The sequence below is a fragment of the Pecten maximus genome, unplaced genomic scaffold, assembly GCF_902652985.1.
Source record: "Pecten maximus unplaced genomic scaffold, xPecMax1.1, whole genome shotgun sequence".
NCBI classification, from domain to species: Eukaryota; Metazoa; Mollusca; class Bivalvia; order Pectinida; family Pectinidae; genus Pecten; species Pecten maximus.
In genome coordinates, this window is record NW_022982857.1 from 1 (window position 1) to 59,143 (window position 59,143).

Genomic DNA, 59,143 nt, shown 5'->3' on the forward strand with positions numbered 1-59,143 from the left:
TAATTAATAACTATACAGATTACTGCAAGTCATGTAAATGCTAAAAATGTATAACTGGTAACTTGTGGATATCGTAAATAATATACAGGGTATGTTTTAAACTAGCGAAAATGTGAGAGGAGTCCGAGTACAAGTCGAAACAAATTTTGGATAATATTCAACATTTTAAAATATATGCACATAATCTAAACTTTCACCACTTCGCTTTTGTCGTCAATCCTAATCAGAATAAACAAAACACGGGAATAAACAAGCTGTTGTAATTAGTCAAACACGGCGAAAATGAACTTAACTCTGAAGGACAAAATCAATAGAAGGCGGATATGGAAACGATAACGTGAAAGGACTATGAATTTAATCGAAAGGATGAAATTACCACTAGGTAAATATGAATTTTATCTAAAGCCGAAATTACCACTAGGTAAATATGAATTTTATCTAAAGCTGAAATTACCACTAGGTAAATATGAATTTTATCTAAAGCCGAAATTACCACTAGGTAAATATGAATTTTATCTAAGTACAAAATTACCACTAGGTAAATATGAATTTTATCTAAGGACAAAATTACCACTAGGAGAATATGAATTTAATCGGGAGGACGAAATTACCACTAGGTAAATACGAATTTTGGCTAAGGACAAAATTACCACTAGGACAATATGAATTTTCTCTAAGGACAAAATTACCACTAGGAGAATATGAATTTTCTCTAAGGACAAAATTACCACTAGGAGAATATGAATTTAATCGGGAGGACGAAATTACCACTAGGTAAATACGAATTTTGGCTAAGGACAAAATTACCACTAGGACAATATGAATTTTCTCTAAGGACAAAATTACCACTAGGAGAATATGAATTTTCTCTAAGGACGAAATTACCACTAGGTAAATATGAATTTAATCGGAAGGACGAAATTACCACTAGGAGAATATGAATTTAATCGGAAGGACGAAATTACCACTAGGTAAATATGAATTTAATCGGAAGGACGAAATTACCACTAGGAGAATATGAATTTAATCGGAAGGACGAAATGACCACCAGTTTACCACCGGAAGAATATGAATTTTATCTAAAGATGAAATTACCACTAGGTAAATATGAATTTTATCTAAGGACAAAATTACCACTAGGTTACTAGCAGAAGAATATGAATTTTATCTTAAGACGAAATTACCACTAGCAGAATATGAATAACATGTCTATCATAGGACGAAATTACCACTAGGTTAACACTAGGAGAATATAAATTTAATCGGGAGGGCGAAATTACCACTAGGAGAACATGAATTTTATCTAAGATTGAAATTACCAATAGGAGAATATGTAATGTATTTAATCTAAAGGTCGATATTACCACTGGGGGAATATGATTTTTATCTTAAGGACAAAATTACTCCTAGGAGAATATGAATTTGAAGGACGAAACTACCACTAGGAAAATAATATGAAGTTTATCTATATTTTCTTAGAATAAAAAACGATAACATACAGTGTATGTAGCCCTGTAATCTCTCCAGGGGTCATCTCTGATCTATTTCGTCTGAACCTGTTGGCCGTAACATAGCCCTGTGACCTCTCCAGGGGTCATCTTTGATCCATTTCGTCTGAACCTGCTGGCCGTAACATAGCCCTGTGACCTCTCTAGGGGTCCTCCCTGATCCATTCGTCTGAACCTGTTGGCCGTAACATAGCCCTGTGACCTCTCCAGGGGTCATCTTTGATCCATTTCGTCTGAACCGGCTGGTCATAATGTTGCCCTTGGATATCCAGGAGTCCTCCCTGGTCCAGTCGTCTGAACCTGTTGGCCGTAACATAGCCCTGTGACCTCTCTAGGGGTCCTCCCTGATCCATTCGTCTGAACCTGCTGGCTATCACATAGCCCTGTTACCTCTCCAGAGGTCATCTCTGATCCATTTGGTCTGAACCGGCTGGCCATAATGTTGCCCTTGGATATCCAGGAGTCCTCCCTGGTCCATTCGTCTGAACCTGCTAGCCAAAACAGGGTAACATTTATTTTCGAACTACCATATTACACTATACACAATGTCCCTGGTTTCAAATTCGATGGGACAACGGGAAACTTCCACGTTGTTTCCAATTTTATTAGTCAATCTTTACATGCACTATGTCCAACGTTGAAAATGTACCACCCAACCAAGGGTCCAATTTCCCACACGGTTTCGTTTTCAATCTATTCCGGAACTAGACAGCGTCTTAAGGACTCACACCAGTAAATCAGCCAATCAGCCAATCAGCTTCCATTTGTAGTTCTTATTGATATGAGTTCCGGTTAATTAGTGAGAAAGAGGAACTGATGACAGATTTTTGTATGGACGGAAACACCGTTATGAAATGTACAGGTATCTAACTTTTGAAACATGAATTTTTTTTTAATTTATTTCCATGCCCGTGTGCGGATTTACATACAGGCAAAACGCCAAGGGTCAATTTTGTTTTAGTCCACGGTTTTTCTTGTAAACATCCGGTTGTTAACATTTAGAGGCGCAGACAATGAAATGTGCCATTAAATGTGTCGAAAAATCATTTTGTAGTATTGCAAGGTATGTATCTATGAATCTAGACAGTGGGCACAGGTGTTGAACTTATTAATGTTATCAGCTAAAATGTTTAGTAATTGCATAGTAAATGATTTAGTTGTGTGAACCCTCTTCCAGCAGTGGAATTGTCAAGTATATTTGGTTTGATTCAGCACTTCTTAATGTCTTTATCAACGGCTAGGATCATTTAGGATGACCTCCCCTGTCATGCGGTGAGTGCCGAAGACGCCCTGCACAACTCCACACCCTCTCACATTTTACTGACAACGGGCCAACCAGTCGTCCAACTCCCAAAATGCTGAGAGCTATAAGCCATTCTTAATGACTATGGTAGGACTCGATCAGCTGGTAGAGTCCAAGGCCTTCATCAGACAGAAGAACGCTCCATCATTAAAGGTCAGAATGAGGCAGTGTCAAGGGAGACATCGGGAAGAAAAAAATTAAGATATCAAAGTGTAGTAGCCTCTTACGATTTCTTACGCCCTACATGCAGGGCAGGATGAAGTAGGTGCTACATATACTGAAAAACTTACTTTCAATAACGATTTATTTATATTTTGTCCCTATTATAGTTATTTAAAATCAACTACCTTATAAAATACATGCGCCAGGTTGAAAAGGCGATGTACAGAAAATACAACCGGCACAATCATAGTTCTGCGCTGAAAAATTTTCGCGTGAAATTCGCTAAAATATGATTACCGTTAAATTATGTAGATTACAGTAAGTATTACAGCGTATCATATTTTTTGATAAGGATTGTAGCTAAGTGAATGTTTATCGGTGTTCATTAATTATAGGCATGCCTCGACACCGCCATTTATCGTATCTATTAATTAAAGTCTAGCCTGATTAAATGCTATTGGAGTGTTGTTAGTCGTGTTGTGGTGTTGTCGGCTCAGTAACATGGGTTCTGACAATTTCTCATACCTTACTTTATTGTTTAGAAGTTGTAGTGCACCGTTAAGCAAAAGATCATTTAGTATATCTATTTAAACAGACATCAGATTCCGTTAAGAAGATTTTTTTTTTTTTTGAATCATGCGTCAGCCTCTTGGAAATCTTATAACTTGGACTGGATTATTGATTGAATTAGTGTACTGAAATCATGGGAACAAAAACATGTCTGTTTTTCTACGGAATGGGAGTTTTGTTTCATGCTTCCAGTTATTCTACAGTATATTGGGAGGTGACCGGATATGACGATTACCACTCAGGATTGTGGGAAGCTTGTAGAGACGGAGTGTGTTCATTCACTACGAACCATCTGTGTAAGTTGTGTATTGCGATCACCACAGATTCTGATAATGACATGATGATTTGGTTTATAAATTACGGGCATGCATTGAAGCGCAGATGTTTCGAAATTTTCTTGTATCGACTTAAATGTATGCATCTAAAACCTTCGTCCTTGGGCCAGAAATTCAAGGCCAGTGTGAAACAAATTAATATATAATACAATATTAGTTGATCAAAACAGGGAGAAAACTGGTTTTTACAGCATTCGATTGAAGTTGTTTCAATGTTGATATTTCTTTAAAGGCGGTACTTCTTAAATCAAAGATATCATAAAATCTGTTTCTTAAGTAGTAGAATATTAGAGAACACAGGCGTAATTCCTCATTAAGCCATACCGGAAAACCATTTAATATATAAACAGACATTGATCAATTACTGGAAATAGCGTGCCCAAATTTCAACACATTGTCAAATTTAAACAGATTGGCACACTAAGGAATAAGCTCACCCATACCTTGATACAGAAATAGCTTGGATAAAAACAATAAGTGTTATCATAATTAAGCGCAATGCTTCCATCGCGAAAATAAGATTTTCTCCTGTAAAACCTCAAGTCTGCTGGGCGCAAACTGTTAGACCCGTTGGACCACCATTGATGAAGTGGTCCAATATTGTAGAACATTCATAAATTGGTAAGTGTTTTTATCATTCTTGGTATTATATTCGATTTGTAGTAATGGTACACGTTGCATGGCATGAGTTTTCGGTAAAACACCTGCTTCATTTCATTAGTTGACGTAAGAGTTTGAGTCGGTCGTGGTCGAATCCGTGGTGTAAATGAAGGGACAGGTGTTTATAAATCTGCGTAAATTTCGAAATTTATTGCAGGTTTTTTTGAAGCTACGCAGGTGCTCGAGACTCTGGCCTTAGTAACAGGAAGTCTTGGCTTACTTCTCCTCATCTTCTACTTCTACATCAGCAAGACGTCATTCGATCTATCGCTGTGTATCGCTAGTCTTATTGCGGTATCGTTTTCAGGTAAAAGTTTAATAGACAGGCGTTGTTCGTCTCTGCCATTGTGGTCTGATACCTTCAGGTCGGTTACAGTCAACTCACATATCGCCATCTATCCAGTTAATCTCGGCAATGCTATGCATTTAATGAAGTCTTGATTAGCCGGAAAATTATTACAAATGTTACAAATCGATCGTAGAGTTAGGTTTTATTACTTATTCCCGTTTAGTGACATCTCTAAAGTTTAAAGTTTAAGTGATAGAACTCAGAAGGTTGAAAGGATGATATTACTTAAACGACTGAGTGAAAAAAGGCAACTTGTGAATAGTCATTAAAAAGTGATACCACATAGTAATTAAACTGTTGTATAATTTAGTCATTAAAATGTGGTATCACTAATTAGTCATTAAAAAGTAATATCACATAGTTATTGAAAAGTGATATCACTTAGTCTTTAAAAAGCGATATCGCTTAGTCATTAAAACGGTGATATCACTATTTAGGCATTAAAAAGTGATATCACATAGTCATTAAAATGTTATATCACTTAGTCATTAAAACGTTTTATTGCATTTTTGCCAGTGAAATATAGAAAATTATCAAACTAATAAAACTTATATTTTCACTGCAGCGACGAGCAGTGAAAATATAAGATTTTGCAGTGAAAGTATAAGTTTTCCGTTTTTGACCAATCAGAGCGAACCTTTGTATTCACCGCATTAAAATTTACCGAGTTTTCCAATCAAAGCGGAGGTAGATAAATTTGTTATTTTGCTGTATTTCTGAAATAATCCGACTAGTTTGTTTTTTTTACAAAATATTCGCTTGAATTAGCTATTCATGCACAGATTCTCCGATAACAGCAGAAAACGCTTAAATCGCGCTGATCAGTCCTTTCAAAATGGCGCCTTCAAGTTGGCGTGGAGTAACGTCACAAAGATATGACGTCATTACCGATTCACGCACTTTTTGACACTATGAATTTTTCGATGTTTTAATTTGGTTTTTAAGTATGATAGGCAATAAAAAGAAAATTGAATGGTTTCCTGTTAAATATATAGAGGATATTGAATGGTTTCCCGTTTAATATAACATATATTTCACGAGTAATATCGATATTTTCACGAGTGCGAAGCACGAGTGAAAAATATCTAAATATTCTGTCATACGAGTGAAATATATGTTATATATGACCGGAAACCCATTCAATTTTCTGTTTATTGCATTTCATAAACTGAAAAACAAAATTAAAAACATCGAAAAATTAATAGTAAAAAAGTGCGGGATTCAGTAATGACGTCATCTCTTTGTGACGTTACTCCACGTCAACATGACGGCGCCATTTTGAAAGGAGTGATCAGCGCAATTTAAGCGTTTTCTGCTGTTATCGGAGAATCTGTGCATGGATAACTAATATCAAGTGAGTATTTAGTCAAAAACTGATCAGAATATTTCAAAAATAAAGCAAAATAACCAATTTATCTATCTCCGCTTCGATTGGAAAAATTGGCAAGTTTCAACGAGGTGAATACAAAGGTCAGTTCTGACTAGTCAAAAACGGAAAACTTATATTTTCACTGCAAAACTTATATTTTCACTGCAAAATCTTATATTTTCACTGCTCATCGCTGCAGTGAAAATATAAGTTTTATTAGTTTCATAAATCTCTATATTTCTCTGGCAAAAATGCAATAAAACATATATTTTACTCGTATGACAGAATATTTAGATATTTTTCACTCGTGCTTCTCATTCAATATCCTCTATAAATCACTTACTCATTAAAACGTTTTACCACTTAGTCATTAAAAAGTGATATCACTTAGTCATTAAAAAGTGATATCACTTAGTCATTAAAACGTTACATTACTAAGTCATTATATATAATCATATTATTCTGATACATGGTCATATCGACCTGAGAAAAAATATCGACCGACCACGAAAGAAAAAACAAGCTACCATTTTTGTAAACCATAGAGAGCTCACTACAATCTCACAAGCTTATATCAGTAAAAAGAGAAATGCGTTCTCTTTCATCATCACATTTTCCATGTCTCTTTTTTACTCTTATTTCAGCTTGTTGTGCAATACTCGCTGTGATTATTTACGGCTGCAAGACGTCACTTCCGGTGTCATGGTCGTATGCTCTAGCGGTGGTCGGTGGAATATGTTTCGGAATAACAACGATTCTTTTGGCAGTATATGTTATGAATAATTCTGATAAATACACGAACTACAGGAATTCACGTCAAGGAGATATACAACACTACGTGTAAATTATTAACACTTTATTTCTACTTCAACATAATTGTCTTTCTTTCTCCCTTTGTACCCCGATACGGATCACTGAAAAAGCAGACGGTTTCCATAAGGGATTTATTGCACTTAACATTTCATTAGGCGTAACTCACCGACACCTATGGCGTGCGTGTTTTTGAATGTTTGAATTAATAAATTGTGTTACAACATAGTGCACCATTCATTTTTAGATCCTTTGATGGATTTAGTTTTGTCACTTTGCTTCTGCTTTGGTCCGATGCTATTGTTCATGGACAGTTAAGCAACAACAGGAACAGGTTATACATTTTATTATAAATTTGATGTTTCCGTTGGAGGAAAGGGCGCTGATAATATTGTGACAACTTATGCCCAATCCCCCTGAAAGTTATTCCGAATATGACTTGACCTGCTCTATTCAAACGTGTTTTTGTTTACGATATCAGTCGTGGCGTAAGAATACGGACTGTAATGGAAGGTGACAATTATCATTTAAGTGAATATAAGTTATGAATTGTATGTTTAATTCGTGAATTTACGTTTTCACTTAATTAATATGTAATTGTATTATATATATTTGTGTATGTATATAAACTCGTGTTGTACATTTAAATGTATCTGAGGAGATCAAATAAACTGCTTAACTGATTAAATGTTTAATTCGTGTATTTACGTTTTCACTTAATAAATATATGGAATTGAATTATATGTATATGTATATAACTTCATGTTGTACATTTAAATATATCTGAGGAGATAAACTGTTAAATGGAAATACAGGTATTTGATATGCAAAATTGAAACTGGAAATTTCTGAAATATGTTTATTACAAATCGTAACATGTAATGAACATGTTAATTATCCTCAAAGTAATGAATTGATAGAAATATATCTATAAAAATATTCCGATTATCACATACGCGACGCTTTTAATTAACATAATAAACTTCAAATCTACATCACTTGACAAAAAAAACCCAAAGAACTCTCAAATTACTAAAAATCGAAACTTCTTCTCGTAGATCACTTGCATTTAAATCATGTTCAAAGTGAAGAAATGTCTGTGTACCTTTAAATTATTGTATGTTGTCATGTTGTGGTATTGTAATGTGACGTCACAGCGTTTGAGCTTATCAAAATTTTATGTTCGAAGTCAGGAAGTCTTTGGCAAATTTTCGTCTTCTTCTGCGATAGTCAGACGTGTCGATACTTGTTGATAATGGTTCTGTTGTCATCAATCCAGATTGTGTGTCCTTGTTTTATAGACTTGGTGTTTGAATTGCAATCCGTCTGGCTGTCGGTGTTCACAGCATAATGATTAGATAAACGATGAAAAGTGGAATTTTGTAGCGAATTTAGACACTTGATTTTTTTTAATATCAACACAGTATGATTACAAACAATTATATATTAACTTAAACAGCATTTATTGAGCAACAAAGACAGACACAGATAAGTGATACATCGATGATTTGTTTTGATTTATAACGTCATTAGGAGTTTCAGTTCTGACGTCGTTTATGACGTGAAAACGTCCTCTAGAGTTTAGGTTCACCAGCGACGACTTGTGATTCGATACCACATTCGTCACGTCCTCGGAGGATCTTGAAAAAACCTAAAATGTATTCAAAAGAAATAAATGAAGTTTAAGGCAAAAAATTTAAAGTAACTTACTTTATAATCTTTATCTGAGAATATTAAAATTTCTGTTAGATCCTAATGTAAATATAGATAATCAATGTTATACCGTAATGATACATGTAGATGTAAATAACTTGATATTGAGGTTACATAACTAGGGAAGTTAAACAACTTGGTATAGAGGTAACATGACTTTGTTTGGAGGTTAAATAACTTGGTATGTAGGTTAGATAATTTTGTGTAGAGGTTAAACAACTTGGAATAGAGATTTAATAATTTGTAAGGAGGTAAAATAAATAGTATGAAGGTTCATTAGTATCGGGGCAAATACGTTGGAACAGATTGGAATTAACTTCGGGTCCATTAGTTCATATCAGTTAACACACCGTTATCTCCCCAGTCTGGGTTCCAGGAGTTGGCTACGAGCCAGTAGTCTGATCCGTCCTCATTTCCCCATCCCAGCAGTTTGATGGCGTGACCTCCAAGGGCCTGGCCTGTTGTGTGCTTGTACACACCTACAACACACATATATAGTAATACAACACATATGTAAAGGAAGTTATAAATAATTATACATGTGCATATTTTTTGTTGCTTCGCTAAAGACAGAATCCGGGACCTCTGATCTGGCTACTAGTCGTTCACTCAACTGATTGAGTTAAACAGCATGATACCGACATCACAAAACGACATCACAAAACGAACAATAGTGAAATAGAGCTAACACATCACATTTATTTTAGTGATCGTTTTATTAATAAAGAATGTTTAGATTTTACGGGTAAAAAAACCCACTGAAATTGCTAGTTAATGAAAGTGTTATATTTTGATGCTCTTTTAACACCAATGAATGCGTATTACACAAATGACTATGTTATTCACCAATCAGTAAGCTCGAAAAAAATAGCAATGATAAGAAATATTTGAGATTTTCTATGATAAAGCTTAATCTTACACTCGTGTCATTGCAATATAAAATGTATTTAACATATTCAACTTATTAACTCGTTTAATAAATTGTATCGTCACGCATTTCCTCTGCGGTGATGTACTAACCAGATTTGTAGGTGAGGAAGTCCGAGTATACTGTGAATGCTGCCTCGACTGGACCGTTTGTCATGATGTCAGTCATTATCTTTTCTACCGACCTCAAGCTGTATGGGGCCATACCTGAAACGAGTATAATGGCACCAGCAAATTTAGATAGTGTAACCGCTAAAAAATATATCGGTTATGTTTTAATGACTGTGCCAATTTCATTTTCTGTGTAAGTTTTCTTACAGCAGTATTGCAGAGGCGCCGTTTCATCACTATAATCTGTGAATTCGGTTGTCGGTTAAATTTCAGCCCGCCAAAATAAATGTAATGGTGTAATACAGTGGGTCTTTTACCGTGAGAGCATGAAACAGGAAGGTGTAATACAGTGGGTCTTTTATCGTGAGAGCATGAAACAGGATGGTGTAATACAGTGGGTCTTTTATCGTGAGAGCATGAAACAGGATGGTGTAATACAGTGGGTCTTTTATCGTGAGAGCATGAAACAGGATGGTGTAATAAAGTGGTTTTTTTTTATCGTGAGTGATAATACGTAGCGTCAAACCTAAAACAGATTTCATGGAATGTCAACCGACAAATTTATTCTACAACAACGTTAATCTCTAGAGAGTTGCATCACGTGCGGCTGTATGATGCAGTTTTAGTAAAGACGCACGAATAAACCAAGTCAATGAACTAAGATGCCATGTAAATATGTCATCCTTTCGGGGATTGGAGAAGAAACATATTCTGTGTAAGTGGTGAAAATGATATCAAATAAAACAAAAACTACAGCATTTTCCCTCTACTGTATCTTACTCTCAGTGTGAATTGAAAGGCGCTAATATCGTGTGTGTTTTGTACAACATCCTCTTTAAAACTGCAGTAACACTCACCCTTATGCTTGTCATTTTCGAAAGTGTTGTTGTATCCGGATTCACACTCCCTGGAACATTTCGGGGTTCGCTGAGACTTGCCGCATGGCTTTTCCTTTCCAACCACGTGGTGGTCGCAAGAGGGAACAAGGTATGGCTGACATCCCTGATGAGGAATGAGATTCAACCAAATTAACAAGAGTAAATCCGAAAAACTTTCTGGAGAGAAATCATGAAGTATATACAGTATGTAATAGGAAAATGTATTGAAAAATACCCTCCCCGTTTAGTGCCTCAAACTAGCGACCTCGCTCCTACCATTAGGCTAAAGGGAAACTCCTGTTAGACTGTGCTTGTAAGGGGATGATCTATACTGGCCACTTTTACGTAAAAAGGATGAAATTTCTGTTACTGCAGGCTCTGTAGTATGATTCTGATCAGTATATTTAATTCAATCGAAATTTTAAATTGTATTAAGATCAGCAGTAGATTTCGTACGTAACACATCTCTATAACATTTTTCAAACTGTTAACATGTTGCTCTTTGAAATGTCACAATACTGTTATTTGATGCCAAGTAATGTCAATCATTGTAAAACCTTTGATGTACATATTGGAGAAAGAGCGTTGATAATGTTGTAACAATTTCGACACAATCCTTTTGCCACGTTTTTTAAATTAAATATGATTACTCTGTGCAGTACTTCGTTCATGTAGGTATGTGCAGTCCACTTAAGAGTCTGTTGAATGTTTATTCAGTATAAATAAACCTACATCACGTCAAAAGATGATGACGATTTGGTCATCGTTTACCTGCTTGATATTATAGTGTCCACTTCAGTGGCGGTTTAAGGTATATTCAGTATAAACCGATATATATATATATAATTATATACAGCACGTTTCAGGTATATTCAGTAAACACTTATATAGATATATAATCATATACACCAATGCCTATTTACTGTTAAAGAGTCCACTTAAGTGTTTGTTTAAAGTATAATAATTATAAAATTATAAACAGCACGTCAATATATGACGACGACATGGTCAGCATGTACCTGTTTACTGTTATACTGTCCACCAGTGACCAATCCAGTCCTTTCGTAGTAAGACCAGGCAGCCTCGAGGAATCCACCGTCACAACTAAAAAATAAATAAGACACGTTTTATTTCACAACTGACATAGATACGTTTTATTGTATGCTGCGTTTATTACCGTGTATCATTGTGGGGTGGTGTTTTTTTTGTACAGTAGCTGGTGGCTACCTCCACGGAGGTCACGTCGTATGATATCGCGGGCGATTAGGGTAACATAGCCAAATAACACAAATATGATAAGAGACATGGCGACTCATGGTTACTGGTTCCGAGTAAAAGGGAATTATCAAGAATCGAAAAAAAACGAATGATGTGGTTACCTTCTCCCATTTGCTTCATTTTTAACCCTGCTGTATTCCTTTTCCGATGTATGAAATTCTTTTCACAACTGGTCACATTTATTAGTGTACCATGTTTCTCTCTCTCTCTCTCTCTCTCTCTCTCTCTCTCTCTCTCTCTCTCTCTCTCTCTCTCTCTCTCTCTTATTGTTGGTGTTAGTACGTTTATATTTCTTATCAAATATTACAGGTAGCCGTTGCAAAAGCATTGCACATATTTTGTATAGCATTTTCATTGGTCAGTTTGTGTATTAGCTAATCGATCAAGTAAATTATTTGGCAGATCAATATTGTCATTTTGGTTAATTGTTATAAAGTCTATAAAATTATTTTTAGAGTCATTGTTCAATTATACATCATTAGACATGTGCGATGTACAACCAACAACTAATCTAACATGAAGGTGTCTGATCAGAGGGAAAGCGATCAAGCGAGCTAGGTAAACAATTAAAACCATATCGTTTTTAGGATGTAAACTTGACATTTTCTGTTTTCTTGGATTTAGTTATGTTTTAATACTTATATATATTACCTACCCGTTTCCACAGTTCTTGCAGCATGACGTCAGATCCTCAGCGGAGATATGGAAGTTGGATTTACCTCCGGATTTGATACAGATTCTGTCAGACATAGCCTCGACAGCTCCAAAAGCCTGAAAAGGAAATATTGTTACAATAACAAAGGAAATACTGTTACAATAACAAAGGAAATATTGTTACATGGCCGATAACAAAGGAAATAATGTTACAATAACAAAGGAAATACTGTTACAATAACAAAGGAATAACAAAGGAAATACTGTTACAATAACAAAGGAAATACTGTTACAATAACAAAGGAAATACTGTTACAATAACAAAGGAAATATTGTTACAATAACAAAGGAAATATTGTTACAATAACAAAGGAAATACTGTTACAATAACAAAGGAAATACTGTTACAATAACAAAGGAAATACTGTTACAATAACAAAGGAAATACTGTTACAATAACAAAGGAAATACTGTTACAATAACAAAGGAAATACTGTTACAATAACAAAGGAAATACTGTTACAATAACAAAGGAAATACTGTTACAATAACAAAGGAAATACTGTTACAATAACAAAGGAAATGCTGTTACAATAACAAAGGAAATACTGTCACGTGACCGATAACTAACTACGCGACATCCTTATTCAGTTGTATTAAACAGCGGACTTACATAGAAACGAGTGGCATTATTTTGTTTCGAAGCATTTTAACGAATCAGCGAAGAAATTTTTTTAAATTGATATTCAAATAGCATCAATTATTAAAAGAAAACATACAAATAACCAAGATTGCATCATTTAAATATCATCATTTATCAAAAACATAAAAATTTGGTTACATTGAATACACAAAAATGAAAGAACTGCGGTTATACTTTGATTTTTGTATCGTTATAAATAGACTGCTACAATGACGTCATATAATGATGTCATATACATGATAACGCCATACATACCCAACATGACCCACAAGCCCCCTGGTCCCTAACTTCCTTAAGAGTTGGACAGTTAGGCCATTGAGTTCGGGAATCAAAATTGGTTGGAAGGTCATCCGGGATGTGCATATGTTTTTCCGGGAGTTTCATGTGATCTGGGGTCGGAAGTGTGCCACACATCGTCTTCGCGTACACGACACGGTCCTCCTTGCGAACATGACGGAAGTTCTCACCGGCCTGTAGGTCAAAGGTCGAAGTTCAATTCAAATATATCCAGTTGTATAATAAACACAACAGTAAATACAGAGGGTAAACGAAACTATTCTAACTAAAAATCAACAGAATGTCAGAATACAAACAAAATACCATTAGAAAAAAATACCAGGAATACAAGACAATTAGAGCCGGAAGGGTAAGAAATATACAAATCTAACTAAAATCCACCTTCGGTTGTATCCTCAACATGAGATAAGGTAGTAACAACGTAACCACGAGGTTAATCAACAAGCGCCATCACCTCTGGTTAAGTGAGCAAGTATGATTATACTTGTATATTTAAAATGCATTAATGATTTATATACCACTATTACATGTAAAAAAAGCTTTATCTATCAGCATCGAAGTACTAAATGTTCAAATACAATACGAGCATCATAATATCAGCCTACTATTTTCAAAAAAATCGGATCGATAGGACTACTGGAGGAAATTCTTCAACAGAGAAATCGTCAACTAATGGAATTGAATTCGTTTTTCGTTTTCAAATAAAGAACAAGCTTAGTCCCTTTATAATTCAATAGGACATCATGCTTCTGAGTGCAGGTGTGGAATTTCAGTATGATTGAACTATAAAAACCTCAACCAGACAGGAAGGAACAACTCACCTACAGGGATAACGACAATGACCACGGGATCGAGGTAAAATGCATGCCCTATCATCTGTGTGTCAGTCTTGATAAGAAAAGTATGTTGTTATCAAAAAGCAATCCTTGTGTTCAAATACCTTGGTTGTGGATATGGTCTTAAACACGATAAAATGTGACCTTAAGAAAGATATGTGATACTCACCTTCCATGTTGTACCGACGGAGTTGATGTACTTTGCCATCAGGTCGAGGTCAGAGGTCAAGAGACTTGCAAGGTCATCGCTGGGCTTAGCCCAGGACGTCACCACCAGCACACACAGAACTGCCAAAAACTTCATCTGGCAAAATTTAACGAAATATTGCTGAGTATGTAGACATAAAAACATATTTGAGAATAAACAAAAAATGGATAATGATATGGTAACCGAATTCAGAAGGATATCTGTTTTGAATATCGTTGATCCCAATACTTCTACATGTTATGGTTTATAACTTATGTGTCATTTTTGGTAAGAAATAATGAACTTGGATCAACTTCATGAATATACAAAATAATTAGTGGAGATTAATTAATTTCTTGTCATTGTTTTATGTACATTTTATCGCAAAATATCTTTCAAGATCCTAACACGCGTAACAATACAGTTAATATCATGTAGGCTGTAAAGAAACGTTCTCGAACGCTTGGGAAACACCCCCGGCCCACTCACGTTTAAGATATATGTAGTTTAAGAAAATTAAAGATTCATGAAAATCAGATTCCATTTTTTAACTTCATATTGACAAAAATTAACACGAAATTTAAAATGACATTGCAATCTATATATATATATATGCGCATGCTGTTTTTGTTGCGTTGTGAATCCGACAACTCTAACTCATTCGTGGTGTAATGTTTAATATGTCGTTGGGTAATGTTCCGAAACAAGACCAAAGTACCGACTTAATAACGAAACCATCGTTCTAACTCTAAATTGAGTTTAACGATGGCAAAATATCAATAAAATTATAGGTTGTCATGACGACTCCTGACAACTACAATGATAATACGACCAGGTGTTACGGTGAATAAGCGTCTTCAGCTTCATCGACCAGCAACATTAATCTAGTTCTCGAGAACTAGGGTGTTGACATCTGAACCACGGTTATACCTACCCAGAATCGAGCACGTCTGACTTACAATATTCAACTTTTATCATGATGTCGAAAATGCAGGTGTTTTATAACTTTGTGTCTCATAAAAACATATCTTTTAGGAAAATGCGGTGCTTGAATTTTTTATCACTAAGTTATATTATATAATAAATTGTTATGTTGATAAGTTTTATAATATTATGTATATGGTATAACAATGTTCTTATTCATAAAATAGCGTCAATGGCTAACAAATAAAATGTAAATTAAAGCATTGTTTAGAAAAAATAAATGAGAGGCATATCCTCGACTCACCTTGTCACTTACCCCACCGAAAAATACTGATCAATATCGGCCGATCGGACTTTATATTCTATCATCAGACTGGAGTCATCCTGGTCATGAGAACGAAACCACGAGACCTGGATACTGAACCTACCCTCATTTACATTATAGAATATTCCAGACACTGATATTGCTCATGACGGACGGGCTTATCTTGGTTAAGCAGGGCAGTTGACGATATGTTACGTTATGTGGTCATGTGGTAGTTCAATATGTCGCGATAAGGGTTATCTTTATGATAATACAGTTTGCCTATATAATTTTAACTTTAAGTATTTATCTAACAATAAATGATGAGTATGGTATATGAACTACATAAAGTTTGCACGAATGTATTCTTTAATCTGGTTTCAGAATAGAATTGCTATATAAAGATATATTTATTTTATAAAGCAACTGAAAATCAGCGGCAAAACTGTATATTACTATTTCAGAAGTTCTTTTTATGATTTACATACAATATATTGTAAATACAGATGAAGAAAGACTCTTGTGCGTGAGACAGGGGGATCTTAGCCCGAAGGGAGATCCTTGATCTGAAAACACTCGGCTGCCTGTCTGATTCTCAAGGGGTTGAAATCCCTCTTACGTATCAGGTATTGGCGTTGCATCAATGTAAGCCAGTGTTGACGTGACGTGAAAGAATTGTTGACATCATTGTATTGTTGCCGTGACGTCATACAGGTATTGAGGACGAGCTTATGTAGCTCACCGTAGGGATGAAAATCTCACAAAAGAATGGATCAATATAATCCTACATGATGTCGTGAAGAGCAACCCTTATCTCAACCGGGGTGTAAGGGTTTGGTTCGTCAGCACGAGGCTTTACCCTTTTAAAGACAGATTTTTCTTTTCCTACCAAGAGATTCCCCATTGAAGTGTTGGGGAAGAGCTATGAGTCCAAAACCCCTGAAACGAACTTTCAGACCGAGTGACTTTGACCTTTGGTCAGTTGACAAATTTTGCTTTATCATGTCACAGCAAAATATTAATCGGTAAAAGTATATAAAATCTGACCTTGACCTTACACTCAATTACCTTGATTCTGACCCAGTGACCTTGATCTTTGATCATCAGACTCCTTGCTTAATTCCAACCAACCTTACTTCAAAATAATATAACAAAATGTTAATCAGTGAAAAGATACACAATTTGATCTTAACCTCTGTCTGAACTTACTTGACCTCTGACGGGATGACCTTCACTTTTAGCTCAGTTGACTCATGGTTTCATTCCGACTAACACTGCTTCATATTGCCATAGCAAATGTTCATTAGTGTAAAGTTACAAAAATTGACCTGGACGTTTGACTCCAATTCTCATCAATTAGATTACTTATTTAGAAAATTCTGTATTTCTTGGTATCAGTATGTACACTGTTTTGTATCTTGGCTTACTAACACTAGTTCGAAGTATCGTCCCTATCTCTAATCTTACAATCGCTTAAGTTCCGTTTGTCTACACAGTACTTAAATTCTTTTTAAAGCCTTTTTTCTCGTGATTTAAATTATCAAGAACGACCTTAACAAGGACTAGATTAAGGCCGTTTAAACGCTTATTACGAGACGGAAGTACGTTAACTTAAAACTATAAGATGCAACGACCCTACACTTTCCGACAATTATACGAAATTCTAAAAAGGGCGGAGGGTTTGGAGTGTTTTAATTGCTCATACTAAAGGGTCTTTTAGTCCCACACTTAACCCCTATTATGAATTTCCTTTGACAGAAATACTTGTTCTTCGTGGGTGTGTTATGTCATCGGGGAATACCCCGGCGTCTCCAGTCCTGAATTAAAGACACCGTCGACAGGCTTTACACTGTCACACAGGTACTACACCGCCGACAGTCTATACACTGTCTGTCACACATAATACAGCGCCGACAGTCTATACACTGTCTGTCACACATAATACAGCGCCGACAGTCTATACACTACCTGTCACACAGTTACTACAGCGCCGACAAATTATACATTAACTGTCACAACAGGTACTATAGCGCCGACAGCCGATACACTGTCTGTCACACAGGTACTACAGCGCCGACAGTCTATACACTGTCTGTCACACATGTACTACAGCGCCGACAGTCTATACACTATCTGTCACACAGGTATAACAGCGCCGACAAACTATACATACCTGTCACACAGGTACTACAGCGCCGACAGCCTATACACTGTCTGTCACACAGGTACTACAGCGCCGACAGTCTTTACACTACCTGTCACACATTTACTACAGCGCCGACAGTCTATACACTGTGTTTCACAAAGATACTACAGCGCCGACAGTCTATACACTGTCACACAGGTATTACAGCGCCGACAGTCTATACACTGTCTGTCACACAGGTACTACAGCGCCGACAGTCTATACACTGTCTGTCACACAGGTACTACAGCGCCGACAAACTATACATACCTGTCACACAGGTACTACAGCACCGACAGCCTATACACTGTCTGTCACACAGGTACTACAGCGCCGACAGTCTATACACTGTCTGTCACACAGGTACTACAGCGCCGACAGTCTATACACTGTCACACAGGTACATATGTACCAAAGCGCCGAAAAACTATACATACCTGTACATGTCACCCAGGTACTACAGCGCCGACAGTCTATACACTACCTGTCACACAGATGCTACAGCGCCGACAGTCAATACACTGCCACACAGGTACTACAGCACTGACAGTCTATACACTGTCACACAGGTACTACAGCGCCGACAGTCTATATACTGCCTGTCACACAGGTACTAGAGCTCTGACAGTCTATACACTGTCACACATGTACTACAGCGCCGACAAACTATACATACCTGTCACACAGGTACTACAGCGCCAATAGTCTATACACTACCTGTCACAAAGGTACTACAGCGCCGACAGTCTATACACATTCATTCATTCATTCATTTTATTGACTTTAAGCTTTACAGCTCATCAGTACATGTCACATATATATACAATACAATAAATTGGCGGTCACAGCGATATAGCAGTGACATAACAATACCTGTAGAGAATGGACATCTGTGAGATTGTTTTAGATTATATCAAGTTTTTACTTAATTGTGTGGCATCATATACATATTTACATAACATTGTTAAATCTTTGAAGTTAGTTGTACTAATTAATTGTATCATCTTAAATACTGATGGTTTTTTCCAATAATACGTCTTAATGCATCTTGATCTATAGGGAACAACCAACCAATTGAAAAAATATATTTTTGAAACAGCCCCTGTGTATAGAACGTTGAGCCAAGGATCAAATGTCTGGCAGCCACTGATTGGCCAGTATGTTATGAAGTGAGAAAATAGATATGTAGCCTGATAGGTAACTATCAATAAGAAATGTTGATAAAAATTTCTTAAGTCCGATTGTTTTTTTTCCCAAAAGTTCACGTAATAATAGTAAACAGGTAAACATTTAAGATTTTTGAGAATTTTTACTGCGAAATTCACCTATTTTCAAAATGGCTACCCTGGAGAAAATTTGAGCTGAAGGACCCAACTTTTTTTTTTGATTAGGTGTTATATCAGACCCTAAACTTTTGTTATAAACCATAATCGTCATATTCAATTAAAGAATTTGAATGAAATAATCCAAAACGTTAACACTAAGGTCTATGGGAAAACAATTGGTTGGTTGGTCTCTTAAGGCTTGAAAGTTTGGACAAATAAAGAGGAAGTGATATTCATCTTCTATGTCACCAGAGTGGCAAACTTTACACAAACGTTCACTTCTTCCAATATTCTGATATCGACCAGTTTCAATGTACAGAGTATGTGCTGAGAGACGTAATCTACTAAAAACAATTCTATTGCGTTTTGTTATATATTTACTTAAATAATGTTGTAAATCGATATATCATCTACTACAAGTCTATACAAATTACATTTTGAGGAATTCTTTAATATTGCGAACATGTCTTGTCGTGCAGCGTCAAAAATTCTTTGCTTAATATATGGCACGTCTACAGAAATATCTAAATTGTTTTGATTTATCCACATATCACCAAGCCCGAGTAAAAAAGTTTATCTTTTACAAAAGTTAACCAATTGAATATACTATTTCGCTTTGGCATATACATTAATTCATCGTATGTAGCTCTAAGGATACAATTCTTAGAACTTAATAGCTTGAACCAGTACTTAATTACATTATAATACTGGGTATACACAATTGGAAATCTACCCAATTCAAAATAAATCATTACATTACATGTGGATTTTTTAACACATAAAATCTTTTTACAAAACTCCGAGTGTACTTTTTCAAGATCATGACCCTTGCATGAACCCCAAACTTCGGATGCATAACATAATATACTGGACACATAGGTATCGAAAAGTTTAATTAATGTATGACAATTTAAATTCATGTTTTTACACTTTTTAAGTAATGCAAACACAGCCTTTCGACCTTGCACTGAAAGTTGTTTTTGTACAATATGTGATTTATTATTAAATTTAAAGATAACCCCCAGGTAAGTAAAATGTTCAACAACTTCAAATTGCTTTCCATCAAAAAGCCAACTCTCCTCATTTCTTAACCGACCCCCATTTCTAAAAAGCACAATTTTGCTTTTATCAGTATTTACTCTCAATTTCCATGCACTTGCATAAACAAATAACCTATTCAGCATGTTTTGCAGCTCTTCAGCTGATTCAGCAAGAAGCACCAGATCATCAGCTTACATTAATAAAAAGAGGCTAAGTTCACCAAATTCGTATGGCTTAATACCATTAATTATGAAATCATTTTCAAAGTCGTTAACGTACATTGAGAACATTATTGGGGATAAAATTTCCCCTTGGGCGAGGCCCAGATTTTTAGTAAAAAAAATACCATTAGATGAGACACAGGTCTTCACCTTTTTATACATGGTTTTTAAGATTAATAACAATTTCCCTCTAATTCCTAATTAAGACAATTTTTGCCATAGTTTGCAACGATCAACTGAATCGAATGCTTTCTTATAGTCAACAAAGCAACAATATAATCGTTTACTTGAATTTAAAGATTTTGTAATAATGGCATGGAGCGCAAAAATAGCATCAACTATGCTATATCCGGGTCGAAATCCAAACTGAGCATCAGTTAAAATGTCATTTGACTCTGACCACTCTATAAGTCTTTTATTCAGAATAGACGTGAAGAGCTTCGCCATACAGCTCAGAAGGCTAATTCCGCGATAATTATTCACATCACTTTTATCACCTTTTTTTATGAACTGGAACCATCACTGCAGTAGACCAGTCTTCAGGAAAATACCCAGAGTTAAATACATTGTTAAAAATAGTATGCAAAGGTTGAATTAAAATGTCACCAGCTTCGATGAAATATTCATTTAAGAGGCCATCGATTCCATGTGCCTTGTAACGTTTCAGACGCTTTATAGCACTTTTAATTTCATCAACAGATATATCACGGTCAAGTTCCAAAAACACAGGGTCCCTATCAGCATGTAAATCAGCACACTCCTGCTGGAGATTATCAACTTGGTCAGGGTTGGTTGCTAAGCCCTTGAAGTGATTGTAAAAATCATCCAATGATACAGTTGATGTATGGTATTTTACACTTGTAAATTTATTGTAAAAATAACGTAGGTTGGTTTTCCGTAGGTGCTCCAACATATCGCCCTCTAGCATACTATATTGCCTTTTACATCTCACCTCAGCACGTTTGTACTCCCGCTTACGTCTCACTAATTGCTCGTGATTTTCATTACTTTTAACTCTATTAAAATTGTTCAGTGCCAATATGTATTGTCTCCTCAAGGCATATAAATGTACACTGTCACACAGATACTACAGCGCCAATAGTCTATACACTACCTGTCACAAAGGTAATACAGTGCCGACAGTCTATACACTGTCACACAGGTACTACAGCGCCGACAGTCTATACACTGCCTGTCACACAGATACTACAGCGCCGACAGTCTATACACTGCCACAAAGATACTACAGCGCCGTCAGTCTATACACTACCTGTCACACAGGTACTACAGCGCCGACAGTCTATACACTGCCTGTCACACAGATACTACAGCGCCGACAGTCTATACACTACCTGTCACACAGGTACTACAGCGCCGACAGTCTATACACTACCTGTCACACAGGTACTACAGCGGCGACAGTCTATACACTGTCTGTCACACATAATACAGCGCCGACAGTCTATACACTGCCTGTCACACAGATACTACAGCGCCGACAGTCTATACACTGCCTGTCACACAGATACTACAGCGCCAATAGTCTATACACTACCTGTCACACAGGTACTACAGCACCGACAGTCTATACACTGTCCCACAGGTACTACAGCGCCGACAGTCTATACACTAGTACTGTCACACATGTACTACAGCGCCGACAGTCTATACACTACCTGTCACACAGGTACTACAGCGCCGACAGTCTATACACTGTCCCACAGGTACTACAGCGCCGACAGTCTATACACTACCTGTCACACAGGTACTACAACGCCGACAGTCTATACACTACCTGTCACACAGGTACTACAGCGCCGACAGTCTATACACTACCTGTCACACAGGTACTACAGCGCCGACAGTCAACAACTGTCACACAGGTACTACAGCGCCGACAGTCTATACACTGCCTGTCACACAGGTACTACAGCGCCAATAGTCTATACACTGTCACACAGGTACTACAGCGCCGACAGTCTATACACTGTCACACAGGTACTACAGCGCCGACAGTCTATACACTGTCACACAGGTACTACAGCGCCGACAGTCTATACACTACCTGTCACAAAGGTACTACAGCGAGATGAGTTTATAAAAATAAAATGTCAATTAGATACGCAGGGTATCAGACGACCCTAAGCGAGTTGTAGTTAAACATTAGGTTATTAACTTTTTATCGACAAGAAAAGAAAACAAGAAACAGCATGTAGTAGGTATTATGTAATGCTCATGATAGCATATTATTACAGATGGCTGACCGATATAGCAAACGGTTCCATCTGCGCAATTAAGTAAAATGATTGGGGAATTGACCAATCAAAGGTTGTCGCACTAAATGTACATACCCCAAATTGTCAGCACTGAGACAATCTACTATAACAGATGGCGCCAAGATTATCAAATGCAGTTTGATTCCAAAGTATCATTTTGACAGAATCTTGACACGTTCAGGTCACTAGGATCAACCAACGATCTTGTGGTGTTTATAACTTCGTAGTTGCCCAACGTTTGGTCGGCCTTATAAATGAAGGAGCAGGTTCTCTGCTCACTTGGTTTTGGGGCCACCAAAGAGCAAATACTGCCGCTACGACAAGAACATCTGACCGCCTGTACCAACTCTCTGCTACACATTAAAATACTTCGAACCTGGGATACTTTTTGTCGACTCTATCGAGAAGAATAGCATAGCTGTTGATAGGACGTTTGGGGCTTCCTTAAATGGTCAATGATTCTGGAATTACATTAAATATTGCAAAGCCAAAATAAACAATTAAGTAATAGATAGTCCGTTATTCCTTGATCGACTTTGTACCAGTTGTACTGGTATGAATCCGCTATACTCGTAACGGAACGCGGCGTAACAGCAAAACCGAACCAGTTCCCGCGATTCAATTACTGTGACATACCAACTGCATCCAAGATGCCGGAACTGTGGTGCTTCATTCGTCCTGCCTACGCACTGTTTGTTCAGCTTAAAACATTGCATAAATTCTATAGGGCAATTAAAAACAGAAATCTTGTTTAGGTATTTATTAGATTTATTTTGAGTGGTATATTTTGTAGAACGGCCGCCATGTTGAAATTTACTTGAGTCAAAACAATAAATAAAACCACACTCACGGTTTAGAAATATATCTTAGTATAGCTATCAACTGTAATATGTGTTATGTACCGTAATCTCAATTGGTAAAATAATACCGTAGTATTTTATTGTATATGATATTTAATATGCATAGTTTTTCTCTGTTAATTGGACGATTTTTAAGCATGCGTAGAAACATGCAGTATTGTTTCCGGAAACTTCAACTTGACTCACATATATAACTCACTTACAAAACAACTACTATCTCGAGTCGTCGGTTTATATATCTACCACCTCACATTAGGCCTTTAAGCTCAACGGTCTGAACATTAAGCATGGCTATTAAAACATGTATTCTTCTGTTTGTCACCATGGCAGTAATTTACCACGTGAAGGCGGTAGATCATGACGTCACTCGAAGAGTATACCAGGTATTTCCGAATTGCTCTATCTCCATTGCTGTCTCGGATATTGCAGAATATCAGGCATTGAGAAAGATTGTGACAAAACTTTTGTTCGTTGACATTGAGTACAAGAAACGAAAATGGCAGATTGTGGAGATTCTCAATACTTGGAAATACCTTGTGCCACTGAACAACTACGGCGTGTTTATGGCTCCCAGCGGACTTTTAAAGGTTCCAAGAATGTACATAGGAGTGCACACTACACCTAAGGAATGTTTAAGTGCAGGAAATCTTCTGATTAATTTCATGAGGCTGCAATCAAATAACTTCACGAAAGTATGCGACAATGGCAAATGTGTTCAGGTGTCCCCACAACAAATATGCTATGCAATGGCGTCAACAAAGGCAGACTTACAGTTGGAATGGCGGTGTTTGAGAACTGATGAAAACGGTAAAGACTTCACTGGACTACTTGATACTCCATATATCACACTTTTTGTCATTACTTCATTTTTCGTATGGCTTCTTGTCGCTTGGATTATAATAACAAACCTAGCAAACTGTCTATGTGTTTGGTGGATTAGACAAGGAACTCAATACAGCAGTGGAAACCGCGAGGACGTCATAGAAGTAAAGGACGGAGATCTTATAGGATACAAGAATGTTCCGTCCAATATGTTTACTGCATTTCACTATAGTTGTTTTTCTTTATATCCACTACTAAAAGAATTTATAACACCTTGTAAAACTGTTCTAATATCATTATTTGTGTTAATATCTATACTGAGTTCTTTGAGTCCGCTCATTTTACTGATTGACTGGACAAATTATCATTATATTTTGATATATCATTCATGTGTTATTTTAACAATTTCCTGTTTATATTTTGGTACTTTAACACATATCTATTACAAGTTTAACTACTCTCTTTTATTTATCGATCCTGTCATAACATTCTCTTTTGCTACGTCATGGTTTTTATTTTATAGATATGTATATAGAAATATATATCAATCATTTATTTCATATATTCTTCCGTGGTGTAGACAGGCATTCGCGTGTACATGTATCTGTCATTGTGTCCGTTCCAGGTACTTGATATACTTTAGTGCGTTTTTATTTGCATTATTTGGCACCTTTATTTCTCTCTTCCTTTCAGAGGTTTTCGTCGCAATCTGCATTCATATAGCCGTAAATTCAGTCCAGTGGTTTCCATTAGTAATGGCAGGTATTATTTACTGGTCAAAGGTAAACGCTCGCATATCAATTTGGCATAAATCTTTTTTTAATAGAATAGAGAATATCTTAGCCTCACTGGTTGAGGATAAAACCCTTAAAAAAGCATTACGGTCAGGGAAAAATTATTTGATAATGGTAAAAACAAACGAAATAAATAATGGAATTCCAATATTTATTGACAAAAATGGAATTTTGAGAATAACACATTTGTTTTACATGCAATGCATAAACATTTGTAATACAAAATTGCACAACAATTCATTACGTACTACTCACCACAGTATAAGACAATTGCTTATTGTGCTGTTTTTCCTAATTTTCATGGTCCTGATTATATTATGTTTCGATGTGATTGGAGAAGTGACAACATCATATCTTACACTTGTTTCACTGGCGGGCGGGGCCCTACCGTTTCTAATAGATACTTTTGTAATTAGAGATAAATCAAATCTTCCTGATATGAATACAGATATATTTCTTAAATGTCTCCTTAAAAACCTTAGGGATTTGCATTCGGAATGGTTTCGAGTTATATCAGCTAATCATCGCTGGTCTGTAGAAGGACAACAGTGTTTATCCGAACACGATTTTCCTACCCCTGAGACATTTGAAACGACTATTGTTATAAACAAACCTGAGGAAGTTGAAGGATTACTGGGTAGAGACTCCATTAAAATGGTTCCGAGTTCGAGAGATGTCTCTGTCTTTGGCATCTATATCAATGCCGCTGCTCTTATTGAGGCGTTAATGGCGACTGACTCAACCTCCACAACGACTGCATTATCACAGACCGAGCGTGCCTCAGAACAGAATGACCTTGTCTTATTCCAGACTGACCTTGCCTCAGAACAGGTTGATATTGTCTCAGAACGGACTGGTATTGTCTCAGAACAGGTTGATATTGTCTCAGAACGGACTGGTATTGTCTCAGAACAGATTGATATTGTCTCAGAACGGACTGGTATTGTCTCATACCAGACTGATATTGTCTCAAAACAGACCGACCTTGCCTCTGAACAGACTGATAATGTCTCAGATCGAACTGATATTGTCTCAGACCAGACTGATATTGTCTCAGAACAGGTTGATATTGTCTCAGAACGGACTTATATTGTCTCAGACCAGACTGATATTGTCTCAGACCAGACTGATATTGTCTCAGAACGGACTGATATTGTCTCAGAACGGACTGATATTGTCTCAGAACGGACTGACCTTGTCTCAGAACGGACTGACCTTGTTTCAGAACGGACTGATATTGTCTCAGACCAGGTTGATATTGTCTCAGACCAGACTGATATTGTCTCAGAACAGACTGATATTGTCTCAGAACGGACTGACCTTGTCTCAGAACGGACTGACCTTGTTTCAGAACGGACTGATATTGTCTCAGACCAGGTTGATATTGTCTCAGACCAGACTGATATTGTCTCAGAACAGGTTGATAATGTCTCAGATCGAACTGATATTGTCTCAGACCAGACTGATATTGTCTCAGACCAGACTGATATTGTCTCTGAACAGACTGATATTGTCTCAGACCAGACTGATATTGTCTCAGAACAGGTTGATATTGTCTCAGAACGGACTTATATTGTCTCAGACCAGACTGATATTGTCTCAGAACAGGTTGATATTGTCTCAGAAAAGACTGATATTGTCTCACAACAGACTGATATTGTCTCAGAACGGACTGATATTGTCTCAGACCAGACTGATATTGTCTCACAACAGACTGATATTGTCTCAGAACAGACTGATATTGTCTCAGAACGGACTGATATTGTCTCAAAATAGACTGATATTGTCTCAGAACAGGTTGATATTGTCTCAGAAAAGACTGATATTGTCTCACAACAGACTGATAATGTCTCAGAACGGACTGATATTGTCTCAAAATAGACTGACCTTGCCTCTTAACAGACTGATATTGTCTCAGAACGGACTGATATTGTCTCAAAATAGACTGATATTGTCTCAGAACAGACTGATATTGTCTCAGAAAAGACTGATATTGTCTCACAACAGACTGATATTGTCTCAGAACGGACTGATATTGTCTCAAAATAGACAGACCTTGCCTCTTAACAGACTGATATTGTCTCAGAACGGACTGATATTGTCTCAAAATAGACAGACCTTGCCTCTTAACAGACTGATATTGTCTCAGAACAGACTGATATTGTCTCACAAAAATAACCATTCACCCAAACTGGAGTGTGACAGGGGAATCTCAACCCAAGGGATAATATCTTATACACGTAAGCGGCCAAATACTCAGCAAGCCTTAAGAATCGTTCCCCTCGGGTTTAGTTTCCCCTGTCTCACCCCAAAAGTGGGTTAGCGATTCTATCATTCTCGTACCCTGGACGGTGAAAATTATATTAATCTCATTCCTAGCAACCCCGTGATACGCTGTACGTGGGATTAAGATCCCAAATTTAGTCGCCTCTTACGATCATGCAATGGGGGCAGCAGGTACAATTTTACGCCCTACCTGCAGGGCAGCGATCTGTGAGTAACATGAATGTTGCTACATAAGGACACACTACAATCTGACGGCTGTGTTTTGTTCCCACGGGTATCCGCCGTGGCGCGTAATGCGCAGGAAATGACTTTACTTGATGTCAAGTTATCGCCGGAAATTCAAAATATTCATTGAATTGTACCGTTTCATATTACGGCAAATATACTTATTATAACACCATTAAGCTAAAATATGGCAGGTCAGTAATGGTCCCGTCCACAGGCGCTTGCATAGAAAATGTGATTTTCAATTTTTTTTTTATTTGACAGTGGTATGTGTAATCTGTTAAGCACAAGGCCGGAAACTCCGTCACGAGCGAAACGGCACCCCATCTCACTTCAATCGTCTAAAAAACACATTTATTCACAATGACACGGTGCACACTATATGCGACCGTCATCAGAAAACATTCATCTTTAACCTACCGTGCCACTCAATACGAATTGTTACATCCAAAACACAATAATCCGTGGAAACATAGCCGAATTCCTCGCTCAGAACGCCTTTTTTCAAACGGCTCCCTCAGCCTGTCCAGATTCTTCATTTACATACGAGGTTCAAAGGTCATGCGATTGTATGATCATCAGTCGTCAGGTGTGCTTTTGGGGGTCATCTCCGCATGCATTTTGTCCGGAAAATGCTTCGGCTCGCTGAAGAGTTTCGTCTAATTTACGATTATTTGAAGAGTCGATGAACGATGATTAATAATCATAAACGTTAGAGTACCACGCACCGTATATGACAGTACACAGCAGGCGCAGATCCAGGAATTGGAAAAGGGGGGGGGGGGGGGGGGGGGGGGGGGGGGGTCCAGTAATTTAGTGGTAATGCGAGCGCCATAGGCGGGATTTTTTTGGGTGACGGGTCTTGGGGCCAAAATTTCGAAAAAATGAAATGATCAAATGATTATAGGAAATTTTGCAATCTTTCGAGAATAAGATTTTCGATAAGTGGAAGGGGGGGGGGGGGGGGGGGGGCATAAATTGAATTCACACAGAACGTCACTGTCGTATCGTTTTTAAGGCTATATTTTTTTTTTACTCATCCGAAAAGGGGGGGGGGGGGGGGGGGGGGCTGACCCCCTGGACCCCTCCCTCCCCCTCTGAATCCGCTAGTACACAGGAAAAGCAAAAGAAGTCAAGAATACCTATTCTGCAATCACATTCACGTAGTAGGCCTAGACATTTTATACTTGAAATTATTTTTAAAAAAATGGTAAAAGGGAAATGGATTCGCATACTTTTGTCACACGTCCGCGGGTTCTCCCCCTGAAAAAAAAGCAGGTAAATGCAAAATCCTGCATTCTAGTGTATTTCACGACAGATTCATACCTGGTGTGTTTTATAAAAACAAGTATATGAGAGATGTTTTTTAATAATTTTATATTATCATTTCGCTGATTGATACGGGAATTCGTTTTTTAAGATACCCTTACTTTGACAATTTTAGGGGGGGAGGCTTTAAAATCCGCCAGTGACAATGTCAAATAGTTTAACATATTGTAAAGTATTCTTTGTAATACTGATTATCCATTAATTCCACTTTACATCGCTCGCATATATAAAATTAAGTTATTGATGAATTACCTGATTAATGGAGTGTGTAAGCATCAAACGCTACTCTAATAATAATCAAGCTGGCTGAAGTGCTTACAGAATTATGAAACTGAATTGAAATGAGAAAGAAAAGAGAATACTTGAGGGGCAGTAGTGGTTATTTTGTGTCAACGCCATGCAGACTTTTATAGTATTTTAGGGCTAACGCCAGAATACCCAGAACAACCTCTTATCCTTACCGGTATTGTGTGTGGTCTATATATTTTTAACTAGTCATGTAGGGGTCCATTTTTTTTAAAAATTGAAGATAGGCATAGCCCTAAATAGATGGCAAGTACAATAAAAAAATCAAAATATCAAACAACTATCAGCTATTACCCCATCCTAATTTTAACTTCGAAAAATTTCAACTGATACTGCTTGTTCATGGTATACGTATAATGTCCCGGCCCTGTCTTGAACAAGTTATTGAGCACCGTTATATGCAATCTTTTTGATTGAAAACGAAGTTCAACAACTACCGAAATGATGCAGTTGAAGAAAAGGAAAGGACGATCTCATCACTGCATGGCATTAAAACATGCTATCTTATTAGTCCGTGATATCGCAAACGACGTCCTGTGCATGCACCTGTAAAATAAAGTATGCCGAGATGACCCCAAAAAGTGCACCTGGTGACAGTCGATTATATAATCGCATGACCTTTGAACCCCGTATGTAAATGAAGAATCTGGACAGGCTGAGGGAGCCGTTTGAAAAATGGCGTTCTGAGTGAGGAATTCGGCGATGTTTTCACGGATTATTGTGTTTTGGATGTAACAATTCGTATTGAGTGACACGGTAGGTTAAAGATGAATGTTTCCTGATGACGGTGGCATATAGTGTGCACCGTGTCAGTTTGAATAAATGTGTTTTTTAGTCGATTGAAGTGAGATGGGGTGCCGTTTCGCTCGTGGCGGAGTTTCCGGCCTTCTGTATCACACAGTACACATACTACTGATATCATTTTTTTTAAATTCTCATTTTCTATGCAAGCGCCTGTGGTCCCGTCGTGTGGCTATATACAGTATACGCCGTTAATCAAACGAAGCTTTCTGTCCATATCGCTGAGGTTGACGTTTGACTTCAACAACAATCGAAAGAAAGAAAATAATATGTAATACAGATACTATGATATGGCTCTTGTTTCCTTCCACCTCTGTATTTGCTTGGCTAATGCACATGATAATGCTGGAATAACATGCATGTGTTAGCTTCAAGTTCTTTATTTAAACCTTAGATATATTTCCCCCAATTACAGCCATGGTTATTGTCAGCGATATACAAAATGTACTTTGTCCTTGACCTTTGTACCAAATGACCTTTACCATCGGACCAGAAGTACCTTGACCTTTGACCCCGTTACCTTGGCTAGGTCAATCTACTTTTTGTTAATTTTGACCAGCTTTGCCCCATGTCATAACGAAATGTTTATCAGTGAATAAATAAATAAATAAAACATGAAAAGAACATGTCAATATATCTGGTGACATAGTGATCTTGACCTTCAGTCAGTTAAACCTTTGTTAATTCCGACCAAGTTACTTCATAATTTCATAACAAAAAGTTCATCAGTAAAAAGCTTCAAAATATTGCCTTGACCTTTGCCCTAACCCTAACCTTTGGCCAGCAGGATGTTAGTGTGTCATCAAAAGATTCTCATCAGTGACAATATAAGAATTTGACCTTTACGTTTGGCCTAGCTATTACCTAGACCTTTGACTTTTTAATTTTTTTCCTTGGTATGTATTTTTGTAGACCGTACATCTTGATCAAATATCATGTACATTGGTCGAGATTTAACACTGAAGTATCAGCCAGGAATCACCCGTTACTTGTTGGGGAACCTCTAATTCAGCAACGCCAATAGTGTGTACGAGTTACTTCCCCTCATCCATCTCGTTGATGCAGGAAGTATAAAGCCATTGTCCAAGATTTTATCGTTTCTCTTCTTTAACAGACTTTTTCAACCCAATAAAGGTGTGAGATAGTATCATGAAATTACAGAAGTTTTGCTTGTTTTTTTTTTGTTTATGTGGGGTTTTGTTTTTTGTTTTTTGTTTTTTTTTTCTGTTTTTGTGAAGAAATAATTTCCGGGTCCCATCATGAACTCATCGGGTATTGTGGTAAAATTATGCAACAGAAGATACCCCCGAGGAGTTCCGCATGATCCGGTCGCCGAGGACCTCTTGAGGTGTAGTCCTGAGGCACAGAATCTAATTAAGTTTAATTGCGTATAAAAGGCACCCTAGCAGCAACTCTTAGTGTTAATATGTAATACAATGATAAAAAAACCCCATTATGTTGGAAAACTAGATGTAACATAATTTAATTTTGATAATTCTTCATGATTGATTTATTGCAATATATAGCAGAGGATCAACGTACTATTTTAAATGCTGCATATCATTTATGTCTATATATATCATGTCATAACTGTATACACTCAATAAGCATTTAAAAAACAAATTATGTTTTAACATATCAATTGACCTCATCAAACTTAAATTTTCGGACACCTACTACCAAAGGAGTTTGGTCTTTTGTGTAGAGTGACAGTATACCCAAGAAAGTGTGCCCAATAAGTCATACTTAGATGTGGGTGTGGGACTGAATTCGGGATGAATTCCGTCAAAATATCTTCGTCGCTTATAGGAGACGAAACTAAGTGCAAATTTTGTTGTGTGTGTCTTTTTGTTTTGTTTTTGTTAGTTTTGTTTTTTGTTTTATGTTTGTTTGTTTGTTTGTTTGTTTTTTACACACATTTCATCTTAAAACCTCAATACGCACCAATCGTCCAGAAAAAAAATATGTGTAAATAGACTAAATCACAATCATCATCTCTTGTGCAAGTTCGCCATTCAACAAAATGAGATCAAATTTGAGGTCACTGTAACCATTGATAGATTTTTGAGGTCCATGCTTTATTGATTTCATTTATAATCCAATATTCCTGCAACTTCATTCACTCGCTTTTAACCATCATTTCTAGTACGAATTTGCAATGCAACTACTTGGGGCAAAATTGAGGTCATTGTTACTATAAATAGACTACATGCTCAACGGGCTTCATGAATTACATGATTGTCCTGAAACTTAAAGTGTACCCGGAACGAAAACGATATTCAAATATATTATTGTATGTAATCAACAAAGAAGAATGTCGCAAACCGCATCAAAATCGTTTAGCCGAGTACCGAGATATTGCAAATCGAAGTAATAATCGTCATATTTTCTGTAAAAATGTTGATGGATCAAAATTGAACATTTTATTAAATTCTGTGTCTTAATTTGTGCTTGTTTTTAGATTTAGTGTAAACATTTAAAAAAAAAACCTTTAATGTGAATGTTTAATTTACATTTTTTTTTATTATTTCAGCAAATTAAACCTATCATTTTTTATTCATGGTGCAAATATATATCTGATTATCAACATTTAAATTATCATTTAAATTGGCATGATTATTGAATCTTAAGTTCATACTTTTTCACTGTAAAGCAATATCAGTTAGATTTTTTTGATTTTTTCATATTGATTAGCTTCTTACATTTCTTTCAGATTTTTATAGATGATTAAGTTATTAATTATTGTAGAATTATTGTAATACATTGTACACGGAATGGCGAACGCACTGGTCAACGTTAGGTTCATCACCAACAGGTATTCTCATCATCAATAGTAGCATCTATAATTAGACCTTTGAATTTAGAAAACAGTTTCTAATTTTATTTATTTTCTATTTATATATTTTGATATGATATTGTCATTATTAATAGTAAAATATATAGTTACTGTAAAGGTGGCCAGCAGTACAGACGACAGTGTGAACAGTAGCAAAAAAGAAGTGTCTGAATACGATCTGGACACGAGTTTTGAGGTTGATGACTTTAGCGAAATTTGCCGATAAGAAGATGGAATCCAACCATATCAGTTTGAGATTTTTAGAAAATTAAATCTTAGTGAAATGGTCTCTGAAAATGGCCGCTGGGGTAACACAGACTGATGTGTTATACCAGGGACATACATGTTATACACGATCCAATAATCGGTCAATCACCAATAAAGCCATGTATATTAGTTGTGCCATTTCTTACTCATAACTATGAAAAGGAACTCGGCAACAACCTTTTTTATATATAAAATAAGGTGTCATTTTATTCACAAATAATATTCAAATAAACATACCAATAAAACAACAGTTCTGGATACTCTGGTTTGTGAGACAGGACGATACACAATAAACATATGCATTGTCTTCTATACAAAACCCGCTTTTAGTCATGACAGATACCTAATTCAAAAAGTAAAAAAAAGTAATTTATTATAAAGATTCATCAGGAATTACAATAGACTTAATCTTTCCCATATAAAAACCAGTGTTGGAACCTAGAACGTACTTCTAAATACTTTTTTTTTAATTATGTCATGGTCTCATGGCTTACCGACGATTAAATGCTTGAGAAAGATATATATACGATCATTGTCAGTGAAATTATGTAAAAGTGCTTCTTAACAATGTATATACAGGTACATATCATAGGTAATTATCAAAACCATAATTTTAGCTCCATTTTTTTTTATAGTGTATTATAATAAAAGATATACATTGTAGTCAATTATAACAAATTATAATCAATACTAAGAACTTATTAAACTCGCAATGATTAAAGTGTATGCGTTTTGTTAAATAAACTATTCTGAAGTGATTGAGATCCTTGTGATTTTACTTTCCAGTCGTGTGTCGCAAGTCATGTCTTCTCTTAAAAGAGGAATTAAAAATATACAAGCATGTTAGAAGAATTAGGTATACTCAACTTTGAGTGGGTTAGTATATCTATTGCTTAATAATTACCAGGTGTGAAATTATGGCCCACAAGCTCGTCATACCTGTCACAGCACCACGTACAGGTGTCTGTGATTTCTGGCGTTCTAATCGGCACACGTCGATAATTGCTTGTGAGTTGACCCGTTTGGTTTCCATGCACATTAAACATGTTCCGAAGATGCTTTTACCGATTGTAGGTAAATTTAGCATAAGTTTTGTTCTGAATGCGTTTATACTATGGGGGCTTCATAATTTGTTAAAACTTAACACATTAATTACATTTGAATCCAGCGAGTTCCGTTTTTCCCTACAGGCAATACAAACTCGTATCGCAAAATTTGCCTATAGAATAATTAACCTACAGTTGGCTCATTCATATACCCACGGTGTTGAAAAATTACTCTATAAATCATGTTGGGGAGTTAGTAACCTTTCATGGACAAGTTTTATCAATTTCGGACAAATCTTCAAGTGGCTTTGCAATGTATCGATTGCAGTTTGGGCTAGTAAGAATTCAAATTCTTAAGCATTTATTTCACATTACATATGTATGTACGAATTGCATTTTAAACTTCTTTTACTAGAAGTATTACAGCCGAAATCAATATATGTATGCAACAAACCATGCCCTCATAATAAAGGCTATATGATGTAAGTATAACAAAGTCGGATTTTCGGTTGGAAGGGGCCTTGGCAACAGATAATAAATGGCAGGAGCTTCTGTTCACATGTTTACTTGCACATATATAAGTACAGGTAGAAAAGTCCCTGCAATCAAGCAAATAGCTTCTGTCAATATACATATACATTCGAAACTAACGCGCCCAACTTTACAACAACAGCGCGTAATTTGAAAATAGTTAAAATTACACATACTCAGATTAGACCACATTCAGTTAACGTATTCGGAGTTAAAATTATTAGGATATGCTTTTAAAATATAGACAGATACCTGATTCGATACAAGTTAACTTAATTTGGAATTATAAACGTCGGTGGAAGTACCGATCACATGTAACACAGTAGATAATGAATAAATAAATAATAATAATTAATAATAACAATTTCACTACTTACTTGGCATGTGGTGCCCAGGACGTATTTACAAAATGTATGAAAAGTTGGCATAAGAATGACCGTCTTCTCTGACCAATGTACAGAGTGGAACTGGGGAAAGAGCGCCAAAAAAGGGATAGAAAGAAAGAAGAAGAAACGCATTGCGCATGTCCTGCCCTGTCCTGTCCGTCAGTGGTCAAACCAGTTTATTACAAACATACATCACACGAACATACTCTCCGGACATTCACGAACCACACATACAAAGCACATGACAGCTACCTGTAACACAGCATAGGATACACACTGCGTGACAATCACACGACGAGTACAGAACATTTACCCAACAGCCACAAACACGACGTGGGATACGAACAGCACAAATACAACATAACGAGCAGTTATAAAAGTGATTCAGTTAAAATAACCAAAATTAACAGGGTGCCACATACACCCCCCTGTGCAAGAATGGCGTCCTCGCCATCCCTATAATGGATAATAAGGAACAATCAAATACAAGTATGTATAATGAATCCTGTAATGTAAAGACATTACAAGATATAATATAGTATCTATACAACTACATGGAAATATGACGTTGCAGAATGAATAAAATAAGACAAATGATAATACATGGTTAAAAACAAATCCGGTTCATGTCTGTATCACTGACAATACAGCCTCCAAAATCCGTTCTGCTCCTGGAGCCAGAATATCGCCAGAGACCATGGAGCGAAGATAATCCGCCTTCCGCATCCATGCCAGATCTGGGGCTGTACCTGCTGTCATCACATAATCACCACTGGTGAACTTCTTAGGTTGTCGACGGACTCTCCCCGAACGTCTCGGAATTGTTGGAGACTCTACCCCGGCTGTATCCTCCTCCTCCTGTCCTCCCAGTGCATCAACATCCTCCCTATTGGTCCTATCAATAACGGAGTCTGCATCCTCTTCAGCAGGGACCATTGTCGACTGATGGTCGTTTACAGGCTGCTCAGCTGCTGTATCCGTGGCACCTGCCTGGGCGTCACCAACAGCTGGCATAGAGGGCACTGACACAAAGAGTTCCGTATCGCTGTCATCGGAGTTGGCAATGGAGGAAACTTCCATTGTGTCCTCAGGTTTGGCCTGAAACTCTCTCCGTAGTTCCTTCACACTCCGTCGTGTCAATCTTGGTGCTGGGGTTGGGGTTTTCCGTGGTGTAAGGGTATCATCATTCCTGTCATCAGTATCGGTTGCCAGGGAACCGACGGGAAGGAGAAGGTTTCTGTGTAGAGTACGCTTTCTCCCTCCACCATCCTCCTTCTGTACAACATAGACAGGTATATCTGGGTTGGGTTGGTCTAGAACAACATATATTTCCTCCTCCCACTTGTCCGCAAGCTTATGCTTCCCCTCAAAAGCAACTGTTTTAACCAAGACCCGATCTCCGGCGCGGACAACGGCTCCACGAATCCGTACATCGTATCCGGTTTTCTGTCTAGCTTTAGCTGCGTTACTCCTGGTGAGGACAATAGTGTAGGAATCCTTAAGTCGTCTTCGCATCGACTCCACATAGGAGTGTAATGATTCCCTCGAACTGTCCGACTCGATTCCGAAGGCAAGGTCTACAGGTAATCGTGGCTCTCTACCGTACATGAGATAAAAGGGCGAGTATCCCGTAGACTCGTTCCTCGTGGCGTTATATGCGTGCACTAAGGGTACGACGTAGGATTTCCAGTCCCGCTTCTCCTCCTCTCCAAGGGTTCCGAGCATGCTCAATAATGTGCGGTTAAAGCGCTCGCATTGTCCGTTGCCCTGTGGATGATATGGTGTAGTCTGGGACTGAGAAATACCGGTCATACGGCAAAGCTGCTTCACAAGCTCGCTTCTGAACGTCATTCCTTGGTCCGAGTGCAGGCGCTTCGGCATCCCATAGTGGACAATGAAATGGTTCATCAGAGCCTCGGCGGTGGTCTTGCTGGTCTGGTTACGGGTTGGAACTGCAACGGAGTAGCGAGTGAAGTGGTCGGTAATGACCAAGATGTGCTGGTAATTCCCCTTGGAAGGCTCCAGAGTCAGGTAGTCCATACAGACAAGCTCCAGTGGTTGCGTGGTCTGGATAGAGACTAAGGGTGCCCTCTCCTTGGTGGGGGTTTTCATCCGCAAACATCTGTTACACCTCGCTATCCACTTCTCAACATCCGTAGACATGGAAGGCCAGTAGAAGCGGTCTCTACACAGCGATAAAACTTTTGCAACAGCTAAATGTCCCATGTTGTTGTGGAGGCTCCTCAAGACAACAGGTATAAGTGACGAGGGAAGAACCAACTGCTGTTTTGTCTCCCCATCCACGGAGGCTTGTCGATAAAGGGCTCCTCGCTTAACTATGAGAGAATCAAAGTGCCGGTATAACGAGGGATTCCAGGCTGACTTGGGTAATTCCTCTCTCCTGGGCCTAACACCACTCTGGACGTTGTTAATACAGGGTCCCAAAAGTTCATCCTTCCTCTGTGCTGCTCTCATATCCCTGAAACTCAGTTGCTCCAACTCAAGGTCTTCCAGGCATGTAGCATCCATACCGTCCACCGTAGTATCCGCTAAACAAATACTCTCAAAGTGAGGCTGACCATACAACATCTGACACACTGCAGCAACAGAGTCCTTGGAAATGGTGTCCTCCTTGGTATCATGACCACTGATTCCTGGAGTTGGCAACCGAGACAACGTATCGGCATCTATGTGGGATTTACCTGGTCGATATCGGATGTTGAAGCCACAGGCGGAGAGGGCTGCTAGCCAGCGATGACCCGTGGCGTCAAGTTTCGCCCTCGCCAGAACGTAAGTGAGGGGGTTGTTGTCCGTCACCACAGTGAAGCGGTGGTTATACAGGTAGTCCTTAAACTTCTCCGTAATAGCCCATTTCATGGCAAGAAACTCGAGCTTATGAGCTGGGTAGTTTCGCTCCGACCTTGACAATCCCCGGCTGGCATAAGCGATGACATGTTCCCTGTTGTCCTTTTCCTGGTATAACACAGCTCCGAGACCTTTATGACTTGCATCACAGTGAACCTCAAAGGTTTTGGTGTAATCCGGATAGGCTAAAACTGGCGGGGTGGCTAATCTTTCCTTTAATGAAATGAACGCAAGTTCCTGCTCCTCTCCCCCATTCCAACAACCATTGCTGTCCTTCTTCTTTCCGGATTTCTTAGGTGCTGGCATAAGATCTGTTAAAGGCCGGGCTATTTTGCAAAATTCTTGATGAACTTCCGGTAATATCCGGCAAAACCCAAAAACCGGCGAACATCCTCCGGGCTTGATGGCCGCTCCCAATTAATAATCTTCTCCACTTTACTAGGGTCTGCTTCAATACCGGCTGCTGTCACTATAAACCCGAGATATCTGACGCGGCTTTGGAAGAATGAGCACTTCTTGGGTGACAGCTTTATCCCATGTTCCCTCAAGCGCTGGAGTACACGCTGAAGTTTCTCCAAGTGCTCCTCAAAGGTAAATGAAAAGATAATGACATCATCAAGATAGATGAAACAGTCCACATTATGTAATTCCCAGAGGTATTGCTCCATGAGTCGCTGATAGGTGGCCGGGGCGTTAGCGAGACCAAACGGCATCCGGTTATACTCATAAAACCCAAGTGTGCCTAGAGTAAAAGATGTACGCTCCTTATGGTGCTCCGCAACCTCAACTTGATGGTAGCCACTCTTCACGTCCAACACGGAGAGGAATGATGATCCCGAAAGGGAGTCCAGTATTTCCTCAATTCGTTAGAGAGCGTAGGCATCTTTAATAGTCCTCTGATTAAGTTGGCGATAGTGGATACACATGCGTAAAGACCCGTCCTTCTTCCTGGCTAAGACTACACCGGACGCCCAGGGTGAGCATGATCTTCTGATAACTCCGCATGCCAGCAACTGCTGTAAGTGTTCTCTCACTTCCTGGACCATGGCAGGTGGTATTCTCCGATGCCTCTGTTTGAATGGTGTAGGGTCGCTAAGTTCAATCCGATGAGGGAATTCAATAGTATGGCCAAGGTCAAGGTCTCCCGCAGAGAAAACATCTGGAAAATACGATAACACCTCCTTTCCTCTCCTCAGTAATCCATCATCCAGCTCAACATTAAAGGTCACCTTGTCGAGGTAGTTGTCTGGGGACTCCTCCTTCCTATCCTCAGGTATCACTCCATGTAATGGGTGCTGGACTCGTACAGGCTGTAGTTCACAAACTATCCCGCGAGTTGGTACAATAACAGTCCGTGTAGTCAAGTTGGAGACATTTACGGATACAAGTTCATTCCTACCATGATTGTAGGTAAGTATCGTGGGTGCTATATCCATATCCTCAGGGATGACAGAAGATGAAGTGGGCTGCATCAAGGCGCAGACATCCGGGTAATAAACCTCCCTGTCCAACTTACACTGTATGTCTATCCTTCCGTTAGGCGGAATAACAATGTTGCTGGACTCTGCACTCCGTGCTACTGCAAGGTAATATCCGTTCCTCTCCAACTTCTTTTCCCGAAGAGAAATGCAGCGAAAAGAAGTGTACCATGGCGTCGTCAAAGGAGCATGTTGTAAGTATCTCTCACCATACCATTCCCTACATCTTTCCATAAAATGGGTAAGAACATTTGTTCCGAGTAGAACTGGTACCATCTGGTTAAAATCATAGTCAGGCACAACTAGTAAGAGACATCCTCTCTGCGTACCCGGTCTATCTGCAGAGTAACCTCAATATATCCTAAGTAGGGTAGTCGGGCTCCACCAGCTACCTGAATGTCCAAGGATCCCTCCCTAATAGGCTGCAGAGGTATGTGTGTCAGGTTCTTCTCATAAAAACCCTGGCTAACACTGGATACTGTAGCCCCGGTGTCCAGCAAGGCTTTCGCAGGCAGTTTGTCGATAAAAAGGTCTACAACGTTACAGTCCCCAGTTAATCCGGGTGGGTTGTCGGGTTCCTGCCGTCTGGTAACTCCTTGCTTAATGGGGTTTGGCGTCCTCCAGGCTGACATACCTCGACCTATGGGTACCCCCTGCTCATAGGCCGATTGGAGTTTAAATGCTTCCTGGAGTGATCCATGATGACACGGCAACCTATCCGTAAGTGTCCATATTGGCCGCATCTGTAACACTGAGGACCCTGAGGGTTATCTCCAACGGGTTGACTTTCATAGCCCGGGGTCTCCATCATGGGTGGGAGAGGGTAACTAGGCTGACACTTCTCAGGCTGGTAATGTTCCTCGCCCTGGCGGTCAAAACATCTATCAGGCTGAGGCTGAAAGTAATCGGCTCCAGGTTGGTAGGTTTTCTGCCCTTGGTATCCATGGGGTTTACCTCCTCCCTGCTGAAACTGATCTCCCTGCTGAAACTGACCTCCATGGGGGGCACCTGATGGCTGATTGGCTCTTGGACCCTTCTGATTCTTCTTGCCGTCGAAGCGCTTCTTCTCGAATTTATCAAACCTCGCTGACAACTGTAGCATCATGTCTTTCAGCTCCCCTATGTCCGAGTTGGAAGATGTCGATGCTGACGCTGACTTCTCTGAGGACATCATCTTTACCTGGGCTGGCTTGGAAGGTTTGGGCTCCAGTCCCCGGGAATACTCTAGTCTCCGGATAGATTGGCGAAGCTCATCAAAATCCTTAATGGAATCAAACTTGTGTCCAGAAAGGTCCCTAAGGGCTGGCCGAAGTCCTTCGTAGAACACAGTCCTTAGCATGGAATCAATCTTGCTAACCCGTATAGATGCCCGTTCAGCAGCCCTGTTCAGAATCTCTTCCAAACGGAAACCCCAGGCGGAAACTGACTCGTCATCCCACTGCTTGGCAGAGTAGAACTCGGCTAATAGGGATTCTGCTGTATCCATACGATCATAAGCCATCTCCATCTTATGCAGGATCTCATCAAGTGTGGCCCCAGGCATCCGCATCAATGTATTCTTGGGCTCACCTTTTAGGGACAACCGTACAGCTTCATGTATGGACTCCTTGGAATGGATCTCATCCGCCATGTAGCTGGTATCTTCATATTTCCATTGGGCGTAGGTCACATCTCCCTTGGATAAAGGTGGGTCTCCAGAAAATGTAGAAATCCTGGGCCGGTGCATAGTGATGGGGACCTGAAATGCTGGACCAGGCATAACAAGGGAGGGCTTCCTCTCATCTTCTTCCGATTTCTGCTGAGCAGCATAATCTAGCATCCACTGACGTAGAGATTCCAGCGAGTCAAACTTAGGAATAGCTCCTAGATCCTTGAAACTCTGCAACAACTTACCCGCTTCCTCAGCTTCCGACATGATGTTCAAAATCACAAGCGAGATTGTCCCGATGAATAAACAAATAGATAAGAGACAATGCATAGGAAAAACAACAAATCAGTAACTCCAATGTTGCTATAGCACAAGGTGTACTGAAAGAAATACTGAAATTAACTACATAATAAAAGTAATTGTGCGGTAAAAAGAAATAACACCAACACACTTAACTAGTAACTTACCAATTAATCTTCTCTTGTTACCGCAGGCAAACCAAAAATGCTGCAAGAAAACACGAGTCTAACTACAAGTCAGCGTATGAAATCACACAATACACAAAGTAACTCAAGTTCAACAAACAAGTGCACCTATAGCATAAATAAAACATGTAAATGGTGTATAAATATAGTCTAAACAAATTCAAATGAACCGACACGAAGACATACACATTAACACAAACCAGGGAATCAATACAAAATACACAAATAAACAAGTAATCTCACATAAAGGAATCGCACATCATACACCCCATATGTCAAACAATGTCAATAGGTCAAAGTATTTTAAGTCAACAAAAGGAAAGAAAACAAAGTGTCACAAGATGGATTTACCTAACACAGGAACAACTAAGTGTGCAAAGAAAACTAAGATGAAAAAAAAAAAAAAAAAAATTGTTTGGGCACAAAAAAATAATAAATGAACGGATAAATAAGCTAATAAGATACTAGCCGAAGGAAAAAAACTAATTATGCACCACCAAGTATTAGCACTAGATGATGTAACAGCAAAACAAAAATATTAATTCCAAAAAAAAAAATCAATGTTTACTATGCAACCGGAAGTCAAACCTAGACCGGATGTACATACAAAGGTCAAGGTCGTATCACAAAAGGAAAAAACAAGTTGAAAAAAAAACTTGTAACCCAAGTTGCTCAAAAATACCACAAATGTTCACAAAAAATACATACCATTAATTACAAATGAAATATAATAGCAATTTAGATAATAGTGATAAATAAAGGCAAGTAATACAGTGTTCACAATAATATTTAATTAGGAAAACAAATAAAGTCTATATGGTGAGGCTTCCAGCGGCGCGATCCGGCGATTACAAGAGATAATGTCAGTGTGCACACTATATAGCTATAAGATCATCACTCAAGCGCGAACGAAGGAAAGTCTAGCATTCAAACATGTCTGAATGTAACAGAGCACATGATCAATTAAATTTAAATCACTGCCTCCGCTAGGGATCGAACCCGGGACCTCTGGCTTACTAGTCTTACGCTCAACCGATCGAGCTAAAGAGAAGATCTCCCTAGCCGAGCGGTATATTGCGGGTAGTATTTACCAGGGTTACATACTCCCCCTCCAGGGAAGAACTCGTCCTCGAGTTTCCAGGAGTAACAGCGATGCTTGTGGAGCAATCCTGAGTATTTTCCCCGGGTCCCTACATGGGCGCCAATATAACAAAGTCGGATTTTCGGTTGGGAGGGGCCTTGGCAACAGATAATAAATGGCAGGAGCTTCTGTTCACATGTTTACTTGCACATATATAAGTACAGGTAGAAAAGTCCCTGCAATCAAGCAAATAGCTTCTGTCAATATACATATACATTCGAAACTAACGCGCCCAACTTTACAACAACAGCGCGTAATTTGAAAACAGTTAAAATTACACATACTCAGATTAGACCACATTCAGTTAACGTATTCGGAGTTAAAATTATTAGGATATGCTTTTAAAATATAGACAGATACCTGATTCGATACAAGTTAACTTAATTTGGAATTATAAACGTCGGTGGAAGTACCGATCACATGATACACAGTAGATAATGAATTAATAAATAATAATAATTAATAATACCAATTTCACTACTTACTTGGCATGTGGTGCCCAGGACGTATTTACAAAATGTATGAAAAGTTGGCATAAGAATGACCGTCTTCTCTGACCAATGTACAGAGTGGAACTGGGGAAAGAGCGCCAAAAAGGGATAGAAAGAAAGAAGAAGAAACGCATTGCGCATGTCCTGCCCTGTCCTGTCCGTCAGTGGTCAAACCAGTTTATTACAAACATACATCACACGAACATACTCTCCGGACATTCACGAACCACACATACAAAGCACATGACAGCTACCTGTAACACAGCATAGAATACACACTGCGTGACAATCACACGACGAGTACAGAACATTTACCAAACAGCCACAAACACGACGTGGGATACGAACAGCATAAATACAACATAACGAGCAGTTATAAAAGTGATTCAGTTAAAATAACCAAAATTAACAGGGTGCCACATAAGTCGTTACATGTTATAAACGGCCCGTTATTTTAGAACATTATTCAATTGTTACACATGCTATATACGACCCGTTATAATAGATAATTATTCAAATTTTACATTTTATATACAACCTGTTATAATAGAAAATTAGTAAGATGTTACATGTTATACACTCACTGAAAACCATCAACTTTGTACGAGTTGTGATTAGAAAATTCTTACCATACTTCGTTGCATATTGGTTAATATTGCGATGGGATTCGTATCATTGAGATGCCTTGTTTATTACTGAAACGCCTGTCTTATCCAGTTAAGGAAATATCACAACGTTAAATCTAGATGTATAATTTTGACGTACTCTGCTTTATCATATAATACAGGAGAAGTATAGACACTGACATGCTTCTCTTGGTACCACAACTGAATTTCTGAAAGCCGCCATGTTTTCGTAATTCTTAAATAATGACAAGATTATAACAAAAATATTTTAAATGATAGAAAATTGCAATAAAACCGGTAAAATATCTTCTGTGAACGGGGAATTTCTAATGCGGTGCCCCACTCTCTATATGTATTTTTTTTAAATGGCGGAATTACGATCAGAAGCCCAAAATCGAGCCAGACGTACTGGTTGCTGTTGCGAATGCCAAGAAAAGGATCGACTAAAATCACATCATCTACGACCTACAGAGTCAGCATTAAGCTGTTGGACACAAATCAAAGAAGGACTAAACGTGAAAGCCCATCGTGAATTGGCAGTGAATCTTCTCAGCATTTGATAAGCAAACCCATGGTAGTGGGTGCGCTCAGGGTTGGTTCACGTTCTTTATTTAGGTTTGGTTTGGTTTGGTTTATTTTGTTTAACGTCCTATTAACAGCCAAGGTCATTTAAGGACGGCCTCCCGTGCGTGGGACATGCATGCGTGTGGTGAGTGCGTATGTGTGTCATTTATAGTGCTATCTCACTGAAGCACTGCTTTATTTAGGTGTTTATTTGTGTTTATTACGCTTATGAATTGTTGATCTATCTGAGCAGATTTGACGGAAATTAAATGAAGTTCAATCCAGAAGGGATGATGAAGTTTAATTTGACAAAATTATATATTTATATATAAAATAGAGCTTTTTAAACACAACCTATGGTTCAAGGTAAGTAACTCGAACACGGGGTTACTATGCCTTATGATAAACATTAGGCAGTATGTACATGTAGGTAGGTATTCTTAGAAACATATTTGGCAGTTATATTTTGTAGGTGGTTGGTTGGGAGCTCCAACAATGGGCTGAGGACACCTAGATAAGCAGTTCAGACACCATGGAACTCAATACAAGTACAAGCTTGGTCCAACCCCGTTGGGTTGGTTGGTTAGAGTGCTTTTAGGGGCGTTGGGACCTTTTACTAAAGATAGTCTACTACGGAGCTTTGTCTATCTTAGGGACCCAAGGGGTGGAAATCCGAAAAAAAATATATGGGGGTGTCTTAAAATATATTTACACAGGCTGCTAGGATCAAGTCATTGATTGGCTATAGGAAGTCATGACAATAATACTCCACTCTAAAAATCATTTCGAAAACAAAAAAAAAAAGATTAATTTTGGTTCAGTGTTTAATAACGCCCTATCTACTTTATGACGGCCTCCCCTGTGTGCGAGATGCACAACACGTGACAGCGGGTAACACACCACGTAACAGTGGGTAACACACCACGTGACAGTGGGTAACACACCATGAGACAGTGGGCAACACACCACGTGACAGTGGTAGATTCTGAAGTCATTCAACAAGAGTACGAGGTATATCCTGACGGTAACACACCACGTGACAGTGGGTAACACACCACGTAACAGTGGGTAACACACCACGTGACAGTGGGTAACACACCACGTAACAGTGGGTAACACACCACGTGACAGTGGGTAACACACCACGAGACAGTGGGTAACACACCACGTAACAGTGGTAGATTCTGAAGTCATTCAACAAGAGTACGAGGTATATCCTGACGGTAACACACCACGTGACAGTGGGTAACACACCACGTGACAGTGGTAGATTCTGCAGTCACTCAACAAGAGTACGAGGTATATCCTGACGGTAACACACCACGTGACAGTGTGTAACACACCACGTGACAGTGGTAGATTCTGAAGTCACTCAACAAGAGTGCGAGGTATATCCTGACGTTAACACACCACGTGACAGTGGTAGATTCTGAAGTCACTCAACAAGAGTACGGGGTATATCATGACGTTAACACACCACGTGACAGTGGTAGATTCTGAAGTCACTCAACAAGAGTATGAGGTGTATCCTGACGGTAACACACCACGTGGCAGTGGGTAACACACCACGTGACAGCGGTAGATTCTGTACTCACTCAAAAAGTGTACTAGATATATTCAAATTGCTCAGTTCCCGTATCTAACTCAAACATTGAAAAATCAAGAGTTGCGATCGAAGACTGCAGCCCTTTTTGGATTGATCCTGAATTGTACAAACAACAATGGAGAGTGGTTGAGATTATAGAGTTCGAAAAACGTTGTTGCTCTTGGCAGTTATATAATTATTTTATTTTACTCGTTATCAGTTCTAGCGTTTGAGATTACAAAAATGGATATGAGAGTATGTTCCTGATCTAAGCCCGGGATCGGAGTCTTCCTTGTTTATCGGAAATTAAAAAAAAAACACGTGGTAGCTTCCACCACAGACTGGCCACTGGACGAGTTTTTTTTTAAGAATTGGCAAGCTAGATTATAATACTAGATTATCTGCCCCTAGTTTGAAACGTTAGAATGAGACATATCCCAGGGATTAAAATCATACAGCTCAATTTTATTAATTATTTAAATATTCTAGAGACAGAGGTCCAGTCTATTACCAGCATTGAAATAGAGGCTTCGACAGAAATAAGCACATTCATTCGCAAACGTTAGAACATCAATTAAAACGACTACCGAATAGACTTGACATGACTCTGATGGTCCTAGGTCTCGAATGAGCCTCTCTGATTCTTGTGAGTTATCTTACAGACATTTGAATATTCACCAAGACGTCAGTGGAAAGACTTTGGAACAAGACTATTAAAGTCCCCAAGCACAAACTTATCAAAGAAACAGATTGACACAGAAGAGGTTGGATGGGAAAGGACGCTTAGGAAACCCGAACTGCATTGACATTACGTAGACATTATGTAATATTAACTATTCCATCAGACATCTGTTGTATTATCCATTCGACTGTTATTATTTAGGTGGTTTACACAAAGACTGGTTTTGTAGAGTATTGATGATAAAGAGATGGATCTTGATAAATCATCTAAACCGCTCAGTCGGTTAGGTATGTGGGTTAATACCGCGTTCAGTTCCGTAGTTCCTCTCTGTTTTGTTTTACGTGCTATCATTATGAGAAAGTTCCGTGGTGTATTATGTATATGTAACGCAGTTGCGTTCCGCTCGTTTATTTTTGGACTCATTCCGGAAAATTGTAACATCCGGTTACGTAAGATACCCGTGCTGCTGTGGGGTCAATCACTTTTCGTCCGGGTGTCAGCAGGGTAAGTGGTGTTGACTTTTAATCTGTGAAATTAATTAGATAACCGTCGCCCATCCTTTCCTAAATTTCATATTAATTTGTCTGCTGGATATTATTTGCCACTATCGTACATGTATTTTTATTTTCACGTGTAGTATTTTGATGTATTTTTCGATGTATAGAACTTTGTTTAATTTGAGTCTCGTGTGCCGGTGTCATGTCGGAAGTCAGGTTGTTGCTTGAAGGAACTATTCCATTTTGAGAGCACTCGCGGAGTGGCTAGAGAATATTTCCGCCTCTCGGGCTGTTTCTATACCGGTTAAGCGAGGGATGGTTGTTGGTAACCTCGTAAGTAGATACGGGAGAAAAGACGGGTGGTTAGCAAATGTTGTATCCTGACCGGACATGCCACGTGCTTGAGACTCGGGGTAAACTACATTTATTTCATTTATATGGTTAGTTGTGATTAGACGATGGTTGGCATATGTTTTTGGCTAGACGTATATAACTGTAAACTCCTCACTGTGCCTCACGGGTATTATTTTGGTACTTTGTTATTTTTTTTACACATGTTAATAAATTGTTGAACTTTATATGACGAGTCTATTTTCCTTCTCACCAGTTTACTAAATATTGTCTATTTCTTGAAAATTCATTTGTATTTGGAATCTGCAAGCGAAAGCGGCAGTCGAACCCTGGGCAAAAACTTGGTAGCAGTCCGACACACGTGGCACCCATGCGGTACACGTGCTGCGCGTTACAATTGGAACCTCCGGCGGGACAGGTTTATTTTTGTGATATTGCGGTCTCCGTTTTGTAAATTAAAGCAATAGTTTTTTTATTAAGGAATAAATTTGGATGTTATATTGAGCTTGCAGGGATACATTTTGTTTAAAAAAGGATGGGCGACAGGTCACCAGGGGAAGCCACTCGTCAGGGGGTTCCTCTCGGGGGCTTGGCCATGTTGTAGGGGGATCCCCACGTCAAACTAATAATAGCACACCTTTAGTTAAACCTATAGTTGTCCCAGAGACTTATAACGGCCAGGGAAGTTACAGGGACTGGTTTGCACATTTTGAGGCCTGTAGGGCCATAAATAATTGGACTGATGAACAGGCTTGTCAATTTTTGGCCGTGAAACTTAAAGGGTCAGCCCTTAGGGTGTATACGGACTTATCTCCATATGAGCGTCAGGACTATGAAACGGTAACTACTACCCTGAAGGATAGGTTTGATCCTGAAAGGGATACAGGTGTGTATTGGGCTCAGCTAAGGGGCCGAGTTAGGAAGAAAGGGGAGTCATTGGGAGAGCTAGCAGGTAGTATACAGAGGCTGGCCACTCGAGCCTACCCTGATAGCGATTCGTCCACCCGGGGGACGATCGAGATACAGCATTTCATAGATGCCCTGGATAATAGGGAGATACAGAAGCAACTTCGTAGAAACAAGCCCACAAGTTTGGGAGATGCTGTACGGATGGCATTAGATGAGGAGAGTTATGATAAATTAGATGGTGCCACTAAGGCAAGGGCTAGCATGGGGGCGAGTAGTTTGACTGAGAATACTAGTGCAGTAGGGAGTACAGAACCCGAGTCTGAAATAGCTAGGTTGATAAAAAAGGTGGAGGACTTAGAGCTCCAGTTACATAGGAATCCTAGGGGTTCCCGGAGGGACCCACCTGCCCCTGTGCCCGGACCCTACCCTACCTATGGCCAGGCTCCTGGGGTGCCCCAATGTTTTAGGTGTAGGGAATGGGGACACATGCAGAGAGAGTGTCCTTTAAACTAGACAAGGTCAAGATGAGGGTCCCATCTTGGCCGAGGGACGCGGAGGCCCAACAGGGGGTAATGTTTTTAAGCGCGCGAGTCGGGAGTCAGGAGGTCGGTGGTACAACGCGCGAGGTTAAATTTCTGGTAGATACCGGGTCAGACATTACCACGCTAGATATTAAAACATTTCAACATGTATTTGAAGGCAATCTACCAAAGTTGGAACCGGTTCAGCGAGCTTATCTCACTGCTAATGGAGAGAGATTAAATATAGCGGGGTGTTGTAGGGTACTTATAAATATAGGGAATGAGGCCTATCCTCATACTGTATTGGTCGCGGAGACATCAGAGGAAGGTCTACTCGGCATGGACTTCCTTACCAAGTTTGGGGCTAGTATTAACGCTGTAGACAGAACGGTCACTTTCGGTACAATGCAGCAGGTCGCCACATCCGGCGCTAGAGCTAGGGTGTGCAAGGTCACCGCCGTCAATGATTACACGCTAGCGGCAGGGCAGGAGGTAGTGGTAACTGGTGTAGCGTGTAATGGAAACTATGGGGTTACTGAGGGGCTTGTGGAACCGAGATCACTCCCTGAGGGGCACGAGAAGTGGCCAGATTTTATTCTAGCGAAAACTCTAGTAAAATGCGACTCTAATAGAAAGGTGCCTGTAAGGATAATGAATCCAGGTGAGGAAACCGTCGTGGTACAAAAGGGTACAGTGCTAGGATTACTCCATCCGGTTACATGTAGCGTCACGGGTATAGGCGACGCCGCGGCTCCAGGTACCGATCCACTTTTGGAGCAACTGATTGAGGATACCAAGGCGTCGGTAGCGGAGGATAAACGGGAAATGGTGGACACATTTTTGCGTTCCAACAGTGAGGTGTTTATGAGGGAGGACAAAAAGTTAGGTCGTTGTGAAAGATACCTCCATGATATAGATACAGGGGATGCGCTCCCAATTAAACAAAGGGCATACCGTCTGCCCATACACAAACGAGAGGAGGTTGATAGACAGGTTAAAGAAATGTTAGCACAGGGGATTATAGAACCGTCTGATAGTCCGTGGGCATCCCCACTAGTATTGGTGCAGAAACGAGACGGATCGATGCGCTTCTGTATCGATTACCGTAAACTTAACTTTGTCACTCGAAAAGACGCGTACCCCCTGCCGCGCATAGATGATAGCCTAGACGCCCTGAACGGGTCCTCCTACTTTACTACCTTAGACTTGGCGTCCGGTTATTGGCAGCTAGGACTTGCTAAAACGCGAACGAAAAAACCGCTTTTACCACAGGCTCCGGACTGTATCACTTCAACGTGCTCCCCTCTGGCCTCTGTAACGCCCCGCGTCCTTCGAGCGTTTGATGGAGAGGGTCCTCACTGGGTTACACTGGAAAATATGCCTCGTTTACCTAGACGATATTATTGTTTACTCCAGTAGTTTTGAACAACACATAGAACGGTTACAACAAGTGTTGGACTGTTTAAACCAGGCGGGATTAAAGTTGAAACCGCAGAAATGCAATTTTTTTAGATCAGAAGTATTGTACCTCGGGTTCATTGTTTTTGCCGAGGGGATGAAATCAGACCCTGAGAAAATTCAAAAAGTTAGGGACTGGTCCGTACCTTCCAGTGTGAGTTGAGGAGTTTCTTAGGGCTGTGCTCGTACTACAGGAAGTTTTATACCTAATCTCTCAGATGTAGCTGTCCACTTGTTCAATCTTACTAGGAAGGATGCTAGGTTCAGCTGGGGCAATGAGTGTCAGGAGTCCTTCGAAAAGCTAAAACGGGCTCTACATGAGTCGGCAGTGTTGGCGTACCCAAATTTTGATCAGCCTTTTATTTTAGACACTGATGCCAGTGAGCATAGCTGTGGGGCAGTTTTATCCCAAATTCAAAATGGTCAAGAAAAAGTTTTGGCATATTTCAGTACCACTCATGCCCCGGCTGAGAGTAAATATAGTACAACCCGTAAGGAATTGCTCGCAGTTATCAAGGCAGTTAAACACTTTCGGCACTACCTTTATGGGCGGGAATTTACCATCAGAACTGATCATGCCTCTTTAAAATGGTTGGCCTCATTTAAACAGCCAGAGGGACAGGTAGCCCGGTGGATAGAGTATCTTGACACATTCCAGTACAAAATTGAACATAGAAGTGGTAACAAACACACCAATGCGGATGCCTTGAGTAGAAGGCCAGGTACATGTAGTAGCCTTGTTTTTGAGGGTCAATGGACACGGACAGAGGTCAAACAAGCTCAGAGCGAAGACCCCACATTAAGAAAAGTGATTGAATTAAAGCAAGAGGGTACAGGGAAACCTGGGGGCGTCAGACTGGAGAGTCTGAGTTCTCCAGTTAAACTGTACATGGGACAGTGGGAACAGCTAGAGCTCAAAGATGACCTTCTTTACCGGAAATGGTATAATACCCGGACCCATGAGTCGTCTTCACTTTTGGTAATACCGCAGCAATGGGTGTCTGAAGTCCTACAAAACGCGCATGACGCGCCGACTGGTGGGCATTTTGGAACAAAAAAAACCTTGAATAAATTATTACAAAAATTTTATTGGAACGGAGTGCGTCAGGATGTCTCTCGCTGGGTCCGGTCCTGTCGGGTTTGTGGGGCGGGGAAAAATCCTGTTCAGACACGTAGGGCTCCGCTAGTAAACATGGGGGCATGTGAACCCATGGAGAGGGTGGGGATAGATTTGCTAGGGCCTTTCCCCCTTACAGAACGGGACAACCGATATATCTTGGTAGCAGGGGATTACTATTCTAAATGGAAAGAGGCCTACCCTCTGCCTAATCAGGAAGCTAGGACGGTTGCGGAAGTACTTATTAGCAAATTTTTCAGTAGGTTTGGTGTGCCCAGAGTGTTGCATTCTGATCAGGGTCCGAACTTTGAATCCAAACTATTCCAGGAAATATGTAGGGTGCTGGGGATGAGAAAAACCAGAACCTCTCCCTATCACCCCAGTGGCGATGGAATGGTGGAAAGATTCAATCGGACACTGATAGGGGTGTTGCGTGCCTATGTTGCTACAGACCAAACAGATTGGGATCTAAGGTTACCCTTAGTTACGATGGCCTATCGTTCTAGTGTGCAGGAAACTACAGGCTTCACTCCAAACAGGCTTATGCTGGGGAGGGAAATAAACATCCCGCTAACTCTGATGGTTGAACCTCCACCTAGTACCCCCGCCCCGCAAAACATTTTCGTGGGAAAATTACAAACCAATAGTAGTCAGGCCTTTGACATTGTGAGAGCCCATGTCCAAAAACAACAGCGTAGACAAAAATTAAATTATGATAGAAAGGTTCATCGGGCTGCATTCGAAGAGGGCGAGAAAGTCTGGCTCCATACCCCGCGGGGGAAAAGGGGATTAAGCCCTAAATTGATTAATTATTGGCAGGGCCCTTTCCTCATCAAAAAAAAAACTTTCTGATGTAAACTTTGTCATCTGTAAACCGGGTAGCAGGAATCAACAAGTTGTCCATTTTAACCGCCTTAAGCCCTTTTATGAGAGAGATAATAGTGCGGAGTTGGCGGGGATTGACCCTCCTCTGGGTGAGCCTGAGGGAGTATTGCCTGATGAAGGGGGGAATGGTAATGTGGGTTTTCATGACCCCCTCTGTCTGCCGGACGAGGCCCCACCTTGGGAACCTCCAGGGAGGGACCCAGGTGGGTTGTCGCCCACTGAACTGAGGGAATTGGGGACAGATAATCCTTTAGAGTTGGATCCGGACGAACCGGAAATGAGTTCAGTGGGATACCCAGCCCCTCGGGCCGGGGGACGTCGGAGGCGTCCGCCCGACTGGATGAGGTCTGGGGCCTATGACCTCACCTAATTAGAATTTTCACTTCCTGTAGTGTAGGATATTTATCATGTGAGAGAATGTTTTAAGTCATAATTATATAACTAATAGATTATTTGTTATTTACTTTCATGTAAAATCCTGTGTTGCTGGCACCCCTCTGACCTGGGGGAGGGAACCACGGAAGAGGACCCAGGCCCCTGTGACCATATGGAGCTCCAACAATGACCTGCATGCAGGTAGACCTGCCCGGACATAGACACTCAGCTTCCAGAGGTACCATGATTATGACCTTAAGACAGCACATGGCGTTTGATCAACTGATGGTGCATGTGAAATAACCACATAGGAATTGCATACAAACTTTTGCAAAATACCTTGTGCAGCTGCCAGGGTTGAGCTGTATGGTGGTGGATGTGAACACAGGACATTGGGGTAGTCAACTTTGCCCCCTGGTTGACCGTGACCCCCAACCGCGCAGTGCTTTATATATATGTGTGACTGGAAGGTCCATCCAAAGACGTCTGGAGGAACTTTCATAGAAATATAACAGGTACAGTTGTTCTAATACATGTGGTGGTTGAGTGAAGTTGTTGGCACGGGCAGGCAACATGGGCAGGGGCCTGGAGGACACTGGAGTCGACCCCTGGAATTCCTTCCCTTCCCCAGGAGGTGTGCCAGTGACGCTTTAGTGACAGTAATACCATGGACAGTAATTATAGTTGTATTAATCTGGATGTGAGGAGTATGGTAATGTATTGAGGTGAATTGTAACAATTCTTTTCTTCTCTTTTTTTATTGTAGGTACAATTAAACATGGATAGACAGGTAACAGGCAAGGTGGCCCTTGTGGGGCATAGTTTTGTCAACCGGGTGGGGGTTTGATAAAGACTAACAGGGGTGGGCATTATAGGGAGAATTTAGGATTGAGGGGGGTGGAGGTTAGAATGTATGGCAGGTCCGGGGGGAGGATATGGGACGTAGTCGGGTTAGTGGATACTATGATTGGGGAGGGATTTCGGCCAGGGGTGGTTATTCTACAAATTGGGGGGAACGACCTAGATTCACGGGGGGAGGGGTGGAAGCAGTTTATGGGGGTACTGCGAATGATTTTAGATAAGTTGGATAGGTGGGGGGTGGCCCGTGTTGCGGTCATGAGGGTATTCCCTCGCACCCGGTTTCGGGCAGTAACTGGGGCGGAATATGGGGCGCGCCGGGCGCGTCTCAACTTTGCCATGTCCCTTGAGCTCAGGGACCGTGGGCAAAGTTGGGTCGCCCGGAGGCGCCTCATGTCCCCTCGGTTGCTGGCCGATGGGGTTCACCTGAACCCAACCGGCATGAGGAGATACTACCATGAGCTGCAGCACGTGGCCATCAGGGAGTTGAGAAAGATTTAGTTGGGGGGGGGGGGGGGGGGGGGGGTTCTGAAGTAGGTAGAATGGGAGTGGGGGAGGGGAGGGGGGTAGACATAAACTGGATACTGGAGGGGGAAGGAATTTTTCAATAGTTGGTGTATGGAGTCACTTTATTTGTAGTAGTGTGTAAGTGATCACTAAATGTATTATTTATTAGATATTGGGGCTCAATCAGAGATGACGGGGGGGGGGGGGGGGGGGGGGGGGTTGTGTTTCAGTCAGGGTATTATAGATTAGGTTTTTTTTTCTTAGCTGGGAGGTCACCGGTTTGGGGTTGTCCCTTCGGTGGCTAGAGTTGATATGACCAACACTGAGAGGCAAACTCAACCAAGACACTCCCTCCCCTAAATTGTTCGGGTGGGTTTTCTTTGGCACATAGGTTAGTGTAACCGTTGCAGGAGCTCTGGTCCTTGTGGCTAGAGTTGATATGACCAACACAGGGTATGGGCGACTGCATGGTTATAGATAGGTTGGGTGGGTATAGTCTGCTACTGTGTCAACTCTGATCGGGCAAGATATTTAGTTCAAGGAGGAAGTTAAGATTGTTTTAGAATGTCTATAGTGGTTAATTATATATAATGGGAGTGGCTTCCCCAAATTTAGTCAGGGTGGGGGGTTAAGTGCTGACACCGGACAAAAGTCCATGTTTTTTCATTTTTTGGGGTTTTATGTTTGTATTGTAGTGTGTAATGTGTTATTTTTTTGGTGTAATATTTAGTTATGGAGGTGAACTACAGCTAAATCCCTGCAAACTAACAGTTGTTGCTGGACCCCTGACAAATGTGCTTACTCTACATGTGCGAAATTTATAAATAAATTACATCCTTGAGGTTTCTCTCCAGTTAAATTTAATGTCATTAAATGTTCTATAAGGAACACCTAGTTCTCCTAAAATTGATATTTGGCCACAGGGTTCCTGTAAGATAAAGAAATTACCAGTTATACCTAGAATTTGATCTCTGCTAATGAAATAAGGCACTTGTCTACATATTATTGAGTATAACCCAGCATCAACTGTGAAAGTCTAGGTTTTTTTTTATTGTGTCAAGTTTTGTTGCACAGTGGAAAGTAACATGTGCAATTTGTTAATGTAATGTGTAACTTATTTTTTGTATGTGACTAGATGTTATATGGTTACTATATCCCTATTGAATGACAGGCTGGAAAATAGAAAAGAAAAGAAAATGTCAATATTCATTTTTGGAATTTGAAATACTTATGTGCTCAGGAGTGAATCAAAATGCTCAAGGGTCAAATATTCAATGCTCAAAATGCTCAAGGCCCAAATATTGAATCTCAAAATGCTGAAAGCCAAATGTCAATGCTCAAGGCTTAAATACTAAACATATACTTTGTTTATACTTGAATCTCAATATGCTTGAGATCCAGAACTTGAATGGAAATGCTCAAGGTCTAAATATTCCATGCTCAGAGTGCTTGAGGCCTAATTATCAATGCTAAACACATTTATGCATTATTTTATACTGGGCCTAAGAAATGCTGCCAGGGAAAAAAAAACAACAAAAATATTGTTTTATACTAGGCATAAGAAATGCAGAATCATGTAAACTGGCAAATATAATGGGCGAGCATGTTTTATATTAGGCATCAGAAATGCTGAATCATGTAAACTGGCAACTATAATGGGCGAGCATCTGGGATGTAAAATCATAATTTGGAAGAAAATTTATGTGAAAACATAAAAGGATGTTGAGTATGTCCACTATACAGAATTGTGTAATCCGAAATGACACCTTGAACTAGATTATTCCCAGGAGCTTGAAAGAAACACTGTATAAAAAGCAGCTGAACCTTTAAAATTTAACATTCTCTGAATAGACATTTTATGGAAAGTTTGTCATTTTGTACAATTTTTGATGATCATGACTTAGGGTGCTATGATCACCCCTGTACTAATTGCCTGTAAAACTAACTTTGTCCTTGTAGATTGACAATTCAAAGGAAATATAGGTATAATTATTGATCATGAATTGATATTGTGTTAACTACAATGCATAAGAATCTAATTTAAATGATACAAATGTATATGTGTTGATATAACTAAAGTTGTGTGATTGTAAAACCTGATTACAGGGAGTCGCCTCCATTTTTTTTTCAATATGTTGTACCAGTTGTTATCTGGTGTATTTTTGTGGAAAATGAAATGTATCGTGGGCCAGTGAGGTACTTCTTCTCTTGTGAACTTAATTTTGTTTTCCTGGTAGGCAGTTAGGTAACATGTTCATGTGGCAACTGATGTCCAGCATTTTCACCTAGATTATCTCCCTTTGGCTGTTTCTAAATTATCTCCCCTTTGACTGTTACCGGCTACAGGTCGTAGCCTATTCAGGTGGTTGGGGGGTATGTAACGCAGTTGCGTTTCGCTCGTTTATTTTTGGACTCATTCCGGAAAATTGTAACATCCGGTTACGTAAGATACCCGTGCTGCTCTGGGGTCAATCACTTTTCGTCCGGGTGTCAGCAGGGTAAGTGGTGTTGACTTTTAATCTGGGAAATTAATTAGATAACCGTCGCCCATCCTTTCCTAAATTTCATATTAATTTGTCTGCTGGATATTATTTGCCACTATCGTACATGTATTTTTATTTTCACGTGTAGTATTTTGATGTATTTTCGATGTATAGAACTTTGTTTAATTTGAGTCTCGTGTTCCGGTGTCATGTCGGAAGTCAGGTTGTTGCTTGAAGGAGTTATTCCATTTTGAGAGCACTCGCGGAGTGGCTAGTGAATATTTCCGCCTCTCGGGCTGTTTCTATACCGGTTAAGCGAGGGATGGTTGTTGGTAACCTCGTAAGTAGATACGGGAGAAAAGACGGGTGGTTAGCAAATGTTGTATTCTGACCGGACATGCCACGTGCTCGAGACTCGGGGTAAACTACATTTATTTCATTTATATTGTTAGTTGTGATCAAACGATGGTTGGCATATGTTTTAGGCTAGACGTATATATAATTGTGAATTCCTCACTGTGCCTCTCGGGTATTATTTTGGTACTTTTGTTATTTTTACACATGTTAATAAATTGTTGAACTTTATATGACGAGTCTATTTTCTTTCTCACCAGTTTACTAAATATTGTCTATTACTTGAAAATTCATTTGTATTTGGAATCTGCAAGCGAAAGCGGCAGTCGAACCCTGGGCAAAAACTTGGTAGCAGTACGACACACGTGGCACCCCTGCGGTACACGTGCTGCGCGTTACACATATATATCGCGCCGTATTGAGTAGTGTACGAAAAATGTGTACTAGTCTGGGCACCAGCCCCTGTTTTTTTCCGTCTTAATAGTCCGTTGTCGTCAGTCGTCAGTCGTCGGTTGTTAGTTAACATTTTAACATTTTCGACTATTTCTCAAAACCTCATGAACCAATTTCGATGCAATTTTGCAGAAACCTTCCTGGGCCAAAAGTTAACCAAAAATGTAATGATAAGATCTCCACCACCAAGGGGTATCATGCGCGGGGCCACACAAGGTCAAATTGAATTTACTTTCAAAAGCCTTTTCAAAACAGAGATATGGTATAATCAAATACCCTTCATAGGCGTAAGGATCTTAAGGTGCTTTATCGTAATCGTAAAATTTCATTGCCCACGGGTTTCACATTTCCCCATGGGTAGGGACTAAACTTTACTATAGTTGTTATTTCTTGATGGTTGGTTCAGTTGGTATTTGTTTTAGTCCCTGTTCATTAATTCTATTGAGGAGTTCCTGGTACTACACAACAGTGATGCCAGTTTATGTGTGTGAGATTGAAATCGCCAGCTATAATGTTATTGTATTTACTGTTTGTGTTTTCTGTAACCCAAGTGATAATTTTTCTAGGCTATCGATAGTAGCACTAGGTGGTCGGTAGTTCGAGTGTTTGAGTACAGATTTCCCTTTTGTTTTTACTTCTGCCTAAAAGGCTTCGCAGTTCGTTGGGCTATTTTCTTAACATTTGTACCAGAAAAATTGGACCCGGTAGCTATTGTTTATATAAAATCCGAACACCAATCCCAAATGTCAGTATTGATAAATTGTCATTCCTTTGTTACGATAACACAGTGTGAGTCATTAGCGCCTGCCAAGCATTGTTTTTCACACCCACAAAGACTAGCCGAGTTTCCTTTTTATTTGTGTAAGGTCATTGCTAAGGTCAGTCAGTCAGACTGTAATTAGTAAGTATGAGCTGTAATATATGCTTCATATATTAGTTAGTTGGTAACGATCACGAAGTTTATAAAACCATAAACTTGTCCTTTGTTGAATTGAATACACGCACAGTCACCAAACGCATTCAGCTCGCACAAAGCGGAGGCCGTTCTGACCATTACTGTTAAAACAAATGTAGGACGTTACAAAACCAAACCAGGCATAAATCTCGCACGCAGGCTATGTTTAAATGGCTATAGATGTTGACAGGTCGTTTTTTCACAAATAATATCAAAACAAATCAAAACCAAATCGACCTTATTACATCTATCAAGTATTTCATATCACCTAGGATTTGTAGCCATTCATTTTTCTAAATAGTTTTTTGTGCCAAAAAACCGAAAATTATATTCCATTCCACCATGTTTGCTATGCAACGCCAGTTTTGATTGGTTTAAAACCATGTATTATTTTCCAATAACCCACGCTCGTGCCAATAATACACGCTCGTGAGTCATTT

The 59,143-nt window shown here is 39.4% G+C and overlaps 3 protein-coding genes across 4 annotated transcripts; 1 reads left to right on the forward strand and 2 right to left on the reverse strand.

Moving 5' to 3' along the window:
- Positions 1 to 3,060: 3,060 nt before the first annotated feature.
- On the forward strand, positions 3,061 to 7,758 carry LOC117321044. Its single transcript, XM_033875525.1, has 3 exons — positions 3,061 to 3,839; positions 4,696 to 4,845; positions 6,901 to 7,758. Exons 1-3 carry the CDS (start codon positions 3,677 to 3,679, stop codon positions 7,098 to 7,100), a joined length of 513 nt encoding a protein of 170 aa, XP_033731416.1. The 5' UTR covers positions 3,061 to 3,676; the 3' UTR covers positions 7,101 to 7,758.
- Positions 7,759 to 8,510: 752 nt separating this feature from the next.
- Positions 8,511 to 15,984, reverse strand: LOC117321043 (cathepsin B-like). 2 transcript variants are annotated; one of them, XM_033875523.1, is made up of 9 exons: positions 15,879 to 15,984; positions 14,633 to 14,767; positions 13,586 to 13,801; positions 12,629 to 12,744; positions 11,715 to 11,799; positions 10,675 to 10,819; positions 9,800 to 9,913; positions 9,130 to 9,258; positions 8,511 to 8,717 (listed from the first exon to the last, which is right to left on the reverse strand). In XM_033875523.1, the coding sequence occupies exons 2-9, from the start codon at positions 14,765 to 14,767 to the stop codon at positions 8,641 to 8,643; spliced, it is 1,017 nt and encodes a 338-aa protein (XP_033731414.1). In that variant the 5' UTR covers positions 15,879 to 15,984; the 3' UTR covers positions 8,511 to 8,640. The 2 variants fall into 2 exon arrangements, with proteins under 2 accessions (XP_033731414.1, XP_033731415.1); XM_033875524.1 differs by having other exon boundaries at positions 15,891 to 15,909.
- Positions 15,985 to 39,146: 23,162 nt separating this feature from the next.
- On the reverse strand, positions 39,147 to 40,034 carry LOC117321045. Its single transcript, XM_033875526.1, has one exon. The coding sequence runs from the start codon at positions 40,032 to 40,034 to the stop codon at positions 39,147 to 39,149; it is 888 nt and encodes a 295-aa protein (XP_033731417.1).
- Positions 40,035 to 59,143: the final 19,109 nt, after the last annotated feature.

Bases quoted from the DNA above. Each gene is read 5' to 3' on its own strand.
- LOC117321044 (XM_033875525.1), top strand. From the start codon at position 3,677: ATGGGAACAAAAACATGTCTGTTTTTCTACGGAATGGGAGTTTTGTTT. The intron at 3,840-4,695 runs GTAAGTTGTGTA...AATTTATTGCAG, and splicing joins ATTCACTACGAACCATCTGT to GTTTTTTTGAAGCTACGCAG. The intron at 4,846-6,900 runs GTAAAAGTTTAA...CTCTTATTTCAG, and splicing joins TATTGCGGTATCGTTTTCAG to CTTGTTGTGCAATACTCGCT.
- LOC117321043 (XM_033875523.1), bottom strand. From the start codon at position 14,767: ATGAAGTTTTTGGCAGTTCTGTGTGTGCTGGTGGTGACGTCCTGGGCT. The intron at 13,802-14,632 runs GTGAGTATCACA...TTTGACCTACAG, and splicing joins CCGTCGGTACAACATGGAAG to GCCGGTGAGAACTTCCGTCA. The intron at 8,718-9,129 runs GTGTGTTAACTG...AATACATTTTAG, and splicing joins CCCAGACTGGGGAGATAACG to GTTTTTTCAAGATCCTCCGA.
- LOC117321045 (XM_033875526.1), bottom strand. From the start codon at position 40,034: ATGGTACCAGTTCTACTCGGAACAAATGTTCTTACCCATTTTATGGAA.